Source organism: Labeo rohita, unplaced genomic scaffold, assembly GCF_022985175.1.
Source record: "Labeo rohita strain BAU-BD-2019 unplaced genomic scaffold, IGBB_LRoh.1.0 scaffold_75, whole genome shotgun sequence".
Classification (NCBI taxonomy): Eukaryota; Metazoa; Chordata; class Actinopteri; order Cypriniformes; family Cyprinidae; genus Labeo; species Labeo rohita.
The window spans coordinates 208,836-280,924 of record NW_026129689.1 but is presented as its reverse complement, the minus strand read 5'-3'; the positions used below and the strand labels follow the sequence as shown (position 1 = coordinate 280,924).

At 27.2% G+C, this 72,089-nt stretch overlaps 5 protein-coding genes across 6 annotated transcripts in view; 3 read left to right on the top strand and 2 right to left on the bottom strand.

Moving 5' to 3' along the window:
• The window catches only part of rheb (Ras homolog, mTORC1 binding), a 24,141-nt gene extending 18,886 nt beyond the window's left edge, over positions 1-5,255 (top strand). The window contains exons 6-8 of the mRNA XM_051104569.1: positions 353-400; positions 2,577-2,658; positions 4,504-5,255. Of these exons, the coding sequence (XP_050960526.1) occupies positions 353-400; positions 2,577-2,658; positions 4,504-4,596 (223 nt within the window). The 3' untranslated portion in view covers positions 4,597-5,255. The remainder of the gene's footprint in view (positions 1-352; positions 401-2,576; positions 2,659-4,503) is intronic.
• A 4,447-nt stretch (positions 5,256-9,702) lies between these two features.
• crygn2 (crystallin, gamma N2) lies at positions 9,703-14,542 on the top strand. The gene is made up of 4 exons (XM_051104593.1): positions 9,703-9,779; positions 11,514-11,762; positions 12,797-12,942; positions 14,316-14,542. The coding sequence occupies exons 1-4, from the start codon at positions 9,759-9,761 to the stop codon at positions 14,449-14,451; spliced, it is 552 nt and encodes a 183-aa protein (XP_050960550.1). The 5' UTR covers positions 9,703-9,758; the 3' UTR covers positions 14,452-14,542.
• Positions 14,543-16,492: 1,950 nt separating this feature from the next.
• nub1 (negative regulator of ubiquitin-like proteins 1) lies at positions 16,493-26,707 on the bottom strand. Its single transcript, XM_051104598.1, has 14 exons — positions 26,562-26,707; positions 26,298-26,477; positions 26,159-26,217; positions 24,507-24,565; positions 24,097-24,264; positions 23,923-24,011; positions 23,706-23,812; positions 22,465-22,651; positions 22,267-22,374; positions 20,515-20,667; positions 20,283-20,429; positions 18,635-18,691; positions 18,373-18,553; positions 16,493-17,059 (listed from the first exon to the last, which is right to left on the bottom strand). Exons 1-14 carry the CDS (start codon positions 26,661-26,663, stop codon positions 16,899-16,901), a joined length of 1,758 nt encoding a protein of 585 aa, XP_050960555.1. The 5' UTR covers positions 26,664-26,707; the 3' UTR covers positions 16,493-16,898.
• A 2,615-nt stretch (positions 26,708-29,322) lies between these two features.
• On the bottom strand, positions 29,323-32,168 carry LOC127161840 (uncharacterized protein C9orf152). Its single transcript, XM_051104595.1, has 2 exons — positions 31,901-32,168; positions 29,323-30,321 (listed from the first exon to the last, which is right to left on the bottom strand). The coding sequence occupies exons 1-2, from the start codon at positions 32,079-32,081 to the stop codon at positions 29,855-29,857; spliced, it is 648 nt and encodes a 215-aa protein (XP_050960552.1). The 5' UTR covers positions 32,082-32,168; the 3' UTR covers positions 29,323-29,854.
• A 2,537-nt stretch (positions 32,169-34,705) lies between these two features.
• xylb (xylulokinase homolog (H. influenzae)) lies at positions 34,706-71,571 on the top strand. Of its 2 annotated transcripts, none has more exons than XM_051104596.1 (19): positions 34,706-34,823; positions 35,227-35,309; positions 36,806-36,875; positions 38,995-39,075; positions 39,950-40,036; positions 40,302-40,430; positions 40,531-40,596; positions 41,928-42,000; positions 42,314-42,432; positions 42,540-42,621; positions 44,737-44,777; positions 46,554-46,669; positions 49,278-49,393; positions 51,496-51,569; positions 53,406-53,502; positions 57,544-57,602; positions 58,071-58,158; positions 63,645-63,739; positions 70,414-71,571. In XM_051104596.1, exons 1-19 carry the CDS (start codon positions 34,770-34,772, stop codon positions 70,477-70,479), a joined length of 1,596 nt encoding a protein of 531 aa, XP_050960553.1. In that variant the 5' UTR covers positions 34,706-34,769; the 3' UTR covers positions 70,480-71,571. The 2 variants fall into 2 exon arrangements, with proteins under 2 accessions (XP_050960553.1, XP_050960554.1); XM_051104597.1 differs by lacking the exon at positions 70,414-71,571 and adding an exon at positions 64,134-64,359 and having other exon boundaries at positions 34,733-34,823.
• The last annotated feature ends 518 nt before the right edge of the window (positions 71,572-72,089 follow it).

The following is a 72,089-nucleotide window of genomic DNA, read 5'->3' as shown; positions in this document are numbered from 1 at the left end:
TTTAGTTTTAGTTTGTTTTTCATTTATTTTGGCATCTGCTGAGGTTTCTTTTTTTTTTTTTCTTTTTCAAACCAAAATTTGTTTTTCTTTCTTTATTTATTTTTGGTTAAGAATTTATAGAGTTCAATTTTTCTATTACTGAGACTGTAATTGTTTTGATAATTCAGTCTAGTTGCATATCATAGTCAAACCATTTTACTTCCACAGTGTGATAAATTTCCCAAAAAAACATTTAACAAGAAAAAATGCATAATATGACCAGGAACATGCATTAAAAATATAAAAGGGCTCTGTTTAGACTGTAATGCTACATAAATGACACTGACATGTATCTAATGTCCTCTTTTCCTAGAGTACCCATAATGCTGGTGGGCAATAAGAAAGATCTTCACATGGAGCGGTACATGACGTCAGGCTGATTCTGCATGAGTTTGATGAATGTTGTGCTCTGATGATGATGATGATGAATCATGGAGGTTCACATGTTCCTGCACATCAGACCCATGAACTGTGGGAACCAGAGATCTGTGTATGTGTGTGTGTGTGTGTGTGATTGATTGGTCTCTGATGTACGGGTCAATCTCAGGGTCAAGTGCATGCATTACACACATGCAGATATGTGTGCTCGTTTTTAATCAAAATTTGTTTATCTGTGCATATTAATAACACTGAGATAAATTGAGAGCATGATGACTTTATTTCCATCACTAGTAGTAGTGCTCATGATGATGTGATGAAGAATGAAACTCTACATTCGGGATGAATATTTCCGACAGTAGCAGGAAGTGATGTAATGGTGTTGGATCTGAGCACAGATCCCGAGGCGGTGGAGCGTAAGCGCCGTCATCATCCCTCACTACTGTTTTCTTCATAATGTGAGCGTAACGTGAGCCTCGAGGAGGAGGAGGAGTTTGGTTATTACTGGACTGAAGCCCAAACACACTCTCACACACACACACACTCACACACACACACACTCACACACACACACACACACACACACACACACACACAGGAAAGGAAATGAAACCCATCGATATGCAGAGACTGTGTGTATGTGGTGTACAAATGCTCGTCTGCAGCAAATCGATCCTCTGAGATTCTGCTTCCATCAATAATTACATGTCCAGTGTTCATTCCTAATCAAATCTTATTAATGATATAAAAAAGAAATGAAACCTCAATAGTAATAAAAAAAAAACAAAATTATTTTTCATTTATCATTTTTTTAACAAAAGAAAAAAAAAAAAAAAAAATTTATTTTATTTGTTATATATATTTTCATATAGCATTTGCAAAGATGTGATTTTTATATATTTATTTATTTTTTTTTATAAAAGGATTTGTCCTAAATGACATTTTTTTTTTTTATTATATATTGCATTTGCAAAAATGTGAAAATTTTTTGTTTTTTATTTTACTTTATTTTATTTTACTTTATTGGTTTAATTTAGCATTTGCAAGTTTTTTGTAAATTATATGAACCAAAAAAGCTTCAAAACTGGAAAAAAAAAAAAAAAAAAAAAAAAGCTAAAAAATGTATGAAAAATTACAAATAAAAATAAATGTAACCTAAATAGCAATATAAAAAATGGCAAATGCATAACAAGAATTTAAAAACTTAAATTAAAGCTGAGAATATAAAAAATATTTATTTTAGCATTTGTGAAGTTTTTTTTTCCAAACAAAAATATTTAGCATTTGCAGAGTTTATTCTTTTCAAACTAAAATATTTCATTGTTTTTTTTTATTAATATTTTAGCATTTGCAAATTCTTTGTTGTAAACCAAAATTTTTAGCATTTGTTTTTTTTTTTTATTTTTTTTTAAATATGCAAAAATATTTCATTGTTTTTATTTTATTTTACTTTATTTTATTTTACTTTATTGGTTTAATTTAGCATTTGCAAGTTCATTTTTTTTTTCCAAACAAAATATTTATTTATTTATTTTAGCATTTGTGAACTCAAAGCTTCTTTCATTAAAGTTTTTCTTTAAATTGACAGAAAATTATTAATTTATTTATTTGGTTTTTATTTATGTATATTTTTTTGAAATAAAATGAACAAAAAAAGCTTCAAAACTGGGAAAAACGTTTAAGCTGGAAAAAAATTGATCTTAAAAAATAAAAAGATGAATAAAAATAAATTTAACCTGAATAATAATGTATAAAAAAAAAAAATGGCAAATGCACATAACAAACATATAAAAATTCAAATAAACTGAGAATATAAAACAACATAAAAAAGCACCATTGTTCTGACCAACATGATGAAACAGATGTTTTTGATTTATTTTTGCATTAGCTCTGTTTCTTGAGGTTATTTATTTATTTAGTCTGTTCATTCATTAGTTTATTAATTAGTGTTTCACAGTGATTTAAATGTTCAGATCAATCAGATCTGAATATTGCCAAAGTCTGATTGATATCAAAAATATCAAAAAAGTTTACCTGTATTTAAGTCAAATCAATGAAGCTGAAGTTTATCATTTTTTGAATCAATACATTTGACATTTGTTAAATGTTTAATTGTGAATATGTCATTAGTAATGATTTTGTATGTTATTTATTTTCAGTGTGATCAGCTGTGAAGAAGGCAAAGCTTTGGCGGAATCGTGGAACGCAGCGTTCATGGAGTCCTCAGCCAAAGAGAATCAGGTGATGATGCATTTCCTGTCTCGCCTCCTTCCTCTTCCTCTAGTGTTTTGTGTGTTTCTCTGAGGAACTGTCAGACGTTGATCGATGATCTGATGATTCTTCAGTGAGACACGAACCAGTCGATGAACGAGTTTGTGTAATAAATGAACGTGTTCCTCCTCAGCTGACGTCATCAGTCCCTCTCATTATTCAGTTTTGCATCTCAAAACGTTCTTCCAGTAGTTTTCCAGACTCTCACTGAAACTCTGGAGTTTCTGACAGATCAGACCGATGTGAAGGTTCGTCGTGGTCCTGCTGGACGTCTGATGTCTGGTGTCTCACAGGAGAATCAGCTTTATTTATAGAGGTGTTGATGAAGAGCTGCGGCTGATTACATTCATTCTCTGCTGAAAACTACCATTTGATTTTACAGTCATTTTGATTTTATGTATTCATTGTTTCTCTTTATTTGTTTTAGTTAAAGTTTGAATAATTTTGCTGTGTGTTTTGCTATTTTTATTATTTTTTAGATGGCTATGTAGTTTTTTTTTTTTTTTTTTTTCCCTCAGTTTTAGTTATTGGAGTACATCTTTATTTTATTTTATTTTATTTTATTTTATTTTATTTTATTTTATTTTATTTTATTTTTATTTTGGTGAATAAGTTTTACAAATTTTGCTGTTTTTAATATTTTTATGTAATATTTTTTTTATAAATGTAAAATAGTTTTTATTCATTTTTTGCTAATTTTGAAAAAAATTTTTTTTTATTTTATTTTATCTCATTTTCTTATTTTATTTTATTCAACATATTTATATATATTTTGACATTTAATTGACATAAATAAAAATAATAATAAATAAAATTTATTTCATTTTTTATTTATTATTTAATCTATGTAGCTTTTATTATTATTATTTTTTTTATTATTAAATTAAGATTTTTTTTTATTATTATTATTATTATTTTATTATTATTATTATTATTTTTTTGTAATTAAAACAAAATATTTTATTCCAGTAAAATGATGGCATTTTAGTGAGGAGAATTCATTGACAGAACAAATATTTACACCTTTAATTAATATCTTACATGTTGTTTCAACCATGTTTCAAGATATGATAAAAATTGTATTTATTTATTTATTTAGCTTTTTAATTTATAATTTAGAATAGTGTTAATTTCAGTTAAATTTTTTTGTACTTTTGATGCATTTTTGTCATTTTATGAGTATTGTTGTTTTAAAATGTCTATGTAGCTTTTATTTATTTTTTTATTTTTATTAAATAATACACCTTTAATTATTTAATATCTTACATGTGATGTTTCAAATGTGTTTCAAGATATGATATAGATTTCATTTATTTATTTATTTATTTATTTTCTGTTTTAAAATGTGCTATAATTATATTTGCATCTTTGCTATTATTTTCTTTTCTGCCATTCTTCTTTAACGTTTGTTGCTGTTTTATTAATTTAAATGTTTTTGACTGCCGGTGTTATTTTGTCTTGTTAATTTATAATTTATAATAATGTTAATTTCAGTTAAATTTTTAGTACTTCTGATGCGTTTTTGTCATTTTTATGAGTATTGTTTTAAAATGTCTATGTAGCTTTTATAATAAAAAAAAAAATTAAATTACATTTTTAAAAATTATTATTATTATTATTATTATTATATATTATATTATATATTATATAAAAATGTAATTAATTTAATTTTTATTTTATTTCACAAAAAATAGTGAAATAAAAATAGTGAAATTTTTTTTTTTTTTTGTTTGTTTTGTTTAAGCTGAAATCAGTGGAATACAATGAACAAGGGATCAAGATCCTGATTTTGGCGTGACGTTTGTGTGTTTGCAGACGGCCGTGGAGGTGTTTAAGAGGATAATCCTGGAGGCGGAGAAGATGGACGGCGGCGCTCCTCAGGGCCGGACGCCCTGCTCCATGATGTAGATAACCCCGCCCCTCTCCCCGCCCAGACCCCGCCCCTCTCCCACAGTCTGCCCCGCCCACCGGAGAACCAGCACAAACTTTTCTAGCAAGCATGTTTGTTTGAGGCTGGAGTTTGGGCTTCTGTGAGCGCCTGCGCCTGCGCCTGCGCTTGTGTTTTGTCGTCTAGTTGTAGGATGAAAGGGTTCGAACAGGGTTGGAGATGTTTGCTAGAAAAGTCTGTTTCCAGCCCCTCCTGCCCGGCCGCACCGCAGCACTGGACACTGGGAAACGAATCCCTCTACTTGAAGTGGCTAACTGCCTGTTTCCTGCATAGACATGTCGGCTTTTTCTTTTAAACCTTTTTATACTTCATTTGACTTCTTTTAATTTTTTTAGTTGTGTGATCTTTTTCTTTTAATTATTCCTTTGTGAGAGCGAATCTGTCGACGAATAACACACAGACACACACGGACATGCGCGCGTCTTCAGCCTTACGTTTCCGTTCAGCTCTTCTCTACCTCTCATCCTCCTCTCTGTTCCCCCAAACCCTCTGGAATTTGTATATCGTGTTTCTTAAACGGTAATTATGGCCAATAAAGTTGGCAGCATTCATTCGCTAGTGAATGTTGTTGGACTTTTTTGATTGTAATCATTAAACGCAGCATTTTGTTTCACTATCACTCGACTCGACTGCTCTCATTTACACATTTATTAACGCTAGACGCTCACTAACTATTAATAAGTGTACGATGATTTGTTTTCTTAAAGATTAATATTTTAATAATTTTTTTTTTTTGTTTGCTGGTTTTTCATGCTTAAGTGAATTTTACATCTATATCGATTTTGTTCATTTTTATTTATTAGTTTTAGTTTGTTTTATTTGACCTTTTTTATTAATTACACATACACAGACAAAATGTGTCAAGTATAATTTTCTTTCCCTTAATGATTAATATTTTAAGATTTTTTTTTGTGTGTGTGTGTCAATTTTTCATGCTTAATTGAAATGTGTAGTGTCACAATTTAAGTTAGTTTTTTATATTTTCTGTTTTTATTTTTATTTTCATTTTAGCTCAAGTTTGTCATTTTGTCCTGTTTTTTTTTTTTTTTTTTTTTTTCTCATTTTTCATCTATATTGATTTTATTCATTTTTATTTATTAGTTTTAGTTTATGTTATTGTACTTTTTTTTTGTTTTTTTTACTAACTACATACGCATAGACAAAATGTGTTAAGTATATGCTTTTTTTTTTTTTTGCCTATTGTTTGATGTTTTATTCGTTTTTTTTATGCCTTTTTATGCTTAATTTAAATGTATAATGTTACATTTTAAATTACATTTTAATATTTTCTTTTTTAACTCATTTTTTAATCAATATTTTATTCATTTTTATTTTTAATTTTAGTTTTATTTGCTAATTTAATTTGTTTTGTTTTATTTTATTGTATTTATTTTTTTTTTATTTTTTTTATCTAATTACACACATGCACATAGACAAAATGTGTTAAGTATAAGATTTTTGCCCCCTTATTTTAAGTAATGAAAGTGTTTGTTATGGTTGTAGTTAATAATAATCCTGGCTTTTTCTATCATTTACAGTTTGACATTAATGTTTTCATTTGAATTTTATTGAAATAAAATGTTATTAAAATTATAAAATGTTGAGCATTACAAAGTATGCATAAATAAAAACACTGATAGATAGGTAGCTGTATATATATATATATACTTGGTTAATGATGTTTAATGATGTAAAAATATTACAAATGATTAAAAAAGTTTTCATTTTTTACATTTTATTACAATATTTCTCATTTCAGTGGGTTGATTTTCTTTAACTAAACCTAAAACCGAAAAAAAAAACAATATAGACTGACATATTTTAAACTGAAAGAAAAGTTAATAAAAACTTCAGACATATTAAAAAATACAAAAAAACAACAACAAAACTAAAAAAGGGCAAAAACATGCAACACTAAAATTAAAAAATTAAAAAATATAACAAAATCGAATTAAAAAAAAAAATTACATTGAAAAAAATTAATAAAATAGTAAAATAAAAATCATTTCAACCAATTTGATTCAATTCACACGTGATGTATATATATTATTTCATACTTTTAGTATTTTTGCAATCACTATGTTGACATTTTGAAGTTAATGTTTGTCAGACGAAAATATGAGCTGAATGTAAAGATGAAATAGGTGACAATTGAAACAAAATTCAACAGTTTAACAAAAAGTTAAAGTGATTCTAAAATCTGAAGAGAAATTAAAGGTTTTTAGTAATATTATCATGTTTACTACTGAATAACACGTTCACTTCCCCTGCTGTTTCCATAGAAGGAAAGCATATAAACTCTGATTCATCAATTCAGTCCCGCGATGTTTTCGTCTGTTGAACCTCTAAAGAATTTCAAAATGAACATTTTCAGAAGGCATTTCTTTATTTTCTTTTTTTTAGTCAGTGTTTCAGACTGAACATGTTTTCCGGTGACTATTGTTTTAATCCGTTCTGTCAGTTTTTTGTAAAATCCCTTGAACTAACAGAAGTCACTTCCTGAACGACATCATCATCCTGCAGGAAGTGACATCATTCTGGAGGGAAAACAGCTCAAGGATCAGTAAGTATCGGTGGATTTGATGAATTCTGGGATGTTCTGTGACGTTTTTGTGTTTGATCAAATAAAACGGCTTCAATCCACTGGTTCATAATCGTGTAACAGGATGAATGTGATTCTGAACAAGATGAATATTGTGATGCTGATAAAGACGGGACAGGACGATCTGATTAAAAACTAATTGCACGTGTAATAATCAATCTTTAATGACAGCAGGACACTTTCATTAAAAGTGTGTTCACGTCTCTAGTGTGAGAAGTGAAGCAAGAACAATCACAGATGCTTGTTTCTCTTTTTTTCTGATTTATATACACAAAGAACAAGCTGTATGTGCCTCATAAAAACTGGTTTATGGTCTGTATAATGGATTTAAAGGTTGCTTGAAATAAAATAAAAAATGTAACTTTTATTTTAATTTTATTACAATATCATTTTTGTTTTGTGAGTTTTCTTTACTGAAACTAAAACTGAAATAAAAACTATATAGACTGACATTAAAAAACAATAAAAGAAATGACACAACAAAATTACTAAAACTTGAAGTTAGTATACAAATCAAAAATATAAAAATAAAAACAAATTTAAAATGTTAACTAAAACAGAAATTCATCATCATTACTTAAAATAAAATAAAAAATAAACTAATTTTATTTCAGCTACAATATTCTCATTTTCATTAGTGAGCTGATTTCTTTAACTAAAATTGAAATAAAATGGATAAAAACTATATAGACTGATACATTAAAATAATGATAATAATAATAAAAACTATAAAAAATAAAAACTAATTTAAAATGTAAATGTAATAATAAAAAAACAACATCACTTGAAATAAAACTGAAAAAAGATATATATTTTATTTCAGCTACAACATTTCAAAGTTTTATAAGTTGATTACCTTAACTAAAATTACAATGGGAATATATATAAAAGTATAGACATATTTAAAAAAAAATTTTACTAAAACTTTAAGTAAAATATGAAACTGATAATATAAAAAATTATAATAATAATAAAACAAAAAAAAAGAATGAAAAAATAATAATAATAATATAAAAACTAATTCAAAATATTGTTAACTAACAAAAGCATTTTCATTACTCAAAATAAAAAATAACTTTGTTAAAACTATATAAACTATAAAATCAATAAAAATGGAATATAGAAAATAGAAATATTAGATAATAGAAATAAATCAATAATAGAAAAAAAAAATTATGGCTAAAAATTACTAAAGGTTTAATTATAATTTAAAAAACAAATAGAAAACAAAAATAAACACATTTTATTTCAGCTACAATATTCTCATTTTCATTTAGTGAGCTGATTTCCTTAACTAAAAATAAACTGAAATAAAAATGGATAAAAACTACATAGACTGACATATTTAAAAAAAAAATAAATAAATAAAAATAAAAACTAATAGAAATCACAAAAAAAAACAACAAAATTACTAAAACTTTTAAGTAAAAACTAAAAACTAATTCAAAATATTAACTAAAATAAACTGAAGTTAAAACTATATAAAATATAAAAAGAATAAAAATGATATAGAAATATTAGATAATAGTAATAAATTAATTAATTAATATAAAAAAGGAATAAAATGACAAACAAAAATACTAAAACTTTATAATTAAAAACATAGAAAACAAAAACAAACTTGTTTTATTTCTAATAGAAATTACAGAAAAACAACAAAATTACTAAAACTTTGAAATTAAAATACAATCAAAAATATAAAAATAAAAACTAATTTAAAATGTAAATGTAATAAAACATCATCACTTTAAAAAATTACATTAAAAAGGGTAATAAAATTGACAAAAACACAACAAAAATGCTAAAACTGTAAGTAAAATATAAAACAAAAAACGAATTCAAAATATTGTTAACTAAAAAAAAACATTTGCGTTACTCAAAAAATAAACTTAAGTTAAAACTATGTAAAATTACTATGTTAAAGAAATATTAGATAATATAAAAAATTAAAAAACAAATAAAATGACTAAAACAAAAATACTAAAACTTTATAATTCAAAAAACAAATGAAATTTTTTTTTTCAAAATATTAAGCAAAACTATAATAACATATATAGCATAAGAAAATATCAGTGATGTGTCTGTTCTGAACAAGAGTCAAATTTGATTCATTTTTTGATTCAGATCTGATGTGAACATGAGTGGTTTGTTCATGTTCCATCTGAATTTGTCCAGATCAAATGCAAAAGCATTAATAATCCTGCTTCAACCCCTCAGGATGCTGCGTTCTGGTTGGGGTTGAACACAAGCCTCACGTTGGCAAAAGGGCCACAAAGTCGAGCGAAGCAAAATCTATTGATGTGCGAGCGCAGGCCGCCGCCGCTCAAAGCCCAGAATCAGCAGGACGAGGGAAAGCGTCCCGTCAGCACAAGCCTAAAGCTCTCGTCCATTGTGTGGCGTTTGCGGAGCGGCTCTCGCGATACCCTGCCCCGCGCCGCGCGCCGTATATATTGGCCCGTCCAACTTTTCCCTCTCACACTTTCTTGCGTGTGGGTGAGTTTGGACACGATCCAGTGGAAAATGTCGCAGTATTCTGGAAAGGTAAGAGTGCGATTGGTCAGCACCTCCTACAGCACACTTCACACTTCATCATCTACTCCAAAAACACCTCACAACCCTCGCCCTGGAACGTTTTAGGTGTTTACTTTGATTTTGTTTGTATTTAGGCTGATCTTTGACCTCTTTTTAGGCCCCTTCATGCCTAGAGTGTTATTTCAGTGTCATTTAGATACTACCATTTTTTTTGTTAATATTTTGAAATAGATTTCTTTTTTAAATATATTTTCTGTATTCATTTTAACTTTAGTTTTTTTTTTGTTTTTTTTTTTGTTTTAGTTTATTAAATTGATTTTTTTGTGGTATTTTTATTAGTTTTTGTTGTTTTTAAAATGTCTTACGTAGTTTTCATTAATTTTTATTTATTACTTTTTGTCCAGTTTTATTATTTAGTTTTAGTTTATTAAATTAATTTTAATTTTTTGTGGTATTTTTATTAGTTGTTGTTTTTAAACGCCTACGTAGTTTTCATTAATTTTTATTTATTAGTTTTAGTTCAATTTTATTATTTAGTTTTAGTTTATTAAATTCATTTTAACTTTTTTTTATTATTTGAGGTATGTTAGTTTTTTTTTGTGTTTTGTTTTTAAATGCCTACGTAGTTTTTATAAATTTTTATTTACTAGTTTTAGTTCATTTTTATTATTTAGTTTTAGTTTATTTAGAGAAATATTGCATTGGCAACTAGCTGAAATGTTTTTAAAATTTGTATTATTATTATTGTTTAAAATAATTTTACGTAACAGTAAAGAGTTTCTATCATCATCTGCTAATAATTTGAGCTAGATTTTTATATTTTCTGTTTTCATTTTTATTTTAGTTAAAGTTTTAGTTATTTTGTCTTTTTTTTATGTTTTTAATTTTTATTCTTTTTTTGCTCTATTTTGATTTTATTTATTTTTATTTATTAGTTTTAGTTTATCTAGTTTTATTTAACTTTTTTCTTTTCTTGAAAAAAAAATTTTAGGTAATGTTTATTTTATTTTAAGTAATTTTTTTTTTTATGGTTTTAGTTAACAACAATAATCCTGGCTTGGAAATTTTCTGTCATAATTTACAGTTTGACATCGGTTAATAATGTTTTCTTTTTCATATTATTTAAAGTTTCAGTAATTTAAGTTTTAAATTAAATTAAATTATTGCATTGGCAACTAGCTGAAATATTTTTACAAATTGTATTATTTATTTACTCATTTTTTAAATGTTTTTAGTCAACAATAAAGCATCAGCTAATAATTTGAATTAATTTTTATATTTTCTGTTTTCGTTTTTATTTTAAGGTTTTAGTCATGTTGTCTTGCATTTATTTTGTGAATTTTTATTTGTCCATTTATATAGATTTTATTAGTTTTAGTTTTATTTTACATTTTTCTTTTTTTCTTTTTATTTAAAGTTTCAATAAAAGTTTTTTTTTTTAGTTATTATTACTTTTTATTTATTTGTTTTAGTCTATTTATTATTATTATTTATATATATATATATATAGTTTTTATATATTTAGCTGATTTATTTATTTTAATTATTATTATTGTTATCATTTTTAGTTGTTGTTTTAGTCTTTATATGGTATTTATATGGTATAAAAAAGGAGAAATTTGAAATCAGTTCAGATTCAGTTTTCAATCATCTCCAAGGTTTTTTTTCTCCCCATAACATGAAGAGATTTGATCCTCATGATGCAGCTGTTCATCTGGCCTCCTTTACTCGTTTGTTCCTCAGATAGTGTTTTACGAGGGCCGCTGCTTCACCGGCCGTCGGCTGGAGGTGTACGGCGACTGCGATAACTTCCAGGACCGCGGCTTCATGAACCGGGTGAACTCCATCCGCGTGGAGAGCGGAGCCTGGATCTGCTACGACCATCCCGACTTCAAGGGCCAGCAGTACATCCTGGAGCGCGGAGAATATCCCGAGTTCCAGCGCTGGAACGCTCACAACGATCACATGGGCTCCTGCAAACCAATCAGGATGGTAAGACACTCAATAATATATATATATATATTTCTAAAAATATATTAAATATTTTTTAAAAAATATTTTTCATTTTAGTTATTTTTAGATGTAAATTTAGTTTTTTGTAATTTTTTTTTTTTTTTTTTTTTTAAAAAAATTTACATTTTTTTTTGTAGCCTATGTCAAAAAAAATAGGAAACAAGTTGTCAAAAAAAATGTTTTTTTAATTTTATTTCAGTTAATATTTTATTTTATTTTATTTTATTTATTTATTTTTTTTTTCTATATTTTATTTTTGGTATTTTTTTAATAGTTTCAGTTTTATTTAACTATAATTGCATTTAGTTTAGAGCTGTATCATTTAATATTTAGTATTCTATTGTAGTATTCTATTCTATTTTTTTTAAATATTTTAGAAATATTCTAAAAAACTCATTGTCATCTCTATTAATGTATCCTATTATTTTTATTTTTTATTTTTATTTAAGCCTGTAATTTTGTATGTAGTTTTCATTTAAGGTTTTCATTTAATATTATATTATATTTTATTTTATTTCAGATGTATTTTATTTTTATTGTTTAATTAACAGTAGTTACCAACGTTATATGCTTTTGTCTTTTTTTATTTTTCTTAGATATTTCTATTTAGCTTTTTTTTTTGACATTTTTTTTTAAAATTTTCATTTTTATCTAATATTTAATTATTTATTTATTTACCAGTGTCTTTTTACCAATGTTTTTAAATAATTTTTATTTAATTTTGTTTTTCTATTTAGTTTTTTTTAGCCAATGTTAGTACTTAATTTTAACAAAAAAAAAGGAAACAAGCTGTCAAAAAGTAATTTTATTTTATTTCAGTTAACATTTATTTTATTTTATTTTATTTTATTTTATTTTATTATTTTTTAATAGTTTCAGGTTTAGTTAAGAGCTATATTTTATTTTATTTTATTTTATTTTATTTTATTTTATTTTTTTAATAGTTTAGTAACCTATTTTGAAAATCATTCATATTTTAGAAATTTGACATGAAATGTTGTATTGTCAATCAGCACGGCGAGCACTACCGCATGCAGCTGTTCGAGGGCTGTAACTACACGGGTCAGTGTATGGAGCTGTGCGACGACTGTCCCTTCCTGCAGAGCCGCGGATTCAACACCAACTGCGTCAATTCAGTGCGAGTGTTCGGAGACGGAGCGTGAGTTCACTGCACATTCACTGCACACTGATCCAAACATCTCATATCCATATTCTACACTCATTCTGTTATTACAGCATAAATGTTCAGAGCTCAGAATGTAGTTAAGAACACACAGAGATGTTTAAATGCTGTAAATGCTCAAGATTTGTAACAGTTTTGATCATAGTCAAAAAGTGCAAATATGTCTCAAAAATGTGTCCATTAAAAATGGACTATAAAGTTTAAAATAGTTTGAAGTACAGCAACAAAGAAGTTAATGATTAACACCATTATTATTTTTTTAGTATTATTTATATACTAGTATGGTGTTTATTGATATTTTGAATTTAGTTAATTAAGTTTATTTTTTGTTTTCATTTTAATTTAAGATATACATATATTGTACATTTTTATATATATTTTTAAATTTAAAACATCTTTTGTAGACTTGTTTTATTTTATTCAAGTTTTTGAAGTTTTAAGTTTTCATCTAATATCCATTTTTAATTTTATTTCTAATTTATTTAAATGACCAACATGTTTATTCGTTTTAGTTTATGTTGTCATTGTCATTTATTTTTAGTGTTTTTAGATTTTAGTACTTAAATTTTTATTTCAGCTTGTAATTTTGTATGTAATTTGTTGTATTTTATTTTATTTCAGCTGTATTTTATTTATTTTTATTTTTTAATTAACAGTAGTTATCAATGTTATATGCTTTTCTTAGATATTTCTTTTCAGCTTATTTTTTTACATTTTAGTACTTCACTTTTTACATTTCCTAATATTTAAATTTTATTATTTGATTTGATTTCAGCTTTATTTCAATTATCATTTTTTGTTTTAGTTAACAATGTTATGTTTTTTTTTTCAGTTTTATTACTTTATTTTAATTTTTCTATTTAGCTTTATTTTTTTTAAATGTTAGTACTTAATTTTATTTTGGTTCATTGCCAAGACAACATTTCATTTTTTTTTAATCAAAATTATTTTTAATCATATATTTTATGAATGAACATTGTTCATTTTAGTTTTATTTCAATTACTAAAAATATTTTTTTTTGTTAATTTTATTTAGTTTAAATTTCAGTTTTTTTCAGTTTTTTTTTTACTTTATTCTGACATTTCTATTTAGCCTTTTTATCTTATGACATTTTAATTGTTCATTGCGAACACATTTCAGATTTTTTTTTCTTTTTTTTTTTTTTTGTATCTAATATATATATTTTTTTACCTAATAGTTTACAAATGAACATTTTTTTAGTTTAATTTCATGTTTTGGTTTTTTTAAATATTATTTTTATTATTTTTATTTTTTTTTTGGCTGGTTTAATCTGGTCTCTGCTGTCATATGTCGTATCGACTCACCTGTGGTGTTTGTTGTGGTTCAGGTGGGTGATGTACGAGGAGCCAAACTTCCGTGGCCGCATGTACATCGTGGAAAGAGGAAATTACTGCAGTCACAACGAGTGGCAGGCGCAGAACCCCAACATCCAGTCCATCCGCAGGATCGTCAACTACTTCTAAACCCTCCATCCTCCCCGCGACCTCCTGTTTCTCTCTCAACATGTAAAATAAACTCTCAAAACCACTATCAAGATGGTATTTTATCACACAAGCGTCTCTGTGTCTGTCACTGACTCCACACTGGACTTCATCACACTGACATCAACAACGGTTTAGGATCAAATTTATATGCACAATACTCTAGAAACATTTGGGTTTAGACAATTTTAAAAAAAGAAATGAGTACTTCTATTAATCAAGGATGCATTAAATTGATCAAAAGTGCCACTAAAGACATTTATAATGTTATAAAAGATTTCTATTTCAAATAAATGCTGTTCTTTTGAACTTTCTATTCATCTCTGAACCCTGAAAAATTAAATATATGACAGTTTCCATACTTCCATTTCAACACTGATAATAATCAAAAATGTTTGTTGAACAGCAAATCAGCATATTAGAATGATTTCTGAAGGATCACGTGACAATGAAGATTCAACTTTGATCACAGAAATAAATTTGATTGTAACAGATATTCACATCGAAAACTGCTGTTTTAAATTGTAAAAATATTTCTAATTTTGCCATATTTCTGATAGAATAAATGCATCCTTTGTGAGTAAAAGAGGCTTCTTTTTAAAAAAAAACAAAAAACAAATTAACAAAATGTCAATTTTTAATCACATTTTTTAGTTAATTTGAGATGACAATTACATTTATATTTAATGTGATTTATTTATTAATTATATATATATATATTTTAATATATTTAAAAACTAATTACACAAAAAAAAATGGAAAATTTACTCAGAAATTACTTGTTAACTTCAAAAATAATTACAAAAGTAACACTGAATTAAACAGTAAAAAACATTAGAAAAACAGAAACAGTATTTTCTTGTAAAACATTCCAATAATCTTTTTTTCTTATTTTCATATATATTGCAAAATATTTGTAATATTGCAGATTATTGTAATACTGGTGTATACTGTTAGAAAACCTTTCTACTTTAAATAAATGCTGTTCTTTTTTATTGATCAAATAATCCTGAAAAAAATATCACAGGTTATCACAAAGTAACACTGAATTAAACGTAAAAAAATATGTATTTTCTTGTAAAACATTCTAATAATCTTTTTTCTTATTCACTATATATATATATATATATATATTTTTTTTAAAGAAGGGTCTTATGCTCATCAAGGCTGCATTTATTTGATCAAAAATACAGAAAAAACAGTGATATTGCAAAAGGTTATTACAATATAAAACAATGTTTTTTTTTTTATTATTTTAATATACTTTAAAATATAATTTATTCCTGTGATGCAAAGCTGAATTTTCAGCAGCATTACTCCAGTCTTAAGTGTCACATGATCCTTCAGAAATCATTCTATTATGCTGATTTATTATTAGAATTATCAATGTTGGAAATGTATTTTTTTGGAACCTGTCATTCCTTTTTTTCAGGATTGTTTGATGAATAACAAGTTAAAAAAAAACAGTATTTATTCAAAATATAAATCTTTTCTAACAATGTAAATCTATGCTATCACTTTTTATTAATTTAACACATCCATGGTGAATAAAAGTATTAATTTCCTTTAAAAAAAAAAAAAAAAAAAAAAAAAATAAAAATGTACTGACCCTAAACTTTTGAACAATACTATATATTGTTAGAAATAGTTTCTATTTTAAATGCTTATTTTGAACCTTTTATTTATCAAATAATCCTGAAAAATATCACAGGTTCCAAAAAATATTATGCAGCACATTATAATTCTAATAATAAATCAGCATATTAGAATGATTTCTGAAGGATCATGTGACACTTCAGACTGGAGTAACAGCTGATGAAAATTCAGCTTTGCATCACAGAAATAAATTATATTTTAAAGTATGTTAAAATAAAAAACATTATTTTATATTGTAAAAACATTTTGCAATTTTTCTGTATTTTTGATCAAATAAATGCAGCCTTGATGAGCATTAGAGACTTCTTTAAATCAAGTTTTTGATCCCAAACTTGTGTAGTAAGAATAAAAAAATGATCACAGACAGTCAACGTTCACAATGAGTGAATGTTTATTGCATGTTCTGAAGTTGAACATTATTAAGATGAACATAAGAATCAGAATCGAACTGAAAGAAATAAAAGCACTTCAACTGAACCGGCTCATAAAATTAGTGTTTAGAATCACAAACCAAACGAACACGTTCCCTTCAGCGAATCTTTGAATAAAGTGACCATTCTCTGACATTCGTCCTCAATCAAGCTTCAACTATTACTGAAATTATTAACGTTATTCTTATTATCATTGTATAAATCTAAGGTGACACAGAAAGGGAAATCTTTATGATTGGGTGTTTTCTGAAACAAATAAAATGCCATCGTACTATATTCTAGAACACGTTAATGAACCATGAACGACGTCTTTGGAGGTGAAATGACACACTTGAAGTGTTCTCATCCGGAGGACGAGCTCTGTTTCTCCAGGTAAGATCTGATCTGCACCATCAGCTCCTTCTCCTCGTCCAGCGTCACATCCAGATAATCTTCTTCATGTCTGGGAATGTCTTCCAGAACCTCGCTCACCAGATCCTCATCAAGACGACTCGAACCTGAAGCTGAACACAAACACAAATACAAACACAGCTCTCACTGACCATGATTTATTTAAATTATTAAATAGAATTATTATTAAATTAATTAATAAATAAAAAATATAAATAAAAATCAAAAATATAAATTAAATGTAATTTTATTTTTTATTAATCATGAATTATTTTTTGTGGATAGTTATATATACACAAATATTTTTACTTGTATTAATAATAAATATTAGCATTATATAAATATGTACAGTTATAATATGCATTTAATTTTTTTGTATTTATCTAATTTTCAAATAAATTAAGCTAGTTTTTCTTATTTAAAAACAAAAAAATTTTTTTTTTAATAAAAAAAAATCTATTTATCAAATAGATTAAATCAAATTTTCTTGATTAAAAACAAAAAAAATTAAAACTATTTTTTAAATAAAAAAATCTATTTATCTATTTTTCTTAAATAGATGTCTTAAATAGATTTTTCTTGTTTAAATCATTTTTTTGTTGATTAAAAACAATAACAAAATTAAAAGTATTTTGTGTTTTTTTAAAATATAAAAAAAAATCAATTTAGCTATTTTTTTCTTTAAAAACTAAAACATTCAAACTTTTTATGCTTTTTAAATAAAAAAAATCAATTCTATTGTTTCTTGTTTAAAAACAAAAAAATGAAAACTATTTTTGTTTTTTAAATAAAAAAATCTATTTATCTATTTTTTTTGTTTAAATCTATTTTTTTTCTTGATTAAAAACAATAACAAAATTAAAACTATTTTTGTGTTTTTTAAAAAAAAAAAATCAATTTAGCTATTTTTTCCTTTAAAAACTAAAAATTCAAACTATTTTTGTGTTTTAAATAAAAAATACCTATTTTTTCTTGTTTAAAAACAAAAAAGATAAACTATTTTTGTGTTTTAAAAAATATATATTTTTTCTTGTTTAAAAACAAAAAAGAACCATTTTTTTTTTTTAAATAAAAAAATAATTTAGATGTTTTTCCTGTTAAAAAAAAAACAAATGAAATAAAACTATTTTGTAAAAAATAAATAAATAATGTATCTATTTTTTCTTGTTTAAAAACAAACAAAAAAATTTTTGTTTTTTTTATTTAAAAAAAAAATCAATTTATAATTTTTTTCTTGTTTACAAACAAAAAATAAGTCAATTTTTATGTTTTTTAAATAATAATAATAATAAAAAAAAACCCACAATTTATCTATATATTTTTATTGTTTAAAAACAAAAAATTAAAAACTAAAAAAGTTTTTTTTAAAAACTAAAAAGTGTTGATCTTATATTGTGTGTTTTTATTGATCATGTGCAGATCTCACCGGTGGAGTCGGAGGAGGTGCTGGGCTCCTCTGACGAGGATGATGGAGGTGATGGAGACAGGAGGTCAGGAGGAACGACTCCTTGGTTGTCCAGCAGCATCTGTGTGGCCTGAACCACATCATCTCCCATGATCCTCAGCGCCGAGTCGGCCATGTCCACCTGAAAGCCCATCTCCAGCAGCTGCTCAAACACACACAGAATCATCAGGATCACGTTCATCATCAGTTAATGTCAGTCTGTATGTACAGCACAGAAACACACCTCATCCAGTTTCTTCTGTCTGTTTGAATGCTGAGCTTCAGCTCCGTCCAGCAGAACCTGCACAACAACAACAACACAAACATTATTCACTTTCTATCCGCTCACATTCAACACTCACATGTTTATAACCCACTTCAGTTTTATTCATCTATTTTTTCCTGTTTTAAAAATTTGAAATATTTTCTATATATATTTCCATGTTTATATATATTTGTGGATATACTTATATATGAATATTTGTTTTTTTAAATTTCTCATTTCCCCCTTTTTCTGAAATATATATTATTTTTAGAAGTTTGTGGATGCAGTTATACAAGCATATTTATTTATTTTTTATTAATATATCAGGGTATTTTTATATTTATACATAATTTAAACGTATATTTAGTTTATTCTGCATTCATCAATTCTTTTTTTCTTTCATAAAATGTTTTCAAAATCTGGATAAATGGTTTTAATGATATATTGTGTATATATTATTTATCCTATAGAAAAAAATAAACAATATTTTCTTTTTTTAAGAAAATATGAAAATTTGTTCTGTTTGTTGATCATATATTGTGTCTACTTTCTCTTTTCATTCAAGATAAAACAGTTTTTTTATGAATATGCATAAATTATTTGTTTATTAATATGCATATATTCAATTAATTAATGTATGCATATTATAAAAACCCTTGTATTAATTTTGGTTTTCATCTTTTTTTTTTTTTATTAAATACATTTTTAAACACATTTTTCTTTTCATTCAATATAAATGTATTTTTTTTTTATATATACATGACATCCATATTAATTTTTAAATTTGTTTTGTATTCATCAACTTTTTTACTTTTTTCTTTTGTCAAACGTTTTAAACACATATTTATTTTGTTTATTTTTATGTATTCATCTCATTTTTCTTTGTTTTTCCTGTTGTAAAAAGTTAAATTATGTTAAGTAAAAAAAAAACATCTATAAAATATTAATATATATGGACACAGTTATATATGCATTTATTATTCAATAAATAGTGGCATCTTTATTTTTATGCATCTTTTTAATATTTTTTGTATGAATCAATTTTTTCCTGTTTTTTAAAAAAATCTGTTTTAAGTCTGTTTTATTTTTTGTCCTATAGAAAAATAAACAAAAACGTTTTTTTTTTTTTATTTTTACAAAATATAAATATTTTTTCCGTTTGTTGATCACATATTGTGTCTGTTTTTAATAATATGTTTTTTTGAAAAAAAAAATGTTTTTGAAAAATCAGATTTAAAAAAAATATATTTTCATTCAACATATAAACGTATACAATAACACACTTTTTTTCTATTCATGTTTTCATCAACTTTTTTACTTTTTTTAACTTTCTGTTCATCTGTAAATGCAGAAATATATATATAAAAAAATACTTTTTTCAGTTTTTAATCACAATTTTTAGTTAATTTTAAATGACAAATATATTGATAAATCCCTTTTTTTGTTTTTATCTATTTTTTCTTTCAAACTTTTTTTTATCTGAATTTTTTTATACATTTAATAAATGTAAACAATAAAATGCCTAATTTTTGTAAAAAAAAAAATATGTATGTTTTTTCTGTACGTTGCTCATCTTTTGTGTCTGTTTGCTCTGTTTGGTAAAGTGTTTTTAGTGTTTCTTTCTGACCCCGTAGGCCTTGTCCACGTCTCCTCTGGTCTGATGAAGGGCTTTGGCGGCGTCTCTCTTACTGAAGCCCAGCTCCACCAGCGTGTTGATGTCCTGCAGACGGCGTCTCCTCTTCTCCCGCTCTTGCTCCTTCAGCTCCTTCTTCTCCTGATGAGAGAAACGCTCATGTTTAACTCTGAGTTCACCTGAGGAAAGACTGTGGTGATTTATGAACATGTTTGTATTGCAGCACCTTCTTCCTCTGCGAGATGAGCCGCTCGGCCGCCACCACGTCTCCTCGACAGGCTCTCAGACCCAGACGCGCATCCTGCTCCGAGAAACCCAGAGTCATCAGCAGGCCCATCTTCTCAGGGTCCAGACACAGCTGACCGTACAGATCCTCCACCTGACCAACACAAACAACACAAGAGTCAGATTCTACAAGACTCAAACGAGTCATATCTAAAGAATCAAACCATCATTTTCTATAAGCATCAAATGAGTCAAATGCTAAAGAATCAAACGAGTCATATCTAGAAGAATCAAACCATCATTTTCTATAAGCATCAAATAAGTCAAATGCTTAAAGAATCAAATGAGTCAAATGCTATAAGAATCAAACCATCATATTGTATAAGCATTAAATGAGTCAAATGCTTAAAGAATCAAATGAGTCAAATGCTATAAGAATCAAACCATCATATTGTATAAGCATCAAATGAGTCAAATGCTTAAAGAATCAAATGAGTCAAATGCTATAAGAATCAAACCATAATATTGTATAAGCATCAAATGAGTCAAATGCTTAAATAATCAAATGAGTCAAATGCTATAAGAATCAAACCATCATACTGTATAAGCATCAAATGAGTCAAATCCTTAAAGAATCAAATGAGTCAAATTCCATAAGAATCAAACCATCATACTGTATAAGCATCAAATGAGTCAAATGCTTAAAGAATCAAATGAGTCAAATGCTATAAGAATCAAACCATCATACTGTATAAGCATCAAATGAGTCAAATGCTATAAGAATCAAACCATCATATTGTATAAGCATCAAATGAGTCAAATGCTTAAAGAATCAAATAAATCAAGATTTAAAGAGTTGTATTATATAAGTATTAAATAAGGCATTCTATAAGAATCAAACAAGTTATATTATATAAATATGAAATGATAACAAAATGTTGCAATGTAAAAAAAAAAGTTCTAAAAATGCCTTAATTTTCTTTATGAAAAACATAAATCTTTTTTTATTTATTTGATTTTAAAATGTATTTATATATTTACTGAATATTTAAATGTGTTTATTTAGTTAATTTAAGAATAGCTCACTTATGAAAAATATATGTTTTACATTTTATATGTCTATTTTTTTTTTTTACTGGAATTTAAAAATTGGAAATGTAAAAATGTATTTCTATTTTACATCTATTGTTTATTTACTGTATTTTTAAAATTATTTAGTTTTTTTGTAAGTTGTTATTTAGAATGAAACCATTTTTACTACTACGCCTTTATGATTCCTATATGGACAATGAAATATATTCAATTTTTATGAAAAAATTGCAATGCAAAAAAAATTAAGGTTTCATTAACAGCTTTTTAAATTTGTCTTTATTAAATATATATATAATAATATAATTATTTTCTAATTTGTTTATTACTTTATATCCATTTTAATTAGATTTTTAAAATTATTAGCATTAATGTGAATTTGCATTTGAAGTATTTGATTTCATGAACAAATGTGTTGAGCAAATGATTTAAAGATTCAATTTTCAAACAGACTCTCACTGGTTTCCATCTACTGCTGTAAAGATGTAAAAGAAACAGAAAGAGTCTCCAAATGAATCACTGAACAATCAAAAGATTGAAATGACTGGGCTGAATCACAATCTGCAGTACAAGCACTAATGCTCTTGAAACATGTGATTTGGTAGTCTAAAGGCAAATAAACACAACAATAAAAACCGAATAATTAAAATTAGACATCATTTACGATTTTGAACTTGTTCAAGGCTTGGTTCTTGTTGCCATCGAAGTAGGCCAGCAGACTCTGAAGAAGATAGAGCCTCAGAAACAGCACATCCTCTCCTCCAGTGTGACCCTGAGAGCCAAAAACACATGAAGTACATTGTAAACACATGCATGTGTGAAGTGAATGTCAGTGTTCAGATGCTCGTGGTGTTCGTCAGACCTTGATCTGCTGCAGACGGCTCTGCTGTTCTCCGTAGCATCTCTTGAAACACTCCTCGGCTCGTTCCAGACGTTGTCTGGCGTCGTTCAGACAGTCGAGCTGCTGCAGAGCCTGGTAACACCAAACCACATCCAGCTGCAGAACCGCATAGTTATCCACCGTGTTCAGCAGCGCCGAGTTACACTTACTGCAGGACACACACATTAATAAACATTAAGAGATGCATTCAAGATAATGATTAGAGCACAGCACTCCATTAACACCCCTGAAGTCTTAAAAGAATCAAATGAATCATATTCTAAGAATCAAATGTTCTTGGAATCAATGAGTTGTGTTCCATAAGAATCAAAAATATTGTATTCTATACGATTTAAATCAGTCATATTCTGTATGAATCAAATGAGTCATATTCTAAGAATCAAACAAGTTGTATTCTGTAAGAATCAAATGTCATATTCTACAAAAATCCAAGATACACTGTAAGATTTAAATGAGTCATATTTTGGAAGAATCAAATGAGTCATATTCTAAAGAATCAACTGAATCATATTGTACAAAAATCAAACAAATCATACTCTAAAAATCAAAGATGTAGTATTATAAGAATCAAACGAATCATATTCTATAAGACTTAAAGTCTTATTGTATACAAATCAAATGAATCATTCTAAAAATCAAATGTTATAAGAATCAAAGTTGTATTCTATAAGATTTGGTCATATTCTGTATGAATCAAACTCTGTAAGATTTAAAATAGTTAAAATTAGATTTATAATAATTTATAAGATTTAAAAGAGATGTACTGTATAAGAATCAAATCATATTCTAGGAATCAAATGTACAAGGAATCAATGAGTTGTATTCCATAAGAATCAAAGGATTTGTATTCTATAAGATTTAAAGTCATATTCTGTATGAATCAAATGAGTCATATTTTAAGAATCAAATAAACTGTATTCTGTAAGAATCAAATTTGTCATAATCTACAAGAATCAAAGATGTCAAGTTCCATCATTTAAATGAGTCATTTAAATGAGTCAATTTCAACAAGAATCAAAGGCTTTGCATTCTAAAAGATTTAAATGAGTCATATTCTTATTGATTGCAATATGATTGCACTTTGTCTTTTTGCAAATATACAGCCATTTACACACTGCAAAGACAGTCATGATTGATTCTGATGTTTGATTCTTTTATTCCGCATGTTTTCTCATGGTAAAGTGTGTTTGGTAAAGTCGTACTTGAACTGTTCGTCGGCCTGCACCAGATGAGACAGAGCAGCGCTGTGGTTCCTCTTCTTCATCAGAGCTCGGCCTTTCTCATGCAAACCCATCGCCAGGATCAGAGCCTGATCCATTACACAGAACAGACATTGATACAATGCATACACAAATTAATGATGTATAAAGAACTCAGGACATTTACTGATCACAATGGTATTAAGATGATGGGAATCACCTTCCTCTCGCTGTCAGGGATCTGCAGTGGATTTCCTTTCTGATCGGCGATCTCTAGGAACGGGGTGGTGGTCGGATCTTCGCTGCCGTCTGATGGATACAGAAATGGAATTAATACGTTTTTTGTAAGTTTTGTAGAACGGAAGGATTGTAATAGGCCTTATTGAAGGCTCACCTCTCTCCGACAGGATCTGGAAACCCTTATGCGTTCTCTGCAATCCTTCATCCTGCTGCCGCTTCTTCTCCTCTTCCTCCCGCAACTCATTCTTCACTTGCTCCGAGGACAAGACCAGCACCATGATCTTACTGTTGTTCTTCACGTTCTGTTCATCAAGCCTCTTCCCTAAAACAAACACGGATCATGTTACAACATGCAGTAATTAATGAAACATTGAATAAATGTTCAAATATAATCATCAGCAGTTTACCTGGAGACAGTATTTTTCCCATCAAAACCAGATTGAAGTTTTTTTTAATTTATGTGTATTATTTATGATCCTTTTAATGTATGTTAAATAGTTGAGAATCAAACACAAAGAACTAAAAATAATATTTAAATAAATAAATCAATCACCAGCCATTTACCTGGAGACAGTATTTTTCTAAGAAAAAATTGAAGTGTTTTAATCCAGAATTCACTGATCCTTTTTCTTGAGTATTTTTAATTTATACTGTCACAAGGACTGTAAAAAAAAAAAGATTAACATGAGTAAAACATATCAGCTTGTATGAAGCTTGTTTTTGCCATGGAATAAAAAAGTAAACAATTTTAAAACGTAAATATTATAAAAAATTACAAAAATTCTGACACTTTTTTTTTAAACACAAAATTCCCAGTTAACACTGCCATTCAAAAGTTTAGGATCAGTAAGATTTTTAGGATAAGTAAGTTTTTCATGCTCATCAAGGCTGCATTTATTTGATCAAAAATGCAGAAAAAACACTGTAATTTTGTTGCAACCCGTTTCAATGTAAAATAACTGTTTTCTAAAGAATGCATTTATTTAAAATGTAAATTATTTGTAACAATATAAACTACCAATTTTCAGGTCATTAAATTTGTCTTAAAATTCTTTTTTTGAAAAAAAAAAATTACACTTATATTTAGCAAAAATGTACTGAATTGAAAAAAAGTGATAGCAAAGATTTACATTGTTAGAAAACATTTATTTTGAACAAATGCTGTTCTTTTTAACTTTTTATTCATCAAAGAATCCTGAAACAAGAATCAAAAAAGGTTCTAAAAAATATCAAGGTTCTAAAGAAAAACTAAGCAGCACAACTGTTTCCAACATTGATAATAAAAGAGTAATAAATCAGAATATTAGAATGATTTCTGAAGGATCATGTGACACTGAAGACTGGAGTAATGATGCTGAAAATTCAGCTGCGCATCACAGAAATAAATCACAGTTTAAAATATATTAAAACAGAAAACCTTTATTTTTTAAACTCTAATAATATTTTACAATATTACTGGTTTTTTTTCTGTTTTTTTGATCAAATAAATTCAGCCTTGATGAGAATTACATTTTTTTTTTTTTTTTTTTACAAATTTTATTGATCTCAAACTTTTAAACGACAGTGAATATCTCAGAAATTCAGACTTTTCTTCTTAAAACTGCAAATTTCTCTCACCATTCTGAGCTCAAAATTATATTATGACTTTTTAGAACTGCAAAAAAAAAAAGTCAGAATTTTGTGATATATTAGAATTGTGAGAAAAATGCTGCAATTAATTTATTTTTTTTTTTACTTTATTTATTGGATTTTTGTTAAACACTAAACACTGTGCATTCCAAAAACTGCACGCTCAATCATTTTTGAACATTGACCATCATCACTGATTGGTAACATCTGAGATCAAGGGTTATGAATTATATATCCTGTGTATCTTGTAAAAAAAAAAAAAAAAAAAAAAATAAATAGATAGATAGATAGATTATTAATCAAATAAATAATTATAATAATAAAATGAAATAAAAAAAAAAATGTTAATAAAAGGGGGATTGGGGTTAAACACATACCTCAGCTTACAAATTTCTTCCTTTTCTTGGCTTAATAATTTACTTTTACTTTAGGCCTGGCAGCACTGAAATCATTAAAGTAACTATTAAAGGTTGCCAGATCTGATTAAATTCCTCTACTTTCTTTTCAAAAGAGAATCTGATTTTCTCCAGCTCCAGATTCAGGTGTGTATGTGCAACTTTCAATTTCGTTCTTTCAAAGAAACTTACCGTTTCTTCAGCTCTTGCACGGTGATGTCCAGTTTGGTTTGTAAATGAACTTTCCTTTTCTGAGACTAAACAAAAAAATACAACAGCAACAAATGATGAGTTCAATCATGAATCAGTCCGTGTAAAGTAACAGTGACACTGAATGCATCAGCACCTCTGCTGTTTTGGGCAGGTGCAGCTGCAGTGAAGCCACCGCTGTCTCTTTAAACTGCTTGTTTCCTTCATCTTTCCTGCTGGTGTCTGCTCTGATGCTCTCCAGAGTTGAAATCACCTCCTCCAATGTAAACTCAGTGGCTGCAACATATTTGTGAGCCAGTTCCTGAACACATGAAGTCAAATAATCATGTTATAATTGCTGAATGAATGGATTTTATCTCCTGTAGGTGCTGCTTGATTGACTCACCTGGATCTTGTGATGGTCAGAACTGAAGGGCTCCATCCACAGACATACATTGTCTTTCCTGAGCAGAGAGATCAGCACTGACTGCATGTGTTTCTCCTCCATCTCTACAGCTGAAAGCGAAAGCGTCCAGTGTCAGTGGAAAATCCCCTAAAACTCCACCAATCATCAACACATGCTTTAAATAACAGAGCAACACATGTAGTTTATTCTGTATTTCTATATGCATGTGTATGTGTGTGTTGTTAACGTGACACTCCTGCAGTGGGTTTAAATATAATATTGTTAAAAGTTGAGAACGACTCACCGACTCTGCGCTGCGAACACGTGACGTTGTTATTGTTTTTCCCTGATTCTCGGTCACTTCCGGTTACACGTCATATGATTTTTTTTTTTTTTTTTTTGTGCTTTTAGCACCTCCTACTGGACTGGGGATTCAATGTTTGCTATTTTATTTGTTTTATATCTCATATATATTTATAAAATAGTGTGTGTACATATTCAAGTTTATATTTTTAATAATGAACAAAACTGTTTTACCTAAAGCTACTCACAAAAGAGGAAAAATGCAAAATATAAGTGCTTGTTATCCCTTTTTTAAATGAGTAATATGACTAATTAGGTATCTAAGTAAAAGTGTGATACTTATATTTTTGCTTACATTTTTATAATACTGAAAATCTATTGTCTATTGATCTTTTTTGGTGTATATTGAACATTTATTTGGTTTACTAGAAGGAAAAAATAGATATTTTGTTAAATATAAGTAATTCTGAAAAAATATTTTAGTTTATTATTGTTATTATTAATTATTATTAATTTATTTTATTATTTTAGTTTATTTTTTGGTCTGGTCCATGATTTAATTTAATTTAATTTAATTTAATTTAATTTAATTTAATTTAATTTAATTATTGAGTTTTTGATTAATGAATGGTTGATGCATATATTATTCCAATGAAAATAAACTATTTTATTTTCATTAATGTTATTTTATTTTTTGTTTTTTGGTCTGGTGCATGCCACATTCATTTTAATTTAATTTAATTTAATTTAATTTAATTTAATTTAATTTAATTTAATTTAGTTTAGTTTAATTTAATTTAATTTAATTTAATTTAATTTAATTTAATTTAATTTAATTTAATTTAATTTAATTTAATTATTGAGTTTTTAATGAATGGTTGATGCATGTATTATTCCAATGAAAATAAACTATTTTATATATTTATTTTATTTTATTTTTTTGGTTTGGTCCATGCCACATTAATTTAATTAATAAATTTATTTATTTATTGAGATTTTGATTAATGAACGGTTGTTATGTAAACTCTGGCATTTATGGTGTAAGATTTATTTCGAAACTATTTTATTTCGAAACTAAACATTTTTTTTTTTTTTATTTCAGGTTTAGTTTTAGTTAATTTAGTATATTAAACTAATTGAAAAATTCTTTGACAAGAATTTTTAGACAATTCTAAAACAAGATATTCTTTCAGTCAAATATATTCTTTCAAACATATATATATAAAATGTTTTTAATTTTAGTTTGAATGAACTTTAATAAGCCTAAATCAAGATCCATGCCACATTTATTTATTTATTTATTTATTTATTGAGATTTTGAGTAATGAATGGTTGTTATGTTCACTCTGGCATTTATGGTTTATTTTGAAATGGCATTAAATTAAACAAGACATTTTGAAGTAGAAACACTGAAACAGTATTTTCTTATAAAACATAGTCCAATAATCATTCTTTTATTTACAGCTGCATACATCAAAGATTGATTGGACAATTAGTGATTGTGCAAACTATGCAAACAAGCAATTATTTATATGATGCAAATGCAACCGCTGTCTCTAGTTTCATTAACTGTCTCCTGTATTGTCATGTTTGATGTGTTAAATCAATGCATATCAGTTTATAACAATATACTGTACATATGTGATTTGAAGTGCAAACATGAGCTTTTGCTTCCATTCAGCATGAAAAAATAACCAACACCATCAATAATCAAACACAAGCGCTTATCTGTCCACGTCACGCTAGAAAGCAGCAAGTAAAAACATTCTTTTTGTTTTCAGCTCGTTTTTGTCACTACAGAATACTGGAGTACATTCTTTAAATGCTCTCATAACATTATTAATGTTTAATAAACTGTATTTTTGTTATAATAACTGATTGAAAGAAAACATTCCACAACTTCCTTATGATTTGTACTTTATCATAATGTTGAGAAAACATTCTTAAAGTTGTTAATATTTTAGAAACATTTCAAAACAAAGTTACCACAACGTATTACAACCTACATTAGCATGAAAAAATACACTACCGTTCAGAAGTTTGGGGTCAGTAAGACTTGTAATAGTCTTTAAAGAAGTCTCTTATGCTCATCAAGGCTGCATTTATTTGGTTAAAAATATAGAAAAAAACAGTAATATTGCAAAATGTTTTTACAATATAAAATAATGTTTTTTATTTTAACATACTTTAAAATAGAATTTATTCCTGTGATGAAAAGCTGAATTTTTATCAGCTGTTACTCCAGTCTTAAGTGTCACATGATCCTTCAGAAATCATTCTAATATGTGGATTTATTATTAGAATGATCAATGTTGGATAATATCAACAGTTGTGCTGCCAAATATTTTTTGGAACCTGTAATTTTTTTTTTTTTTTTTTTTTTTGGATTTTTCCAAAAAAAAAAAAAAAAAAAAAAATTACAGGTTCCAAAAAATATTTGGCAGCACAACTGTTGATATTATCCAACATTGAATAACAAGTTTAAAAAGTACAGTGTTTATTCAAAATATAAATATTTTATAACGATGTAAATTATTTATTATTAACTTTTAATAAACTTTTAATAATTAACTTAATACATCCTTGTTGAATAAAAGTATTAATTTCTTAAAAAGAAAAAAAAAAAAAGAAACAATAAAAACCCCAAACTTTTGAACAGTAGTGTATAATCTAAGAATGTTTTCCTAACATTATGAAAATGTTACTTCTGAATGTTTAAAATATCCATTTTTAGAACGTTTGGTTATGTGAACATTAAGCGAACGTTACATTGTATCATTTTTCAGACACTATGAGAATGTTTCTTTGAAAGTAGCAACATTTTAAAAATGTTACATGAACGTCAAACTAAAATGTTACTTAAAATGTTATAAATGATATTTTCAGGACATTATTAAACACCAGATAACTTGTTCTATTATTGTAACTGTTCATAACCTTGGGAGAACATTGAGAGAACGTTTCCTGGTTGTTTCAGTCATATTTTCTCATTAAAGTGAGGCGTAGAGGCCCAGTCTCCTGGCCGTCTCTGATTTCCTCAAGCTTTTCCTCTGAGGAAATGGGTAATAATATTTCAAGCTGGCAGGTGTGGAGCGATAACTCCCGAAGCTCAGCTGACGGGACAAAACCGCCGGCGCTGAGAACTTCCTAGAGTCCAGGCCGCCGTGGTTCTTGTTCTCCAGATGATGTTCTTCAGGGTTGGAGTCCTCCGAGAGCCGCTCTGACTCTGAGCTGCTGCTGGAGGTTTCTGTAGACGTGTCGCTGTTATTTTCTTGTTCAGTTTGATCAGTGGTGTGTTTCATACGGTACATGTCCAGATGTGAACGCCACAGACCGCTGTCAGAATCCAAAACAAACTCAAACTGGGTTTCTGATGCTGTTGAAGGAGAGCGATTGATCTGACGCACGGGAACCAGGTCCACTAGATTTTTGCCACTTATTTCTTCATTATTTTGTGCTGTAGATGAACACAAGGTTATTAAACACAACATCACTTGATTCAATGCATTTGTTAAAGTTTCCTGCTTACAAAAGAGACTGGGGCTTGTTGTCACAGAGTTAGTATCTCAGTTATGATAAATAATGTCCAATAAATAACAATAAAACTACTGACAAACATTAAAAGCTACTCAGCTATTGCATATAATGAAGAGTATTTAGAGTATTTTACATAAATAGCAAGGCAAGGCAAGTTGTCACATGTTGCTGTTAATATTTGTTTTGTTTTATGAATTTAGTCCTGGTAACTGTAAAACTCACTATTTTTTTTTATGGTTATTTTTTGCATAATTTAAATACTTTTAATTTTATTAGTTATTTTTATTTTATTAAGTATTTAAGTATTTTTGTTAGAAATGTAATTCACATTTTAGTATTTATTTTTACTATATATTATTAAACTTTTTAAAATAATGATTATTATTTAATTTTTTTTTATTTCAGGTTTAGTTTTAGTTAATTTTGTATATGTTGTTAAACTAAAATCAAGATGTAAACTTTTTTTCTATGCAAAAATTGACTTAAATAACCCATCTTAAAAAATATTCAGTTCATGAGTAAAATGTGACAACTTGCTCCAGACAACTTTAAGAAAAAATAAACATAAAAATAAATAAATAAATAAAAATCTGCATTTAACAAGAAGTGCAGTTGATTTAGCTGCAATAAATATCTAAAATATTTATGCAATAATTTTAGTATTTTTGTTTAGTTTTTAAATATTTACATATTATTAAACTTTTTTTTTAATAATTATTATTATTGAATTGGTTTAGTTTTAGTTTATTTTTAGGTTTTTAGTTAGATTTTAGTTAAAGAATTTGCTGCATTTAACAAGAAGTACAACTGATTTAGATACAATAAATATCAAAAATATTTATGCAATCATTTTTTTATATTTTTCATTTTTAAAAATCATTATATATTATTAAACATTTTTAAAAAAATTATCATTTAAATTAAAAATATGAATTTTTATTTCATGTTTAGTTTTATTTAACTTTATGAAAAAAAAAAAAACTGTTTAACAAGAAGTGCAACTGATTTATATGCAATAAATATAAAAATATTAATGCAATAATTCATGAGCTGTTAGTGTTTTTGGAATATATATGCATTGAAATATATGCACTATAATCATTCATTCTTAATTAGTATGAGAATGTTTACATTATAAAAACATTATTTCTGAATGTTTTCTGAGCATTTTAAATTTTCTAAATTATTATTATTATTATTTTTTTAAATATGAATGTTAGAGAAAATGTTAGATAAAGTGAACATTCCATTTTATCATTTTGCAAACATAGGAATGTTTTGAATGTTCTCTGATCTTTCTGAAACTAGAATCAATGTTTGAAAAAGTCAGATTGAAAATCCAGCTGAAAAGTTTCAGAAAAACACTCCATGATCTGTCACTGGACATTTGTTTGTTCAGAACTTTGGGAGAACATTCCGAGCACGTTTCCTGTTTGCTGGGACTTTTAATGAATTCAAAAGCCTGAGCTGCACCTTCAAACCCAAACAGCATTTCTTACCTTTCTTGAAGCAGATGACATGAGTTTGTCGTCTCTGTTTCTCTCTGATGGTGTTGTATTGCTCTTTTAAGAGCTCGATGTCCATCCTGACGCTGCTCTGATCCTCCTCTTCTGTGGGAAACATCCTGCTCTCTTCCCACACCTCTGCACACGTCAGATACGGGCAACAGTACGACCACATCTAGATAACATCCAGCGAAATGTGCTTTTATTGCAGTATAATCATTAATGCAGCTTGATTTGTCCATCTGAACACTCTCGTCTCGTGTGTGTGTGTGTGCTTTATGGGCAATGCCAACAAAAGCTGCACCAAAATGCAAACATAAGAGGGCAATTCAAGGTTGTTCTACAGTTTGCAAAGACAAAGGCAAGAAGAAACAGTCATGCAATATTCACATATTAATATTAATATGTTGTGCAAAATCAAAATAACTATGTGAAAGAAAAAAATAGGATAAAAGAAGGGTATCAGAAAAATAAAATATTAATTCAGTTAAACATTCATCATGTAATTCTTCAGAATGTTTGCACAGTATTGTTGATGCAGCGGGTGAGGTGATCATATTATCTTTTAGCTTAAGTGTATTATCACAGTTTGTTCGGGTGGATTGCTCCCAACATTAATAGAATACAATATACAATGCAATTTTGTAATATGTTAATAGCAGCAATTAACTGAGACATTAATATTAATTGCATAAATAAAATCTTGGTTTGTTTAAAAATGTATTAAATTCTTATTTACCTGAAATGTGTCATTTAAACTAAAATGCATTTACAGACACAATAGATCCAATAGATGCAATTTCTGGCTGATGAATTATTTTAGAGCAAAAACAATCATTATACACAATATTTTTTATATTTAAAAATATATAAAAAATGGCACAATATATATTTTATTGATACAGGTATTTAAATATATTTGTATAAATGTCTTTTTTATATTATTACAATTTTTATTATTTTAATTTTAATTATTTGTAATTTCTGGCTGATAAATTATTTTAGAGCAAAAAAAAAATCATTATACAAAATATTTTTTATATTTAAAAATATATAAAAAATGGCACAATATATATTTTATTGATACAGGTATAAATTATTTTAGAGCAAAAAAAATCATATTATTATACTACTATATTATATTATATTATATTATATTATATTATATGTTATATTTGTACAAGCTTCCCACACCTGTTGGTCAGGGAATATCTATGATTTTTTAGATAAGGAGCAATTTCTGGCTGATAAATCATTTATTTTATTTATTTATTTATTTTTTTGTAATATTTTAAAATATAAAGAAAAAAAATTGCCAAAATATATTTCACTAGCACAGATGTTTAAATGTATTTGTATAAAAAAATTATTTGATATATTATAATTATTTTGTACAGACTTCCCACACCTTTTGGTCGTGGAATTTGTATGATTTTTGGATAAGGAGCAATTTCTGGCTGATTAACTATTTTAAATATATTTGTATAAATGTCTTTTTTATATTATTAAAATTTTTATTATTTTAATTTTAATTATTTGCAATTTCTGGCTGATGAATTATTTTAGAGCAAAAAAAATCATAATACACAATATTTTTTATATTTAAAAATATATTTAAAAATGGCACAATATATATTTTATTGATACAGGTATTTAAATATATTTGTATAAATGTTTTTTTATATTACTAAATTTTTTATTATTTTAATTTTAATTATTTGCAATTTCTGTCTGATAATTTTTTAGAGCAAAATAGTATACTCATTATACTATATATTTTTTTATATTTAAATATATATAAAAATGGCCAAATGTTTTTCACAGATACAGATATTTAAATATATTTGTATAAATAAAATTGATTTTTTACATAATTAAAATTTATAGTATTTTAATTTTAAATAATTTGCAATTTCTGGCAGATAAATTATTTTAGAGCAAAAAAAGTATATTCATTATACACTTTTTTATATTTAAAAATATAAAAAATAGCAAAATATATTTCACTGTTAAAGATATTTAAATACATTTATTTTTATATTACTAAAATTTATGTTATTTCTAGCTAATAAATTATTTTAGAGCAAAAAAAAAATTTTCATTATGCATTTCTATTTTAATTTTTTGTTTAATTTTTTAAAAATGGCTAAATATATTTCACTAATACAGATGTTTAAATATATTTATATAAATAAAATGGATCTAATATATTTTGTTATTTTGTTCCCACATCTTTTGGTCAAGGAATTCCCATGATTTTTGGACATGGAGCAATTTCTGCCAATACTATACTATTGCATTAAAACAAAAATAGCTCAAATTGTTTGGCTGCTTTATTTTACACATGCACTTTAAACGATTTTTGTTGATCTTTTCTTTCTCCTGTTTCTCTTTGTCACTCCCAGTGCAATTTCCATGAATTGTTTTAGACATCCATCAGCTTCCTGTTTCTACAATGTGCTTCAGACAGTTTAAAAATGCATATTTTTAAAAACAGGCAATAATTAAACAGCTAGCACGACGGGGTCACAGAATAAAGTTCACAAGTTCAGTGAAACATGTTTTTTAGGAGGTGCACAGTCCCTTTAAGTCTACTGTACGAAGGTCTCTGTTTACATCACGTGTTTACTGGTTCATGAATATTAATAATGCTACATGACATCGCGGATGGGATTGGCTGAGGGTGGTGAGTGGGCGGGAGTTAGCAGGTGAATGAACCAATCCTGCTCTGGTGAAGGTTGGGCTTAAGAATGTTAATTAGGTCACATGACCGACGCTCCAGGAAGTTTTTGCGTCCTCATGAATATTTATAAGGTGAATCTTTGCTACAGTTGCGTTTGATGGCGGGATGTTTGTGATCTGAATGGCTGAAGGAGCAGATTCTTGTTTTCTGGGGTTCGATTTCAGCACGCAACAGGTACAATAATACCCATATCAGTGAGGGATATTGTTCTGGAGAAATGTTATGATAATGTACGGTTGTAGAAAGTAATATAGTGGAGTGAGATAGTAATATATGCTGTTTCTGATTGATTGTTTAGCTTGATATTAACGCGTTTCTGTCATTTTTTTTCAAAAATGTCTAGTGTTTTTCTCATAGATTTACATAAAAGTGTCACAAATCGCCTTCAAAGTTAGTTTTAGTTCTTTCTTTGATGTTTTTATTGTTCTTTGGTTTTCTCTAATCTTGCATATTTGTATAATTGCATGAAATGTGACCCTGAATGCAATGTTTGGTCAAATGCAGACTGTAAATATAAGTTAAACTGGTACAGACAGTTTTTAACACACTATAATGTTTCTGATTTGTGTTTTTGAAGCTGAAAGTTGTTGCTGTTGATGGAAATCTTGAGGTGATTCACCAGAGCAGTGTCCAGTTTGACAGAGAGCTGCCCGAGTTCAGGTACAACACCACTCTTATATTATATTATATTATATTATATTATATTATATTATATATATATTTGTACAAGCTTCCCACACCTTTTGGTCACAGAATTTCTATGATTTTTAGATAAGGAGCAATTTCTGGCTGATAAATTATTAATTTTATTTTTTTTTTTTGTAATAATTTAAAATATAAAGAAAAAAAATTGCCAAAATATATTTCATTAGCACAGATGTTTAAATGTATTTGTACAAAAAAAAAAATATTTGATATATTATAATTATTTTGTACAGGGTTCCCACACCTTTTGGTCATTTGGTCAAATGCAAAATATATTTCACTAATACAAATATTTATTATTTAAATATATTTTCACTATATTTCACTATATTAAAGAAAAAAAAAAAAACGTTGAAAAAAAAGTGAACTATATTTTGGCAATCATAGAAATTCCCTGACCAAAAGGTGTGGGAAACCCATATAAAATAATTATAATATATCAAATAAGTTTTATTTATACAAATATATTGAAATATCTGTTTAATGAAATATATTTTGAGATATATTTTGAAAATAATATTTTCAGATACAACAAAAATAAATAAATAAATATATAGTGTATTATGAATAAATTATTTTTTTTTTTTTGCTTTAAAGTAGTTAATCAGCCAGAAATTGCTCCTAATCCAAAAATCACAGAAATTCATTGACCAAAAAGGTGTGGGAATCCTGTACAAAATAATTATAATAAATCAAATAAATCTGTATATATATATATATATATATATATGTGTGTGTGTATGTATGTGTGTGTGTGTGTGTTTATATTTAAATAAAAAAAAAAAAAAATTTATCAGCCAGAAATTGCTCCAAAATATAAATTGCCAAAATATAGTTCACTAGCACAGATGTTTAAATGTATTTGTATAATATATATATATTATTTTGTACAAGTTTATTCATAATACACTATTTATTTATTTATTTATTTATTTTTGTAGTATCTAAAAATTTTAATTATTTTGTATAGGATTCCCACACTTTTTTGGTCAGTGAAGTTCTGTGATTTTTGGATTAGGAGCATTTTCTGGCTGATTCATTTTTTTGAAGCCAGAAAAAAAAAAATGATACACTATATTGTATATAGTATGTTTTTTTTTTTTTTTTAATATATGTGACAAATATATATTTCTCTAATACATATATTTAAATATATTTGATAAATAAAATGTATTTGATACTATATTTGTATTGTATGGGCTTGTCACCCCATGATTTGATTAATTTTCCCATGAATAATAATTAATGACATATGAGGAGCAATTTCTAGCTAATAAAGCATTTTAAAGCTGAGCATAACTAGATTAATGTATTTATTTACTGATTGACTTTGTAAAGATGGTAAGATTTCAATTTGTTTTCCAGACCTGGAATTCACACTTCTAATCTGTAATATTATTATTTGATATGACAATTGGGAATCCTTTTTGTCTCGTTGTTTTTTTGGGCAGGACTCATGGAGGAGTTCATATCCACGATGACAAACTGACCGTGACGTCTCCAGCGCTCATGTGGGTGAAGGTAAAGCGGCGTTCATCTGATCAATTCTCATAATTCACCACACCTGAAAAACAGGACATTGAATATACAGGGTATCCGCGGATCCTTAAAAAGTCTTAAAAAGTCTTAAATTCCATAATTTAAAAATAAGGCCTTAATTAGCATTAAAATGTCTTAAATTCGCGTTTCAAAGGTCTTAAAAATGAAATCTAACCGACCCTGTAAAGAAGATTTTATTTATTCAATTTGAAATCTTTTCGTCTGTTAGTCACATATCACAAAATGGGCGGAACCAATTAAAATACGCGTTCGCGGGGAGTTCGCTTGACACAGGCTTTACGCTGTAATGCTGCGTGAACCATGGTAAAGTTTGAGCTTTAGGCTTGTTTAGCCATGGGGAAATGTATGCATGTTCGATTTTGGGGGCAGGATCGCGTCCAGTCAAGATACCTAGGGTCACAATTAGGGATGTTCATTTCGGTTATTTTTCCTAACCGACAGCCGACGCTTGTTAACCGATTATTAACCGTTAACTGACAAGATTTTTTAAAATTAGAATTAAATTATTTCAGAAAGGATAAGTGTCTGTGACTCGTTAAAATACCAACATTTATTTTTCGGGATTAATTTGACATGCGCAAAAAGCAGCAAACAACAGAACATGAGTATTCACATGTCGCATCACCTGCAGCGCTTCTGCGAATGGAAAAAAACCCTCATAAAGCCATGCTATATATATATATATATATATATATATATATATATATATATATATATAATGAATGAATAGGCATATAAGATTAATATTTTTACTTAATAAAACAAACGAACAAAAAAAGTGCAACAACCTGGTATGCTTTTGGTTCATTTTTGTGCTGCGCGAAAGGAAGACGGCTGAAAGCGGCATATCCTGTTTTTCTTTATTTTACAAACAGCAAACGTTTACAGTTTCGATTATCTGTAAAGAGTCGTTTCCCCTGTTAGAAGGAAAAAATCAAGTCATTGCGCCGGCGCCGCACGCGCACACACAATCAGCCAAACATATGGACAAAAAAAAATCACACTGCTTAATCGTTATCAACGTACTGCCGTGATATTATGCCATTCATTTTTTTATGTGGATATTGTAATGCAAGTACAAAATCAGGTTTACATAATAAATAATATTTTAGCATTCAAATGCATCTTGAATAAGGAGACATTTGGAGTTGTGTCGTGTGAGAGACCCAATGTTAGTTTCAGTTTCGCTTTAGCCTAAATGGTTTCGTTTTGGCTTGTCCGCTAGCTTCTTATATTTTTCATTCTTGTTCTTTTCTAAATACTGTTAAATTGAAAGGATTTTTTGTGGAGTGAGGGGAACTAAAATAGTCTAGCCTATGTTTATAGTGTATTGTAAATATTTCGCGTCAACAACAGGTCTTTCTGAATGTAATAATAAAATGCGACTTAACGTTATAGGCCTACGCGATTTATCTTTTTTCTCTTAAAAATGCCATTTCATTTTATTTTAACCATCCAGAAAATGTTTTAAAATATTTTGATAACTGAAAAAAGACCTTTTAAACCGTTTAACTGATTGTATTAATCGGTCAAATTTTTTTTGTCGGTTTACGGTTAACCGGTTAAAATGAGCATCCCTATGGGACATGGAACAGCTCAGGATTTGCTTCACCATTTCAAAGTAGGAGACCGAGTTGGAGGCAAAGGGCAAAGAACTGAGATACAGTAAAAAACAAATGTTCAGGTTAATGGCATGCAGTGTACTTACTGCTGTGCAGTGTTTGTTTGAAATCTTCATAAGCCTATGGCTGTCAATATTCTTCCTAATGATTAGTCGGTGCAAAGACTATGTTTTGCAATTTTGTTTCACGCTTTCTGTAAATCAATAAAGAGTTTAAGGTAATTGGTTGTGTTGTGTGGTGTTTGCAAATTTGTTACTACAAAATTGGTCTTAAATTTCATTCTGTACGGTATTAAAAAAGGTCTTAAAAAGTCTTAAATCTAACTCGTAGAAACCTGCAGATACCCTGATATATGTGTGTATATATATATATATATATATATATATATATATATTAATCAGACACTCTTTGTTTGTTAATTGGATGTAACAAAATGAGCTTTAACTGTCTGACTGCAGGCGCTGGATGTTCTCCTGGAGAAAATGAGAAACACTGGTTTTGATTTCTCTCGGGTCAAAGCAATCTCAGGCAGTGGACAGGTGACTTTCAGCATTTATTTATTATTATGTATAAAGATATGCTGTTTACTATATACTGCCTGAAATAATTTGTAAATTTATGTTTACTTCTTTAAATTGCCTTGTGTATTTTCAGTTTGTTTTTTTTTTTAATTTCTCAAAATATAAAAAATGGCTAAAATAAATGTTGTTATTATAGATATTTATTAAAATACATTTATAAAAAATATTTAAGTTGACTTCTTTAAATTGCCTAATTTATTTTCAGTTTTTTTTTTCTCAAAATATAAAAAAATGGCCAAAATAAAGTTTATTGTTAAAGATGTATATTAAAATACATTTATAAAAACATGTAAGTTTACTTATTTAAAGTTTGGTATTTTTTTATTTATCAAAATATTAAAAAATGGGCAAAATATATTTTGTTATTATAGATATTTATTAGCACACATTTATAAAAACTTTTAAGTTTACTTCTTTAAATTGGCTCATTTATATTCAGGTATTTATTTATTTTTTATTTTTCAAAATATGGCCTTTTTTTTTAATTAAAGATATATATTAAAATTTATAAAAGCATGTAAATTTATTTATTCAAATTGCCTAATTTATTTTCAGTTTAAAAAAAAAAACTCAAAATATTAAAAAATGAACAAAATATATTTATATATTGTATAAAAATATTTAAAAAATGGCCATTTTTTTTTAGATATATAAATTAAAATGCATTTATAAATAATTTAAGTTTTCTTTTTTTAAATACAACATATATTTACAATGTAAATATATTTGTGTTGTCCAAAATATATTTTTAAAAATACATTTTGCATTAACAAAAAAAAAAAAAAAAATGCTTAGACTTCTGTAAATGTCATTAATTTAATTCTTGTTTTAGCAACATGGCAGCGTCTACTGGAGGACGGGCGCGAGACAAACCCTGAATCATCTGGATCCACAGAAACATTTACACCATCTGTTACAGGTGACAACAACATCAGCAGATTCTTCTGTCGTTCCTAACGCCGCTCACACTGTTTGCTGAGGGTCTAATGTCCAGCATTAATGGTTAATACTTCACCTGATGTATGACAGAAGCAGATTTGTTGCATATCTGCTTGTACAGGGCGGCAGAAAACATGTATAAAATACTCTCAAAACATAATGTTATGCATTTTATAGCTGTATCACCTACATAATTCTTCTATATGTTGATATTTATTTGTATACTGGGTGGATTGTGTGTGTAGGAGTGTTTTGCGGTGCAGGACAGTCCGGTTTGGATGGACTCGAGTACGTCAGATCAGTGTCAGTACCTGGAGGAGGCAGCAGGAGGCGCTCAGCGTCTCGCCGACATCACCGGCTCACGAGCGTATGAGGTGCGTTTAACCCCAACGTGTCCTAAAACATCTAAAAATCAGTGAATAATTACATTCATCTAAGTTCAGTCTCTTAATGTTATGTGTATTTGTTCAACAGCGCTTCACTGGAAACCAGATTTCTAAGATTTGTCGCTCAAAGCCGAATGAATTCACTGAGACGGAGGTAAAACTCAGTGTTTATAGAAATGTCTGCTCAATAAAATTCTCTCTAGATCATCTAAAAGCTGTTTAAAAGTTTTTTCCATTCCAAATTCACATTTTAGTAGGAAATAAATCAACATAAGGCACAAACTTTTTCATCAAACCACTTAATAGGGTTTAACTTAATGAAAATTGTAATATATAAATATTTTTATATATAATTACTAAATACTGTTTAATAAAATGGTAATTATATTAAAATATAAATTATAATTTATAATAATGTATAGATTTTCTATAAATGTATATTTTATTTCATATTTAATATAAAATATAAATTTAATTAATATAATTTTAATTAATATATTTTAATTAAATATAAATTTAATTTATATAGAATTGTTATTAAAATAAAAAAGTTACTATAGATTAAAAAAATTAAAAAATTTAAATAAATGTTATATTTAAAAATTATTGTTTTTTATTATTTAATTAAATAATATAATGATATAAAATTATAAATAATATTTTTTTCAAAAAATAAAATAAAATAATTGATTAAAATAGATTTTAAAGCTGATTAAAAATATATATATATAAAATCTGTGTAATTTATATAAATTAAAACATTTAAAATAATAAATAACTAGATTTTAAAACTGATGAAAAAAAAATTATATAAGCTAAAAAATTTACATTTTTATAACATATTTTATATAAAATATTTTTTTTATTAAAATTAAATAATATAAATATATAATTAATATAATAATTAATATAATTAATATAATAATATTATATACAATATAATATAATTAAAACATTCAAATGAATTAATCAATGCTAATAAACTTTGCTTGTCAAACCATTTCATGAGGTTTTGAAGTCTGAATAAAATATAAATGTATATTTAAATTAATTTTTATGTATAATAAATTACTATAATATCATTAGTGTGATTTAATTTCATTAAATCAATAAATTAAATTATATAAATGTAAACTGATTTACAAAATTGATGTAAATTACAACATTTATGTTGTATTATAATTTTACAAAATATATATTTTTATTAAAATATTTTTTAAAATAAAATGTTATTTAATAATATATAAATATTAATTATAATTAATTATGTATACATATATAGTTAAACCAGCTGCCAACAGATGTTTTCAGTAATAAATAAATGTTCCAATTCCACGCATTTATTTCACTGAATTAAAGAGTGTTTAGTTTGTGTCAGACACACTGAAAACATTTCCTGCCACTAATTAAAGCTCAGCACTAATTACCCGTGTGAAAGAACATCAATATTTGCTGTAATAACATGTAATCTGGTGTGTTTTTCAGAGAATATCGCTGATCAGCAGCTTTGCTTCATCTCTGTTCCTGGGCGATTACGCCTCCATCGACTACAGCGACGGTACGTTCATTCATCACAGTCGCCTCAAATAGTCTTTTTGCCCAAATAACGATCTGGCGATTCTTTCACACGCCGTTTGTTTTACTTCCTTCCCCTCTCAGTTCTCAGATCGCATTTGCTCAGTCAAGAAATGATGCATTATAAATGACTTTCAGCAGAGTATTTTTCCACTTGAATCATCTGTGAATAAAAACACGATCGGATGGAATATTAAACTGTGAATTATTAAGAAGCTCTTTCTGTATCTGAACTCTATTGAATCTCACACAGTCTGATCTTTGTTTGATGGTTGTGCGTTTGTCTTTATCTGAAGGTTCGGGGATGAATTTGATGGATATATTTGAGAAACGGTGGTCGCAGGTTTGTTTGGACGCCACAGCGCCGCAGTTAGACAAACGACTTGGTGACCTGACGCCGTCTACAGCCGTTCTGGTAAAATAAAATGTGTTATTTTTAAATGAAATGATCGAACGTGAACATCGAATCAGTCTCAAGCTCCCGTTGAGGCCTGAAACGTGCCATTGTTTGTCTGTTTTCAGGGTTGTGTGTCTCCGTATTACAGCAAACGCTATGGGTTTCCAGACAGCTGTAAAGTTGTGGCCTTCACTGGAGACAATCCTGGTAAAGCAAAGCGTTTCTGTCACTTTCAATCTAATGCAGTAACTAGGAAAATATTATATTGAACAAACGGATGTTGCATATGTGATTTTACACAGTTTATCACTGCTGAGATCTTCTTAGAGACTGTAGATGGCAGCAAAAACACACAAATGCATCTGTCTGCTTTAGTCTTTGTGCATAGATTTTAAATATAATTAATATGAATTCAAATGCATTGTATTTTATAAATTATTTTTTTTAAGAAATGTATTTGTTTATATTAATAAGAATTATAAAATGTCTTTAAGTTTAAATCGTTAACATATGCATGTATATTTAAATTAATATAAATTACATTATTATGACATTTTAATATTGTATAAATATCTTGCAAGTTTTATTTATTTTTTGTTTAAAAAAACATTTGTAAAATATCATTTTTATGTGTATATTCAAACTAACATAAAAAAATATTATGTATTTATACAAATTAAATCAGCTTCTATTAATTACAAAATGACAAAAAAGTTCAAATCATTAACATATGCAGGTATATTTAAATTAATATAAATTACAATATTATTTAATTTAAACTTCTTTGTTGAAAAAAAAACATTTAATATAAAATTATTTGTGTACATTTAAACTAACAAACAAAAACATTATTTATAAAAATTTAATTTGCTTCTATTAATTATTATAAAATATCTTAGTTCAAGTCATTAAAATATGCATGTTTATTTAAATGTATATAAATTGTAATATTTAATATTTTATGAATAACACATTTTATATACATGTTTACATAATTAAAATTAAAACATTTAATATAAAATATCATATTTATGTGTATATTTACACTACCATGGACACAAAATTATATTTATAAAAATAATTAGCTTCTATTAATTATTATAAATGTCCAAGTTCAAGTCATTAAAATATGCATGTATATTTAAATTTATATAAATTGTAATGTTTAATATTTGAATATTTTATGAATGAGACATTTTATTTTATATATATGTTATATTATTAAAATAAAAACATTTAATATAAAATATCATTTTTGTGTATATTTACACTAACATGAACAAAAAAGTATATCTTTAAAAAATTAAATTAGCTTCTATTAATTATTATTATAAAATGTCTTTAAGTTCAAATCATTAAAATATGCATGTATATTTAAATTAATATAAATTCTAATGTTATTTCATATTTGAATATTTATGAATAAAACATTTTACTTTATATATACATGTATACATTATTAAAATAAAACAAATTCAAAATTAAATATAATATTTAATATTTATATTAATATTTATATCATATATGCTATTTAAGTTAGATAATAATTTGAATATTTTATGAATAAAACACAAAAACAAAAATAAAATAAAATCGTATTTATGTGTGTATTTAAACTAAACATAACAATTTTTTATATATTTGTAAAAAAAAATTGCTTTAATAATTACTGTAAACTGTCTTTATTATATATGTTATATAAAATACATTTATAAAAATAAAAACCAAGCATATGTGTCTATGTTTAAATAAGTACAAATTATAATATATATGACAGAAATAGTTAATATAATATTTATTTTATATGATACATTTCATTAAAAATATTTGTTAATTCTTATTATAAAGTGCAGTTATTTTTATTAAAGACTTTTATTTTTAATATATATATGTAATTATAATAAATTATAACCATAAGCAGACAATATTTAAATTAATGTAAATAATAGTATAATCATACTCAGAACCCATCATATTAGTGATACATTAAGTGGAAAAATGGCCGTGATGCATTTCAGTTGAAGTTAGCTGTTCGTTTGACAGCGTATGTTTGCATTTTACTAGAAAGTGCTGAAATGGATTTTCCTGATGTATTGAAATTAGAATTCAGAGATCAATTTTCTCAGCCGTTGAAGCTTTCGTTAGCGTGGCGTTTCAGGTGATTTATTGAACGTTTTTTTCCTGCAAGGCCACCGGGATCACCATTGACCGTCTGCTATTAAACCTACAGCGAGTCGCAGATGGAAAATTGTAAAAGCCGTCAGTCGTGTAACTCTGTGTTGCTAAGACTGTAGTGAAGTTTTGTCTGATTTGTGGTTTCAGGATCTCTGGCTGGAATGAGGCTTCAGGAAGGAGATCTAGCGGTGAGTGGCTTCACTAATGAACAGAGAAAAATGCAAGAACACGTTCAGTTGATCAAAAGTGCCGGTAAAGACATTTAGAATGTTCCAAAAGATTTCTGTTTCAAATAAATGCTGTTCTTTTGAACTTTCTAAGCATCTGTGAATCCTGAGAAATAACATGTATGACAGTTTCCACAAAAATATTGAGCAGCAACTGTTTTCAACATTGATAATAATCAGAAATGTTTGTTGGCAGAAACAACAACAGTTTAAATCAGTATTATAATATAAATAAAATAAATAAATAAATATATTTAAAAAAAAATTTATATGATATATATATATATATATATATACACAAATAGTTTACTAACATAAAATAATAAATATATATTTTTTTAACGTTTATCATTTCTGTTTAACTTGAATACCACAATACCTAAAACGAAATCAAAATGTAATTTACAAAAACAAAAACAAAAAACATGTTATTGTCTTCTGTAAGTTAGGGAAAATGTATGGTTTTATTTTTAGATTTTTTTTTTTTTAAACTGAAATGCAATTAAATTAAATAGAATTTTTTTTGAGAGGGAAAAAACAACAACAGTTTAAATCGGTATTATAATATAAATAAATAAACAAATAAATAAATAAATAAATAAAAACGATTATTTATATATATATATATATATATATATACACACACACACACATACTTTAACTGACGTAAAAGAATAAATATATATTTAACATTTCTTATTTTTATGTAGTTTAATTTGAATACCACAATACCTAAAACTTAAATTAAAATGTACTTAAAAAAAAAAATGTTGTTGTCTTCTGTAAGTTAGAGAAAAATGTATGATATTCATTTTTAGAATGTATTTTATTTTTTTTTTTAACAGAAATGCAATTAAACTAAGCTTTTTTTTTTTTTTTTTTTTTTTTTTTAAATCAGAAAAAACAACAACCGTTTAAATCAGTATTTTAATATAAATAAATATATAATATGTGTGTATATATATATATATATATATATATGTATGTGTGTGTGTGTGTGTGTAAGTGTGTGTGTTTGGTTGGGTATATATATATATATTATTATTATTATTATTATTATTATTATTATTATTATTTTATTTTTTTTTTAAACAACAAAAACTGATTAAAATGACAAAAACACACAGAAAATTACTAAAACTTTAACTAAAACTGAAATAAAAAAAATAAAAGAATTTAAACTAATAAATATAATGTAAAAAATTATAAAAATTAACAGTTACTCAATGATAACTGCTTAAAATCGTAATGCTTCTGTTTTTTTTTTTTCATGTTTAGTCCTGTAGTTGCTGCCTGCGTTTATATTTCTAATATGAAATATTGCAATTAATGATTTTTATTCTCTGTTTCTGATGAACGTCTGATCCAAACATCAAAGCTGTGGCGTGTAAACGCTGTGTGGATCCGCCGCGTCCGTCATCACACGACAGCATGTGTGTATTTAATGCGCTAAAGAAGCAGCTTTGATCCGCTCTGAAATGATGAATCACGTCTCCTCGCTCAACTCTTGGACTCGTCTCTTCATCAATAATTTCAGCCTCTTTCATCAGACTCTGTTTGAATGATTATTAGCTCAGACACTTATGGTTGTTTGCATTAGAGTCGTGTTTGTTCTGATTTCTGCTGGGAATTGATCAGGTTGTTTGAGAGAGCATGGAAAGGCAAAGCCAGAAGCAAATAAAATAACCAAAACCTGCTGCAGTTTGGCTGCATTTATTTATTTACTGGTCTCTCCAGGTCAGTTTGGGCACCAGCGATACGGTTTTCCTGTGGATTCGTGATCCCAGACCCAGCGTCGAGGGCCACATCTTCTGTAATCCGGTGGACTGCAGCGCCTACATGGCTTTGATATGGTAAAACACACACAGACGCTGACGTAAACCGGGTTAAACGCGGTACATCACACACACTAAACCAGACAAACATATACTGACACAGCAGAGGACTGCTTTCTGTAAGATTTTGCTTTATTTTATTAAAGTGGAAAAAATAAAGGTCAAGATGATGCTACTTCACTAGTCATATTTCACCCCAAAATCATATTAAGAAAATAGTTGTCATATAAAGAAAATTAAGACTTTTTTTTTTTCTTTTTTCTCCAAAATCCCTTTTCCGTAATGGTTTTTTTCCTTAAAGTTTTTTTTTCTGTATTACTAACAATATAAACAAAAAATTATTAAAATCAGTTGTATTGCATGTAATTAAAACAATCAATTTATTTATTTATTTATTTATTTATTTATTTATTTTTTTTTTTTTTTAAAGATTGTGGTAGTTTTACTCTTTTGGTTGTACTGCATTTAATTTATTTAGATTTAATTTATTTCTTTTTATTTTAATGTGAAATATAAGTTGAGTTGCTATGCTGTCTTTCATTTTTTATTATTATGTAAACAAAAGATGGTAAAGTATTTTTTTTTTTTTTTTTTCATTTTTTTTATTCTGAATTAAATACAAATTGTATATTAATTTGTATTTTAATAGCACATGTTTTTAATAACACACTACAATAGTAAGAACTTGAGGGCAATAAATCTTAATAGTCTGAAAATTATTTTTTGTGTATGCAAAATACATTTATATTATTAAATTATTATTATTTTTTTTTTTAATGAAACATAAGTTGAAGTGCTATGCTATCTTATATTTTTATTATGCAAGCAAAAAATTGAATTGTAAAGTATTTGTTTTTTGCATGTAATTTATTCTGAATTAAATTCAAATTGTATATTAATTTGTATTTTAATAGCACATTATTTTTAATAACACATTACAGTAATAAGAAATTGAGGGCAATAAATCTTAACAGTCTAAAAATTATAAATTAAAATTAATTAAAAATTAAAAAATAATAAATTATTTTTTAAAATGCATTACAATAATCAGAAATTATGGGCAATAAATCTTAATAGTCTGAAAAATACATTTATATTATTAAATTATTATTATTTTTTTTTTTAATGAAACATAAGTTGAAGTGCTATGCTATCTTATATTTTTATTATGCAAGCAAAAAATTGAATTGTAAAGTATTTGTTTTTTGCATGTAATTTATTCTGAATTAAATTCAAATTGTATATTAATTTGTATTTTAATAGCACATTATTTTTAATAACACATTACAGTAATAAGAAATTGAGGGCAATAAATCTTAAGTCTAAAAATTATAAATTAAAATTAATTAAAAATTAAAAAATAATAAATTATTTTTTAAAATGCATTACAATAATCAGAAATTAAGGGCAATAAATCTTAATAGTCTGAAAAATACTTTTATATTATTAAATATATTTTTTATTTTAATGTAAAATATAAGTTGAGATGCTATGCTATCTTTTAAAGTATTTTTTGTATTGCATTTAATTTATTCTGATAAAAAAAAAACAATGTATAGTATTTTTTTAATCATGATCGAGTAAATAGTAAATAGAAAATCGAGTAAATAAAATCTGAAAAATCTCATTACAATAATAATGAGAATGAGGGCAATCTTAATGTAAAAAGAAATGGGTTTAATTTTATTTCTATAAAATAAATTAATAATAATTTTTTTTTGGTTTGTTTTAAATATAATTATCGTCTAATACATCTTCAGTGTTTGATCTTGCCCTTTTTAATGTATTAATTCTCATTAATGTTTACTGAGAAACATTAAGGCAATATAAACATAAAATATTAAATATTATTTAAATGTCTGTCAATTGTTTAACTTGTTTAACTAACTTTGATTTATTCTAATTTAATAAAAAAAATTATAGTAAAAAATTATAATATTTAAAAAAAATAATAAAGCATCTGATTTGATTACAGTAATGGAAAAATAAGGGTAAATGTTTTTAATGGTCCTAAAAAAGGCTTTAATTTCTTTATGGCCAGTATGTGTTTATATAATAAAATTAAATTATATATTTTTCTTGCCATAACTTTTTTGTCTATATTTTGCGGTTAAATATGACATTTCTCTGTGAGATTCTGTTAAGTGTCATAATTCAGTGATTTGTGTGTGGTTTCTTTGGCTCACGTCTCCTCAGATCCTGTCATACAGTCCGTCACTCGCGTCTTTTTCTTCATTTCAGCGTTTAGGAAAGAAAAGAGAGAGTCAGTGTAAAAATTGTGCTTTTTATGAAGGTCTCGACTGACCTTGTTGAGTTTCTAAGAGTTGTTTTAGTGTTTTTCTTCACGTGTCAAGGCTGCATGTATTAAGGGTGATTTTGGTTATTCACTTGTAAAAGTGTTCGTTAATTGAGTTGAAGGAAAAACCAGTCGCATACAGGAAGCGCTGTTTGCATTTAAAACACTTCAGATGAAGTAAAGATCGACCTCATTTATGACACGTCAGTCAGACGGAACGAAAGAGCTGCATTTATGTTGTTAAATTGATGTGTTAAAGGTTAAAAGCGTCGCTGGTGGTTTGACTGTTTGGTTCTTCATGCGCTCAAACTGTTCTTTTGTGTTTCTCAGCTTTAAAAACGGCTCTTTCACACGAGAGCGGATTCGTGATGAGTGTGCCGGAGGATCATGGGAACGTTTCTCCAGCGCTTTGAGGTCCACGCCGATGGGAAACGATGGGAATTTAGGTGATTTAAATATTTTAGGTACCTGGGTTATTATATTTTAATTTAATTTAAAATTATATATATTAATAAGAATAAAACCGAACTAATAAAACTTAATAAAACTCAAACTAAAACTGAAATAAATTTATAGAAACTACAGACATATTTTAAAATGACTAAAACAATAAAAAACATTTTTACAACTTGAAATAAAATTGGACTTAAAATACAAGATGTAATTTATTTTGTTTTGATGTACTAAAATAACTACAATTAAAACTGAAATAAAAAAGTTTAATTTTATTTATATAATTTTTTTTTTTTAATTTTTTACTTTTTTTGGTTTGTTTTAAATATTAGTGTCTAGTACATATATTTTTGATCTGGTTCTTCAGTGTTTGATCTTGTCCTTTTTAATGTAATAAATCTCATTAATGTTTTTTGAGAAACATTAAGGCAATATAAACAAAAAATATTAAATATTATTTAAATGTCTGTCAATTGTTTAACTTGTTTAACTAACTTTGATTTATTCTAATTTAATTAAAAACATTATAGTAAAAAATTATAATATTAAAAAAAATAATAAAGCATCTGATTTGATTACAGTAATGGGAAAATAAGGGTAAATGTTTTTAATGGTCCTAAAAAAGGCTTTAATTTCTTTATGGCCAGTATGTGTTTATATAATAAAATTAAATAAATTTAATTAATTTAAAAAAGTTTATAGACTTTAATAACAAATAAAAATGACAAAAATGAACAACAAAATTACTAAAACCATAAATTATTTTGTTGCCCGAAATATAAAAATATATATGAATTGAAATTATGATAAAATGTTAAACAGTTAAACTTATTTTATTTCAAATGTATTTTTATCTAGTTTAACGACATATTAAAATAACTTACACTGAAATAAAATTGAATAAAAACTATATAGACATATTTTAAAAAAGAGACAAATAAGAAATGACAGAAACACACAAAAAATAACCAAAACCGTACAAAAAATAATTTCATTATCTGAAATAAAATGCATGATAACTAATAAATACACGATAAATAAAATAATAAAATAATATAAAAAAATAACTTATTTTATTTATTATATATCTCGTTTTCATTTCAAGTTGATATACTAAAATAAAACACTTAATACTTAAAAAAGACAATAAAAAGTAATAATACTTGCAATGAAAAGTTAACCTTTTTAAATATGTTTTATTTCAGTTAACGTTTATTTTATAAAACTAAAAATATAAAACTATTATATAAAACTAAAATAAAAATGAATATATAGACACAAAAAAACTAATAAAAATGACAAAAACAAACAACAAAATTAAATGTTTTTACTGCCTAAATTAAAACATATTCAAACTGAAATGTTAAGAAATTAAACTTGTTTTGTTAACCAGTGGCCAAACATTTCTCGTTTGTTTAGTTTAACTTGACATACTAAAACAACTAACATTAAAATAAAATGAATAAAAACTCTATAGACATAAAAAACCCCAGAAATAAATAAATAATTTAAAAAATGCACATAAATTGCTAAAATCATTCAAAAACATTTTCATTACCTAAAATAAAATTAAATATGAAAACTTATTTTATTTCTCATTTTCTTTTTAACTTGATGTACTAAAATACTAAAAATAAAACTAATCGTTAAAATAACTGAAAATAAAAACCTATATAGACATAAAAAAGCAAAACCAAAAATGACAATGCGTAACAAAATCAGTAAAACCGTAAAAACATTAAGCTGCTTGAAATTTAAAAAAAATGTTAAAAACAAACAAACAGAATATTGGCAAGGCAACATTTCTCCTTTTAATTTAGTTGAATTTAAAGTACTAAAATAACTAAAACTAAAACTGAAATAAAAATTATTTAAAACTACATGGACATTTGTATATGCATATATAAAAATTTTAAAAACTCTAACTAAAATAAAACTGAAAATATGAATATAATTTAAATTTTAAGCCAACCAATGATGTGAGTTTGGGGCAGGACTCTGTGTGTTTGTATTTGTGTTGAATCTGAGACATTAATGTGAGTCGTCTCATGTGTTTAGTGAATCCGTGTGTGTGTGTGTGTGTGTGTGTTTTCAGGCATGTATTTTGACGTGATGGAGATCACTCCTCCCGCTGCCGGCGTCCACAGGTTTAACGCTGCAGGTCAAAGGGTGAGTCGTCGTAAACGAGTCGCACGATTTGCTGCTGATTGATTTGCCCTTTTTAGCTTCATTTACTCCGGCTGAACAGGTTTGCAAATGTTGCCTCCGATCAGATAATTGCTTAATTTGTGCTAATTGGGTCACAGTTCGGTTCACCTGCCATAAGACGCTCATTAACCCTCCAGCAGATCCACCGACAGTGATCTCACGCTCTCTGTGATATTTACATCCTTTTGACCCAGAATAACAGTGCAGACTATAGAGCAATAAAAAAATGTAGGACTTTCTAAGACTATTATTTGGATATATCATATTATGAATGATTTATTGCACTACTGACAATTAAGTACATTTTTCAGATTTTTTTTTTTTGTTTGCATAATATATTTTTACACATTGCAAAAGCTATTTTTGTTGTATTATTTTTTTTATTATAATTTTTTAAATTTAAATCAGTATTACAATTTGTATAAAATCTAAATAAAAATCTCTAAAATATAAATAAAGAAATTATGTATTTATTTATTTATTTATTTATTTATTTATATCTGTTTTGTGTATTTTTAAAATATTTCTGTATGCTCTATTTATTTATTTTTATAAATTTTTTTTATTTAAAATATTTAAACAGTAGTTTTTTTTTGTTTGTTTGTTTGTGTTTTTTTAATTAATTAATTTATTTTTTACTTTTTCCCCCCTCTTTCTGTCCTTTTTTATTTTATTATTTATTTATTTATTTTTAAAGAAAAAAAAAAACACCTTAATTTAGTCGTCTTTAGTGGTTCTGTTAATTTAAAGAGTAATTTTGAACAAAAACAGGTTCAGGTCACATTTTACCCCAAAATTTCAGGTTTTTCTTAGGCTTATTTTAAGACTATTAATGTAAATGATTACATTACCATTATTACATTACATTACATAAGTACATTTTTCAGATTTTTTTTTTTTTTTGGCATAATCATAATTTTTTATATAATTTAGAATATTTAATTTAAATCAGTATCAGTATTTAAATGAGTATGAAATCTAAATAAAAATTATGTATTTATTTATATATATTTTCAGTATTTTTTTAAATTTCTCTCTCTATATGCTCTATTTGTCTATTTTATTTATTTATGTATTTATTAATTTATTTTGTACATTTTTTTTTTAAAAATATTTTACATATATGTATAATTATTAAAATGTATTGTATTAAATGTTAAATTAAATTATTACAATTTCTATTATAATATAATAATATAATATTTTATATAATATATATTTATATATCCATATATTTATTGTTTTGAATATTTTTTTATTTAAAATATTTAAACAGTAATTTTTTTTTTTACATTGTCTCTCTCTGTATATGCACTTTTTATTTATTTATTTGTTTGTTTAAATATTCACAAAAATATTTATTAAAAAAATAATTTATTTATGTATTTTTAAATATTTAATTTTTGAGTTATAGTAATGTGATTTTGAGGGTTGTGTGTTAAATTATCATCAAAACAACATCAGAGTTTAAAAAAAACACAAAAACGTAGTGGTCTGAAAAACAAGCATTTTATTAATGCTAAATTTATTACAGATTTATTATCACCGTTTTCTAGTTTTTGATGATTTCTTTATAGGTTCTTCAAGTGTTTTGGTTTGTAGATCATTGGGTTTCTTCTGTAAAACCTTTTAGTTTCTAAGAGGAATCTGTAATTTGATTATAAGTGTTTTGGTTCTCTGTTCGTCTCGTGGCGTCAGTCGAGTTCATCCGCCGTCAGACTCAGAGAATGCTTTATGGAGCCGAAACGGGCCCGTCTCCGTTTACTGAAGCCCGTCTTTGTGTTCGTTCCTGCACAGGTCGCTTCGTTCGAGCGGGAGGTGGAAATCCGAGCCCTGATTGAAGGACAGTTCCTGGCCAAACGAGTTCATGCTGAAAAACTGGGCTACAAGATCAGTGAGTCTCATGAGTGTCTCAGTCGTTTCTAATACTGTGTGTGTTTTGTTGGTGTTATCGTCACTCTTTGCTCTCTTCACTGCTGAATGAGTTTGTGTTACCGGTGTCCGCGTCTGCTCTTCTCATTTCTCGACCTCTGCTGTGATTCGGTGATGAAGCGAGTCTCCGGCTGCCAAGAGCCGCACAAACAAACACACTTTAATTAAACTCCCATCAGCCACTGAGCACGGGGAATCCTCTGATTATTGGCCAAATCACTCACCGCTCGTCCTGCCGTTAACGGAGATGTGTGTGGAAAATCAGCGCTTTACTAATCACTCATGTTTCCATCATGTTTCATATTCGCTCATGTTTGTGCACATGAATTGATAATTAGTAGCATTTTCAAGTTTCACTTTCTTAAAGGGGCCACGTCATGTAATTCATACATCATAAAAATATATATTAATATAATAAATTATATAATTATATTTACAATTAATATTATTTTTAATTCATATAGTAATTATAAATAATAAAACACACTACTGTTCAAAAGTTTGAAGAGTCTGAAGTCAAATAACAGCATTTATTTGAAATAGAATTGTTTTTTTTAATTATAATATGAAAATTTTGATCAATTTAATGCATCATTACTGAATAAAAAAAAATATATCTATTATATATTTCTTTAAAAAATTCAGTAATTCAGTAAGGATTCATTCAATAAAATTTAATATTTATTTTTCAGATATTTTTCTCTTTGAATAGAAAGGTCAAAATAACAGCGTTTATTTGAAATATAATTTTTAAAAAATAAATAATATATACTATTAACATTATACTTTTGAAGTTATAAATTATGTAATTTTATTATATGTTATAAATATTTTTACTGTCACTTTTGAGCAATTTAATTCATCCTTACTAAATAAAAAATATTATATGCAATATATGTAATATCTGTCTTTAAAAAAATTTTAGTAAGGATGGATTCACTAAAATTATTATTTTTTTTTAGATTTTCTTTGAATATAAAGGTCAAAATAACAGCATTTATTTTAAATTGAATTTTTTTAAATAAATTATAGTACGCACATTTTGAATTATACAAATAATATAACTTTGTAGTTATAAATTATGGAAACATTTATATATTATAAATGTTTTTTCTGTCAATTATGATCAGTTTAATGCGTCATTACTGAATAAAATATATATTTCTTTAAAAATTCAGTAAGGATGCATTCAATAAAATTAATATTTATTTTTCAGATACTTTGAATAGAACTGTCAAAATAACAGCATTTATTTGAAATAGAATTTGTTAAAATAAATTATAATATGCACATTTTGAATTATACAAACAATATAATTTTGTAGTTATAAATTATGGAATTTTATTTTATATAATAAATGTTTTTACTGTCACTTTTGCTCAATTTAATGCATCTTTACTAAATTAAAATATATATATATATATTACATAATATATATTTCTTTAAAAAAATCAGGATGCATTCAGTAAAATGTATATTTTCAGATTCTTTGAATAGAATGATGCTGAAAATTCTGATTCGATCACAGAAATAAGTGACATTTTAACAGATGTTCACACAGAAAGCACATATATAAAATTGTAATAATTTTTCAGATTTTTGATTAAATAAATGCAGCCTTGGTGAGCATTAAAAATCTTTGGAATGATAGTGTATATTATATATAAAATACATACATTTTTGTGCCATTTTAGAATTGAATGTTTTTCCTGAGTTCCAGTAATAATGTCAGATCCAAGATTCCTCAAGTAATATCCAGCAGGATTTGACATGTATCCGCATGTTTTGGAACGAGACGTGCGGGAGTTTGTGTGTTTGCCGGCGGCGGCTTTTATCCGACGGAATCTTTGCGGGTCGATTTGTGCCGAAGGTGCTTTGACATGCGTGTTTGCCGCGGGCCGACGGCCGAGTGAAGGTCAGCTGTGTTCAGATCAGGGTTTTACCAGAGTCACGGCGGATGAACGCCCTCCATCAATAGTCATTAATAATGCACTGTTCTGTAGTCAACACTAACATCTCAATGCTGCTGCTGCTGCTGCGGCCGGCAGGACTGACGCACACATCACATTTACATTATTGATCATTCAACAACTGCGCTATTTCTTCTGTGACCGTACATGTGATTATATCCCTGTAAAGAAGGTGCTGATGATGATGATGATGATGATGAAGGCCACACACTGTTTATTCTGACTCATAGGTGGATGTTAATGGGTATCACTTATCACTTACTATCAGTTGCTAATCTGTGTGAGCTTAAAGATGTAAGGATTTAATAATTCTGGCTACATTTGGGAAAATGTTTAAAATGAATGTTTATATATAAATTTATTTTTAATTTTGTCATTAAATGTATTAAACCATAATGAATGGAATGCAATTAGACATTTGCACTTTTTAATGTGTGTGTGTGTGTGTTTTTTTTGTTTTCTTTTTTTTGTTTTCTTTTTTTCCACGTCTGTCTTGCTTCCTATTTTAATTTTACTAATTTGCGTGTGCTTAAAGATAAAATTTTATTTTATTTTTATATTTGAATTTAGAATTTGTTTATACATTTATATATTTATTAAACTATGGAAAAATGAGATTTTTGTATTTTAAATTTTTTTTTTTTTTTTTTTTTTTTTAATATTTTGTGATTTTTATTTAAATATTTATATTTAGATTTGAAAATCAATTAATTTTTTTTTTGATATTTAAAATTATTTTGAATGTTTTTCTCATTGTTTGTCTTTCTTTTTTTCTGTCTTTCTTTCTTTCTTTCTTTCTTTCTACTATTTTGTGAATTTACTTATTTATATTTATTTCTGGATTTTAAGTTGTTTTAAAATTGAAAATCAATTAAAAAAATGTATTTGAAATATTTAAAACTATTTTTAATGGTTTATTTGTCTTTCTTATTCTACTATTTTTGTGATTTTTATTTAAATATTTACATTTATGTGTGGAATTTATGTTTTAAAATTTGAAAATCAATTTTGTAAAATAAATATATATTTAAAATGTTTACAATTATTTTACTTTTTTTTTTTCTCTTTGTTTTTCTTTCCCATTCTACTGTTATTCTACTATTTTGTGATTTTATTTAGATATTTATGTTTACGTTTGTATTTTATTTATTTGTATTTGAAATACAATTATTTTTAATGTTTTTTCTCTTTTTTTTTTTTTCTTTAATTCTACTATTTTGTGGTTTTTATTTAAATATATTTGTATTTTGATTTATATTGTGTTTTAAAATTGGAAATCAAAAAATCTAAATTTTAAAATTATTTTTAATGTTTTTTTCTCTCTTATGTTTTTCTTTCTTTTCTTAAATTCTATTTTTTGTTATTTTATTTAAATATTTATATTTGAATTTTATTTTGTTTTAAAATAGGAAATATATTTTTTATTTAATAATGGATATAAAATATTTTTTTTTAAATTGTTTTTTCTTTCTTTCTTTCTTTCTCTCTTTCTTTCTTTCTCATGTGTTTGTGTGTTTATCATCATCATCTGTAGGTCTGAATGGAAGAAACAAGTCTCATAAATATTTAATGAATGCAAACGAGGCTGCTCTAAATCATTCCGTCAGTCTTTTTATGTTTTTATCCAGAGGAAATGCAGGAATGCTGGGAAAAACAGAGACTCATCAGCTGAAGTCCGCAGTGTTCTCTATTATGTTCTCTATTAAGCTGCTGTTTGTTGATCTCAGATCTGTCGAATTGTACAAGTGCAATAATTTAATGCTTTGGCTCTGCAGTGATTTTTCCTTTTTATGTGCTGTTTTATTGCATAACGTTAGTTTTTATTCTCCATGCAGCCTGAATTATGCTTTAATTAGCATAACATAATGTTTAATGTGTCATTGCGGCCTGTGATGGCAGCGTTAACATGTTTGATGTCTGGCATTGGTTCAAACAAACACACGGCTCACAGCTCTTCTGTTATTGTAGGATAGGCCGGGGCTAGTTGTCACAGTGTCTGTGTCCTTTATAATATGAATTATTCTCCTTTGTAGTTCAAGGTACACGAGTGCTGGCCACAGGAGGAGCATCATCCAACAAGGACATTTTACAGGTACTTATTTTACGTTTCAATTGTCTAATGTTAAAACAATGTTAACATATTAAATATAAATGCTGTTTATGTTTTCATTTAAATGTAAATAAATATATATAATACATAAATTACATTTTCGTTTCAAAATGTTTGTATTTATTAAAGTATAATGCATTTATTATTAATAAAAACAACACTTTTATGCTGCTTCAGCAAATGAAACATTTTAAAATCAAATAATTGTGCGGATTTATTAAAAATCAGCATGTAAGAACGAATGGTTTTGCACTTTATTTGTTCTGCGTATCACTGTTTTTATCACTGCAACACTAATGATGGTTGATTTTGCATAATTATGAGTGTGTAATTCCAGCTTGTCCATATCTATAGTTTTCCCATCAGTGTCTGTTGAAATGATTTGATTGTTTTTTTTTTTTTTTTTTTTTTTTTTTTTTGTGACGCTCGTTTATCTTCTCAACGCTGCAGGTTTTGTCTGACGTCTTCAACGCTCCGGTTTACACCATCGATGTGACGAACTCGGCCTGTCTGGGCTGCGCTTACAGAGCTTTACATGGTAAGAGTGTTGTTTGCTTATAGTTTTATGAGATGCTTCATTGTAGCACAGATTATTCTGCTCCTGTCGTCTGATTGGTCAATCCACTGCCACCAGAGACTAACTATTAACCTTTGTTTATTTTTGTTTACATTTTACTTTTTGGTTTAAAGTTAGATTTTATATTTACATTTGGACATGAAAATTGATTTTTGACTTTTTTTTAAAATATATTTTGACTTTATTCACAAAATATTTCAACTTTATTGTCGTAATTTCTGCCTTTTTTTTTCTCATAATATTTTGACTATTCTTGTAATTTAGAAGTTATTCTTGTAATATTTTTACTTTGTTTTTGTAATTTTGACTTTATTCTCGTAATTTTCATTTTTTTTTTTTTGTTTCTTTTTCTCATAATATTTAGACTGTATTTTTGTGTTTGTATTTTTTTTTTTTCTCAGATTTTAGACTTTTTTTCTTGGAATATTTTGACTTTATTCTCGTAATTTCAACACTTTTTCTCATAATATTTGGACTTTCATACAGTAATTTTGATTTTATTCTCATAATTTTGTCTTTTTTTTCTCATAATATTTTGACTTTTTTTTTCTCGTAATTTCAACTTTTTTCTTGTAATATTTTTACTTTTTGTAATTTTGTCTTTTTTCTCATAATATTTTGACTATTCTCGTAATTAAAAAAAATAATTCTCGTAATATTTAGACTGTAATTTCGACTTCTTGAAACTTCAACATTTTTTTTTCTCAGAATATTTTTACTTTATTCTCATAACATTTTGACTTTATTCTCGTAGTTTTTTTTTTTCTCTGAATATTTTGACTATTTTCATACAGTGATTTCAACTTTATTCTTGTAATATTTTGACTTTTTATTCTTGTAATTTTAAAAATTTTTTACTCAAAATATTTCAACTTTATTGTAGTACAGTAATTTTGATGTTATTCTTGTAACTTCAACATTTTTTTCGTAATATTTCGACTTTATTTTTGTACAGTGACTTCAACTTTATTCTTGTAACTTCAACATTTTTTCTCGTAATACTTTAACTTTATTCTCAAAAATTACAACTTTATTTACAACTTTTTTCTCAAAATATTTTGACTTTATTCTTAAAATATTTCAGCTTTATTCTCATAATATTTTGACTTTATTCTTGTAATTTCGACATTTTTTTTCTCGTAATATTTCCACTTTGTTTTTGTACAGTGATTTCAACTTTATTCTTGTAATAATTTGACATTATTCTTGTAATTTCAACATTTTTTTCTTGTAATATTTCAACTTTATTTTAGTACAGTAATTTTGACGTCATTCTTGTAACTTCAATATTTTTTCTCATAATATTTTAACTTTATTCTCGAAAATTACAACTTTATTTACGACTTTATTCTCATAATATTTTGACTTTATTCGCAAAGGGGGAGGGGGGTTGTTGACTTTTTATTTTATATTTGGCACCCAGACAGTTACTAGAAGGCCCAGAGTGATTGTGATTTACCCAGAATCTCCTTCCGTGTCTCCGTCTCTTTGCCGTCCTGCTCGATCCGCATCGATCCGATCCGCACAGACGAAGCTCTTTTGACTCGGTTAATGATGTGTATTTGATGTGAGTGCGTCAGATCAGGATAATATGATGGAGAGCGTCGTTTTACAAGCAGTCGCTCCCGTTCTGAAATCTGAAGCGTCCTGTCAGAATCAAACACACACTGATGAGGCTTTAATCACGGTTTGATGATTGAGTTCTAACGAAGACTTTCTGCTTCATATCAGCCTTAATTAACGGTCAGGGCTCTTTCTTTAACTGTGTCTTCTTGCGTTTGGCTCCCATAAAACCCGAAGGGTCTACAAATGATTCTTATTGTGCGTTAATTAGGAGAACAGACTCAAATTGGCTTCATCTTTTTTCCTGAAATGTCACTTGTTTCCATAGAAACGAATGATACAGTAACACTGTGACACACAGGAAACAGTGTGGAGATACAAGTATCAACAAAACGTATCATTCTAAATGATTCAAACATGCAAAATCTTTAAAGAAAAACTAAGAAAATTATTGTAAATATCATATTTTAACCTTTTGACTGTGTGTGTGTCTTCGTATATAATTTAAAAATTAAGGTTCATAGTGCATATTATGTTTATATTGTTGCATTATATTATATTATATTATTTATACTTCAATATTATATGCTGTATATTGTTTAACCGTTTTGTTGTTTTTTATATTTAAATAATTTTAAATCAGTGCATATGTTATTCAAATCATTTTAATGTAATTATATCATTTAAATATTTATATTGTTGCTGTTGTTATTGTTTAAATAATTTTATTATAATTATATTATTTTAAAAAATCTATAATTAAAACAATTATATTATTAAATATTATATTATTAAAAATTGTAATTTTAATGTAATTAAATAATTTCAATAATTCTATTATTATTGCATTATTTAAATCATTTGTATTAATGTTTTATTATTTAAATAATGTAATCAAATGCATAATGCATATTATGTTTATATCGTTGTATTATATTATTTATGCTAGAATATAATATGCTGTATATTATGCTACTTTTTTGTTTTTATATAATTATATTATTTAACTAATTTTATTTCAATACAAATGTTATTCAAATCATTTTATTGTAATTATATAATTTAAATAATTCTATTATTATTATTGTATTATTTAAATCACTTTTGTTAGTTATATTATTTAAATAATATAATTTTAAAAATGAACAAAGGCTCATAATGCATTTGTTTACATCGTTGTATTATATTATATATGCTATAATATGTGCTGTATATTGTTTTATTGTTTTTTTTTATATAATTATATTATTTAAATCATTTTATTACAATGCAAATGTTATTCGGATTATTTTATTGCAGTTATATAATTTAAATAATTTTACTATTGCATTATTTAAATCATTTTTATTATAGTTATAATATTTAAATATTTATTATAGTTATAATATTTGCATGATATGCTGTTTATTATGTTTAACTGTTTTGTTTTTTATGAATATTTTTTTTTATTTTAATGCAAATGTTATTTAAATCATTTTATTGTAATTTAAATAATACTATTATTATTGCATTATTTAAATTATTTTTTATCATTGATATATTTATTATTGCATTATATATTCATAATGCATATGATGTTTATATAGTTGTAGTCACATTATTATTATGTATTTGATGCTTAAGTACTTAAGCAGTAACAGAAAGTTCCTCTCAGAGAAATCAGTCTGACACATGAAATTCAGATGCACATCTCAACTCTTCTGCAGTTCTACAGTTGAGCTGCAGGAGAAACTGTGCTGAAGTTGCTGTAAAGCCTCATTAGTCTTTCGCACGAGATGAAGCAACTCCAGTGAAAGCGTAACACCTTGTGGATCTTTTAACACGCCGACCCGTCCGTCCGCTCGCCGTCTGATTGAGGTGCACCGAGTTCATGTCTGTTATACAGATCCGTCCACTCCTACGAAAGGTCGGCGATGTCGGAGCGTGTTTTATAAGGCCTTTATTCGCCTTGTTTTGAAATCCGTTCGCTTTTGTCTTTGATTTAATACGTGACGTCATGCGACCGGCCGCCGCTTTTCATTGCATCCTCTCATAAGGAAATGGCTTTTATTTCAGTGTCTGGGTTCAATAAGGCTTTCAGCCGCAGCGAGTTCTCATGCGGCCTTCAGCGCTTCTGCTCATTATTCTGCTGCTTTTCACTGCTGTTTGTTTCACCGTCACACAAGCCCAGATTCATCTGATGAGACGTCAGATCACTGCTGCTCTGAACTTTGAGTTTTACCTGTTTTAGATGCCGATTAGACCTAGAAAAACCATTTCAAACCATCGATCAGTGCTTGTCGTCGTCACACCAAAGCTCAAACAAAACTGTGTGATCGACCTCATTTTTGGACTTTTCTTATCTGTTAATGGGAGAAAGCAGTACAGCTGATCTCACCTGTTTTTTCGGTTCATGAAATGTTTTGATTATTTTATATCAAGGTTTTCAGTGGAAAAAGCAGAAGATGTTATTAATAATATGAGATGACGGACTTAAAAGTCAGAAAATGTTTTTGTGAAATGTACAGATGAACTGATGATGCTCTAAAAGGGACAAAAAAGCACCATAAAAGCTGAATTAATGTTAAAGTCATTTTAAAATAATTTATTAAATCATTTAAGTAGTGTTATTTGTCTAAGCTGCTCTGTTCTATAAAAATGGGAAAATTGTGATTTCTAGTTAAAATTCTAAAAAAAAAAAAAAAGACAGAAAATCACTGTATGCCACTATTTTTTTTAATATATATGTCATAAATTCTATTCTGTTTTATTTTTATTTTTTATTTCTTATTTTATGTTTAATTTTATTAATTAATTTTATTTAATGTGATTTTGTTTTATTTGATGTGATTTAATAGAATTTAATTTAATTAGTTTTTATTAGATTCGATTTATTTGATTGTGTTTTATTTGGTTTTATTTTATTATCTAAATATCATTTAATTTAATTTTAATTTTTTAAATTTAATTTTATGTGATTTTATTTTATTTGATGTGAGTTGATGTGATTTGATTTAACTTAATTAGATTTTATGAGATGTTTTTAATTGTATTTTATTTTATTTGGTTTTATTTCTTATATTATTCAATCTTTTAATTTAATTAATTTTTATTTTATTCTGATTTGATTTGATTTTGTGTGATTTTTATTTGGTTTGTGATTTTTATTTATTTATTTTTTATGTGATTTTATTTGATTATTTTTTTTATTTGATTTAGAACTTATTTAATTAGTTTTTATTAGACTTAATTGATTGTGCTTTATTTGGTTTTATTTTATTATCATTTAATTTAATTTTTATTCTTTTAATTTTTATTTTATGTGATGTGATTTTTATTTGATTCATTATTTTTTTAAATTTTATTTTATGTGATTTTATTTGATTTAATTTAACTTAATTAGATTTTATTAGATATATTTGATTATATTTTATTTCATTTTATTTGGTTTTATTTTATTTACTTGTTTATTTTTTAATTTGATCTTTTAATTAAAATTTTTATTTTATTTTATTTTATTTTATTTTATGTAATTTGACAGCTGCTTTATTTCATAGACTGAAAATTGGGGAATGGAAACTTTTTTTCCATTTGAATTAAGTTTGAATTAAGTGAACCCATTCATTGTACTTGTTCTAAAAAACTCATTTTGATTAAATTCTCATAAAACATGACTTTTTATTTTGTCATTTTGCTTTTCCAGTAAATATATCTTCATTTAAGAGTCGTTAAACATTTGCACTGAAAAACAAGACACAAATACTGTTTAAGATTTTTTTTTTTTTTTTTTTTTTGCAGTGTTATTAGAAGATACAATAGAAATGATTTCCATTAGTGTTTGTGAGCAGAGATATTCAAACCTTAAGTCAAGTAAGTGATGACTGAATATCTGTGTTTTTCTGCAGGTCTGGTGGCAGAAACAGGAGCATCGTTCACAGAGACGGTCAGAAACGCTCCAGAACCGCAGCTGGCCGTCAGACCCACACCAGGAGCACAAGAGGTACAAACATTATTATTTAGTTTTTTTGTCTGAGCTGCTCTTTTCCCTAAAATAAAAATTAGATTTGGAAAAATTTTAAAAAGATTATTTTATTTTATTGTATTTTATTTTATTGTATTGTATTGTATTGTATTTTATTGCTGTAGTAGAAGCGTCTCTGTGGCTGTCAGATCTCCTTCCTGTTGACCTCAGACTAGAAATATAAGCTTAGTGATTCATATAACCGTTCACGTTCACTAGTGAAACGGCAGGTCTCGGTGAAAGCGCAGTCGCTCTGACCTTTTCGCGCTGCGCTCACATGATCCGGCGTCTCTCCCGCTGATCTCTGACCTGCCGTCTGACCCGCTTCATGAGTCGCTGCGTCTTCATTAAACGCTTCATCCCCTCTGCACAGACTCATTGTGAAGGAAATTACACACGCGGGGTCAGGCCGGGACGAGCCGAATGCCGCTGGATTTAGACAAGGCCTCTTTCATTGACTGGATCATCTAAAGCTTTACAAACACAATCAGACCCCATGCAGGATGGAAGGAATGCGTCCTTACCTGACACTAAATATGAGACTGATGCGTGTATAGCATGCTAATGTGATCCTGATCGTCTGGGGTTAGGAGTAAGAACATCATAAGAATTATGTTTTTTAACACTTTTGCACCTTAATGTCAGACAGAAATGAGCACGCACTCATTCTTTTATGCATGCTAAAGGATTTTGTTTCCTCCTCACTGTGTATTATGCATTTGACCCCAGTTTTAACCCAGATGTGGATTCAGACATTGTTGTGCACTGCCTCATTTCTCAAAGTCAGAGTTACACATATGCATACTTGCATTTAAATATATACTTTTTTTGTATTTAAATTAGTTCATTTAAACACATTAATTTGAATGCATTTAAATGTATTTTTAAATTGCATATGATTCATTTTAAAATGCATGTAATTTAGTAAGTTTACATTTAAAATGTAATTTCTTTAAATGCATTTGATTATTATTTTTTTTTTATTTAATTTTAAATAATTTTATTTTAATTATTATTTAATTATATAATTATATTTAAGCAAATAAAAATAAGATTTAAATTAATTTAAATGCACTTTATTTATTCATTTATTTACTTATTTATTTTAATTATAAGCATATTTAAATCATTTTATTTTAATTATTTATATTACCAATATTTAAGCAAATTAAAAATTACATCAATTTAAATGCATTTAAGTATATTTTTAAATTGCATATGATTTATTTTGAAATGCATGTAATTTAGTTAGTTTACATTTTAAAATGTAATGTCTTTAAATGCATTTAATTATTTATTTATCTTTAAATGCATTAATTAATTAATTAATTCACTAATTTAATTATAAGTATATTAATCATTTTATTTGAATTATTATTGAATTATCATATCATTATATTTTAAGCAAATAAAAATAAAATTTACATTTAAATAAAATATTGCATCTTTTTGGGGGAATATATTGAATATTTTATAATTTATTTTTAAATTCATGCCATTTAGTTAGTTTACATTTAAAATGTATTTTATTTATTTATTTAAATTATAAGCATATTTAAATAATTGTATTTTAATTATTTAAGTGTCATATCATTATAGATAAGCAAATAAAAATTTAATTTACATTTAAATAAAATATTCAATCTTTTTGGGGGAATATATTGAATATTTTAAAATGATAGCCGGCTGTAGAGGAAGTTTTAAATTCTGTATGTTTTTTTTGCATAATTGCAAATTGCAAATTTTGCATGGTGCAATGAACTCTTTTATGGAAATTTCTGATGTTTTTTGCTTTAGTTTCCTTTTTTTATTTCTGTACATTTAATGTCAAATACAAGTATGATTTGTTATTACGAACTATTTATATTGCATTTTATTTTCTGGCAGTCCAGTTTACTTGTCAGGAGTGTTTTAACCACCTTCCCAATCACAGCTCCAAGACTGACAGCTCCATTTAGCAAAAGGCAGATTGAAGGAAAATTCCCATCATGCTCTGTGAACCTCATTAGCATGCATGAGTTTGGCTTTGACGGCTCAACAGGAAACATTATGAGCAGGTTTCGTCTGAAAGCTGTTGCTGAAGGTTGAATATGTAGTTTGCATTAGAGACTCTGTGACCTCGGATGATCTGGAGCTTCACGTTTTCCACTTTTTATATCATTTTTAAGACTTAAAATGTTGTAATTGGGACTTTTTCATTTCGTATTTAAAGCATTTCATATTTTTTAAACTCATAATTTTTTTTTTTGCTTGTTGGATTTTTGTCATAACTGACTTAGTATGTCACCATTTTGACCTTTTCTCTCTTATTTATGATTGAAGTGATCATTTTGACTTATGTTGTAATTGTGAGTTGTTACGCTCATGCATTCACAGAAGTTCTGCTCGCAGGGACATCAACAGTGTGTGATGTAGGGTTGCATTATTTAGCGTGATTCATACATATGAATGAGACGCAGAGGGCAGGCGGTGTAGCGTGTAGCGCTGACTTGTGCTGTATGAATTAGAGATGTGTTTTTGATGATATGACACTGTGTCAGACGCAGGCCACTGCTTTATTATAACCGCAGTGTCTGGCTCTGACCCGCAGCTGCTACAGCAATACACATTCAAACCAGACTCCCATTACATCTCGTTATCAGAATATCCTTTATGTGCCTCGTTCACTGTCAGAAGAGCTGGAGTTTATAAAAAACTATTTAATAATAATAATAATAATAAAAAAAAAAAACTTTTATGACTGACTTTAATCTTTAAAATCTAAAATTTTGTTTTGGTAACTAACAGAAATAAGTAATAATAAATTAACTTAAAATTAACTTAAACTATAATTAAAATGACAACTGAAAATATATAAATCATTTTTATTTTTTTATTTTATTTTTATTTATTTTTTATTTTATTTTATTTTATTTTATTTTGTTATTTTACTTGATTTTATTTTATTTTATTTTATTTAGTTAATGATAATAACCCTGTTGTGTAGTGTTGACTTACTCGGGTTCTTATTCAACTTTTGACCATGTTTCTTATTTTGGCTGATGTTCCTCAGATCTCATTGCTTCGTCAGGTTTATTAGTCGTTTGATGTGTTATTTATTGTTGTTATTTACACTCTCTTTTAAAATGAATGAATATTGTAGATTGATTTCAGCCAGTAAGCGACACATTTTACCCCATAGGATTTACAACACCATAATTTTGAAGGATTTATACTGTGCTTTAAAATTTAAAACTTGGGAATGGAAAATACATGATTTTTCAGGAGTTTTCTATCCTTTCTTAATTATTTATTCATTTTTTTGCCATTGTGCTGGTCCAAAAAACAACAACAACTTAATGATAATAATAATAATAATAATAATAATAATAATTAAACATAAATGTGATAGTAAAAATAAAAATAATAAATAGTTATTCATAATAAATCGTTAGCATGAAGCAAACTTAAAAAAAATGAAAACAAAAATAAGCAAATGTTAAAAATATTATGCTAATAATAATAATAATGATAATAATAATAATATAGTTAATATAAAAAATAAATAATAATAATAAATCATTTAAAAGAATGTAAACATAAATGTATATAAATGTAATGGTAAATACAAAATAATGATAATCACCACCATTAAACTTAAATATAATAATAATAATAATAATAATAAATATCCATCATCATCATCATCATCATCATTAAGCCTAAATGTAATAATAAAAATAATAAATATACTAATTAATAATAAATAATCATTAGCATTAAGCAAATAATAAAAAAATAATAATATACAAATAATTGTTGTAATAATAATATAGTAAATATGAAAAGTAAATTAATAATAATAACCATAATAATCATAATATAATTTTTTAAAAATGTGAGCCTAAATATACTTAAATACAATGATAAATACAAGATTATAATCATCACCATTAAATTGAATAATAATAATAATAATAATCGTCATCATCATCATGTCATCATTAAGCATAAATGTAATGGCAAAAATAAAAATGATAATAAAACAAAAATAAGCAAACATAGAAAATAATATACAAATAAGTGTTATAATTATTATTATTATTATTATCATTATTAAACATAAATATAATAGTAAGAATAAATAAATATATTAAATAATCATTAGCATTAAACTAACATGAAAAATGTAAACAAAAAATAAGCAAACAAAAAATAAATAATAATTGTTTCATAATTACTATATTACAATTATTATAAAAAATAGAAGTAATAACAATAATAATAAACCATTACAATTGTTAAACATAAATTTATTGATAATTACAAGATAATGATAATCATCATCATCAAACATAAATATAATAATAAATATAAATAATACATATATAAAAGCTTTTTTTCACAGCTGTGAATGAGTGAATTTACTGTTTACTGACTATAAATATTTCTTACTGCCCACGAAACAGTTTTCCCAATGTTTTTTCAAATGTGTATTGGTCTCTAAGACTTTGAAATAAGTTTGCATTTTTCCGCTGTACATCAGTGTGACTCAGTCATTGCGTCACTCTCAGCATCATATGAGCGTCCGTCTCCAGACACGTTTGTAAGTGAAACCCTGAATGTGCTGCAGCATATGGTGGAAATAAACTCCCAGATGGATTCCTCAAGGACAAATGACAAACCTAATGCAGTACAAAAGCACATTACACAACAGCAGCAGCAGAGAAAACACAGGAATGTGAGCAGCACACAGTCAGTGCAGTCTGACCCTTGACCTCCGTCATATATATTGTGACGAGTCGACTGCCTCCCCCCTAATTGTCAGCTGCACCCCGTCGGTAATCGCCGCCCTTCACCAGGCTCCCGACGGGAGTGGGCGTGTGGGAGGAGGAGGGGCGCTGAAACGTCTCGGTCTGGCGGCGTGTGATGAGGCACACCTGATGTGAATGAAGCCTCATCACCGCCGCTGTTAAAATGCCGAGCGCGCCTCTCCTCAGGAGACCGGTCTCTTCCCCGTGCATGCACGCTGGTGTCCTCGTGGGTCCAGGAAGGGGTGAAGAGGGAACCAGCGCCGCAGGACGAGTTGCCGGACCCCGCGGGTCCGGATGAGGACCGCACCCGTAACGGCTGACGGGCCAGGATGCCGGGCCGTGTTATCCCCCAGAAGCGCCGCGTAGGTGGAGGAGGACGATGCCGCTAGAGAAGCCGCCGCCCCTCGCACCCCGGACCTGAGCGGGGAGCGCGTGCGGCCGCCGGACTCCGCCCCTTACCTGGACCCTTCCCTTTTGGAACACTACCCCTCCTTCACGGAACCCCGTCACTTCGAGGACACCAGATCCCCCTTTTTTTTGGACACTTTTTCCCCCTTTTTTGGACACTTTGTTTTATTGTTTAATAAAAGCCTCTCCGAGGCCTGACGTCACGCCCACTGTGTCTGTCGCTTTGCTCCGCCCCCGTGACAAGTGGTGGAGAATGCGGGCATGGGCGGAGCCTAGACAGTGCAGTTGGGAATCACCTGATGACGTCATCCCCTCTCGCTCGCAAAACTCAAGGAAGAGTCGGACCCGGAGGGACGGAGAAACAACGGTGACAGCCTCCCAGCCGCTAAAGGGGTAAGTGACTTATCATTTAGTAACACTTACCCTGCGGTTGGTTGAGGCTGTCGACTAAATTCCGGTTTCTCTGTCCCCGGTCCGGTGGCGTTGCGAGAGGGAGTCGCCCGGAGAGGAATCCCCGCCCACTCCGACCGCTGGAGCCTGGTTGAGGAAGGTAGCACTCCTGCGTGGGCGGCGACCGGATGACGGGGATGTCGCTTGGGGGGGGGAATGTGACGAGTCGACTGCCTCCCCCCTAATTGTCAGCTGCACCCCGTCGGTAATCGCCGCCCTTCACCAGGCTCCCGACGGGAGTGGGCGTGTGGGAGGAGGAGGGGCGCTGAAACGTCTCGGTCTGGCGGCGTGTGATGAGGCACACCTGATGTGAATGAAGCCTCATCACCGCCGCTGTTAAAATGCCGAGCGCGCCTCTCCTCAGGAGACCGGTCTCTTCCCCGTGCATGCACGCTGGTGTCCTCGTGGGTCCAGGAAGGGGTGAAGAGGGAACCAGCGCCGCAGGACGAGTTGCCGGACCCCGCGGGTCCGGATGAGGACCGCACCCGTAACGGCTGACGGGCCAGGATGCCGGGCCGTGTTATCCCCCAGAAGCGCCGCGTAGGTGGAGGAGGACGATGCCGCTAGAGAAGCCGCCGCCCCTCGCACCCCGGACCTGAGCGGGGAGCGCGTGCGGCCGCCGGACTCCGCCCCTTACCTGGACCCTTCCCTTTTGGAACACTACCCCTCCTTCACGGAACCCCGTCACTTCGAGGACACCAGATCCCCCTTTTGTTTTGGACACTTTTTCCCCCTTTTTTGGACACTTTGTTTTATTGTTTAATAAAAGCCTCTCCGAGGCCTGACGTCACGCCCACTGTGTCTGTCGCTTTGCTCCGCCCCCGTGACAATATGATCAGGATGAGCAGGTGAATGTGTAGAGAGAAAATACCGATGAATTGGTGTTTTATTCTGTGCTATTGAAAGTGTGAATAACAAAAGCTGTTTTCTGGAGGTGTTGAGAGGTTGTGTGTGTCTTGAGCTGTTCATTGACGTATTGACGTGTTGTTGGTGTCGTTGCAGGTTTATGCTCCGCTGATGCTCAGATACGCGGCGCTGGAGGATCGACTTCTCAAAGATCAGCACTAATCACTCAATCTGAAAATCTGATCAGTTCGTCCAAACACAGATACACAGTACTGCTGCTGTTACTACACACAACACATTACAGATTATTCCTTATTTAATTGCATCAAAAATCAGGTTTTATAATTATTAAAATATTTTTTACTGATTTATTTTGTTGTAACCAAACAAATTGCAATGAATATTTTTTTTTTAATGCATTAAAACATTTAAAAAAATGTAATTATTTAGTTAAATGTGTGACTAAGAATAAAACATCTCCTAACATAAATATTATGTTACAAAATAATAATTATTATTAATATTTGTTAATTATGACTAATTAATGTGTATCCTAAAGCAGCATTTGAGTTTTAAAATGATTCCTTTGAAACATTTTTAAACTATTTTAAAAGTAATATTTTAGAATTAATTAAAATATTATTTACTCAAATTATTTCATGGTTCTATAATAAATGAAGGATGCCGGGCTATTAAAATAATAAATCGGGAATTAATCACTTTTTTTTGTAGCAATGTATTAAATGGACATAAATAACATTTTGTTGGCTGTAATGACAACAGCATTTGAGATTTAAAATCTGCATTTCATGTTCAACAACACAAATAATGTGAATGCATGAAGATGTGAAGTTTTCATATGAATCCTAATGGTTTAATGCATTAATAAACTTTAATTCTGTTTAAGAACATGTCAATCATGTTATCAGATGCATATATTTGTGACATCTGTGATAAATGTAATAGTACAAATAAATACAATAATTATTAATAATCATTAGCATTAAGCAAACATAAAAAAAACATTAAAAAATAAGCAAACATAAAAATATACAAATAATTATTACAATAATAATAATATAGTAAACATGAAAAAAAAATCATAATGTAATGCTAAATACAAAGTAATGATAATCATCACCATTAAACTTAAATATAATAATAATAATAATAATTAAGCATAAATGTAAAAGTAAAAATAAGAATAATTAAATATAATAATAAATCATTAGCATTTAACTAACATGAAAAATCTAAACAAAAAAATAAGCAAACATAAAATCTAAAAATGATTGTAATAATAATATTTTTTTTAATAATAAGTTTAGGATGGTAATTATGAAAAATAAATAATCATTAGCATTAAACTCACCTGATTAAATGTAAACACAAAAAATATGTAAACATAAAATATACAAATAATTGTAGTAGCAATAATAATAATAATTATTATAATAATTTATAAACATTTAAATAAAATATAAAATAATATTAATTACTCAAGCTATTTCATGGTTATATAATAAATGAAGGATGCCAGACTATTAAAATAATAAATTGAAATGAATCCTTTTTTTGTAGCAATGCATTTACACATTAAATAAAAATAAATAACATTTTATTGACTCTAATGACAACAGCATTTAAGATTTGAAATCTGCATTTCATGCTCAACAGCATAAAAATAATGTGAATGCATGAAGATGTGAAGTTTTCATATGAATGTTTTAATGCATTAATTCTGTTTAGATGAACATGTTAATTGTGTGATCAGATGCACATATTTGTGACGAAGAACCTGAACTTTTTGTAATAATAAAGAGCTGTTTGCA

Bases quoted from the DNA above. Each gene is read 5' to 3' on its own strand.
- crygn2 (XM_051104593.1), top strand. From the start codon at position 9,759: ATGTCGCAGTATTCTGGAAAG. The intron at 11,763-12,796 runs GTAAGACACTCA...ATTGTCAATCAG, and splicing joins CCTGCAAACCAATCAGGATG to CACGGCGAGCACTACCGCAT. The intron at 12,943-14,315 runs GTGAGTTCACTG...GTTGTGGTTCAG, and splicing joins CGAGTGTTCGGAGACGGAGC to GTGGGTGATGTACGAGGAGC.
- LOC127161840 (XM_051104595.1), bottom strand. From the start codon at position 32,081: ATGTGGTCGTACTGTTGCCCGTATCTGACGTGTGCAGAGGTGTGGGAA. The intron at 30,322-31,900 runs GTAAGAAATGCT...GTTCATCTACAG, and splicing joins TGTCATCTGCTTCAAGAAAG to CACAAAATAATGAAGAAATA.
- nub1 (XM_051104598.1), bottom strand. From the start codon at position 26,663: ATGGAGGAGAAACACATGCAGTCAGTGCTGATCTCTCTGCTCAGGAAA. The intron at 26,478-26,561 runs GTGAGTCAATCA...TCATGTGTTCAG, and splicing joins CTGACCATCACAAGATCCAG to GAACTGGCTCACAAATATGT. The intron at 26,218-26,297 runs GTGTCACTGTTA...GTTTAGTCTCAG, and splicing joins CAGAGGTGCTGATGCATTCA to AAAAGGAAAGTTCATTTACA.
- xylb (XM_051104596.1), top strand. From the start codon at position 34,770: ATGGCTGAAGGAGCAGATTCTTGTTTTCTGGGGTTCGATTTCAGCACG. The intron at 40,431-40,530 runs GTGCGTTTAACC...TTTGTTCAACAG, and splicing joins CCGGCTCACGAGCGTATGAG to CGCTTCACTGGAAACCAGAT. The intron at 51,570-53,405 runs GTGAGTCGTCGT...GTTCCTGCACAG, and splicing joins TTAACGCTGCAGGTCAAAGG to GTCGCTTCGTTCGAGCGGGA.